Source organism: Nuphar pumila, chromosome 16 (genome assembly GCF_984573655.1).
Source record: "Nuphar pumila chromosome 16, dmNupPumi1.hap1.1, whole genome shotgun sequence".
NCBI lineage: Eukaryota > Viridiplantae > Streptophyta > Magnoliopsida > Nymphaeales > Nymphaeaceae > Nuphar > Nuphar pumila.
Window position 1 is genome coordinate 76283621 of NC_143264.1, and position 72089 is coordinate 76355709.

At 35.8% G+C, this 72089-nt stretch overlaps 1 protein-coding gene across 4 annotated transcripts; it reads left to right on the top strand.

The window, feature by feature from the left end:
* The first annotated feature begins 14655 nt into the window (after positions 1-14655).
* LOC149813677 (transcriptional corepressor LEUNIG_HOMOLOG-like) lies at positions 14656-41338 on the top strand. 4 transcript variants are annotated; one of them, XM_089990977.1, is made up of 21 exons: positions 14656-14859; positions 15126-15546; positions 15626-15698; positions 15787-15884; positions 16388-16497; positions 16598-16890; positions 17037-17112; positions 17227-17338; positions 18836-18885; positions 19014-19334; positions 20058-20138; positions 20342-20393; positions 20533-20570; positions 21216-21354; positions 21424-21533; positions 21642-21791; positions 37266-37421; positions 37557-37673; positions 38579-38779; positions 39227-39370; positions 40366-40667. In XM_089990977.1, the coding sequence occupies exons 3-20, from the start codon at positions 15667-15669 to the stop codon at positions 39368-39370; spliced, it is 2280 nt and encodes a 759-aa protein (XP_089847103.1). In that variant the 5' UTR covers positions 14656-14859; positions 15126-15546; positions 15626-15666; the 3' UTR covers positions 40366-40667. The 4 variants fall into 4 exon arrangements, with proteins under 4 accessions (XP_089847103.1, XP_089847101.1, XP_089847102.1 ...); XM_089990975.1 differs by lacking the exon at positions 40366-40667 and adding an exon at positions 41026-41338 and having other exon boundaries at positions 14684-14957; XM_089990976.1 differs by lacking the exon at positions 40366-40667 and adding an exon at positions 41026-41338 and having other exon boundaries at positions 14685-14859; positions 15101-15546.
* The last annotated feature ends 30751 nt before the right edge of the window (positions 41339-72089 follow it).

The following is a 72089-nucleotide window of genomic DNA, read 5'->3' on the forward strand; positions in this document are numbered from 1 at the left end:
AGTGTGAAATAAGTTTTGGATCTTGTGGTTCTGACATGCATGTAGGTGTTTTAACTTTTAAGATCTTCAAAAAGGTCTTCAAAAATCCATGTCCACATGGTACCAACTACCAAAATACCCCAACTTGAAAAAACATGTTTTTATGATAAAAATACGTGATCCGAAACACAAACTATTTTGAATACGTCTACTAAGTTTGATTGAGAACATGCAGCCCACACCTTCCAAGGTGTGTAGGTGCTCTCAAAGCACCCTACATTACTCTCTCTCTCTCTCTCTCTCTCTCAACTTAAACCATGCATTAATATACACGGTTATAATTTTATAAAATTATCTTGTAAATGCCTTTAATTGTATTTATCCAATACTATTTATTTAAAAACTGTATAAGTTCTTAGTCAAGTCCAGCCTTCTTAACCAGGCGTAAGCTCAATCTAGATTAGCAACCTTTCTAGTTCGTACATGAAATAAACTGACACTGAACTATTTATAGATCGAAGCTAATTATAACTTAAGCAGTCATAAAGACGGCATGGTTTACAACTAAAGCCATTAAACCCAAACTGTTAAAGGTTATGACACTTTTATGATTTTTAGTTGTTCCGACCAAATCCAGATCTGACTTTCCTATGTATTTAGCTGATTCGGCTCCAATCCGTTAGTATCCCTAGGCTTGACCCTTTATATACTCAAACTCAATAATTCACGTGGATTTTGAAATAAATGTTATGGATAAAACCAAATCCAAGTCTAAGGATGGCAGTTGACCGGGGGGGGGGGGGGGGGGGTTGGGGGCAGGAGACAAGGTCTTCACCCCCACCCTGTTTTAAAATTTCGCCCTCCATCTCCGCACTAGTTTTGATTTTAACCTCCATCCCCGTTTCATGACCATCTCCGGTCCAAACGGTGCGAGGTAGGGCGGGGCTCTGTTTTCCCTCCGTCCACTGCCATCCTTAAAGAGTATTTCAGCATTTTACTAACGACGATCAGGGACAGAGCAGAGCTGGGCAAGACGGGGCTAGGAAAAGTGTAAGTTCATCCCCGCATAGGTTTTGATTTTAACCTCCATTCTTGCCTTCATCCCTGTTTCATGTCCTCCATCCCCGGTCCAAATGGGACCAAACGGGGTGGGACCCCATTTTCCTCGATCCACTGCCATCTTTATCCAAGTCTGATTTATATTTGTTTGGTTTCAGTCCTATTTGTAAAACCAATCAGGCAAAAATGAGTAATTTTCCCATGAAACAGACGTGGCCTTAAAATTCAATGCTATACTGTGGAAAGAGCTCTCAAACCTTTGTAGGTGGCTTATTACTACTGGCTTGTTCAAAGGAACGTTTGGTCTATTGGTATGGGTGGCGTGATTCCATCCAGTCCATGTCACAAAGATACGGGCGTGACCCAACACATAACGCGGGTTTGAAGCACAAATTTAAACAATTTTGTGAAAAATATGGCACACAGGCATAGACGTTTTAAATTCTTTATCAATAAAAAATATATTAACACTTTAATATTTAAAATACAATTTTCATTGAATGGCATTCAAACTATTAAAAAATATCAAAACAACATACGTATAGTGTTTCGTGTCAGCTTATTAGGCCATCTCCTGCCGTGTCACCAATGACATGCAGTAAAAATGAGGTGTCCCTATGAGATTGCATCTAGGGCTTGCCATTGTCAAATGATGTGCCCGACATACTGTTTGCGATGATCAAAGGTAAAAGTTGGGAGAGTCATGTGAACTGCCTCAGAAAACTTTTCCTATTCATGGTCTTTTGTGTCCCTGTCTACAACTAATACCATTTATTTTCTACAAGGAAAGCAGATCCAAAGAGATTGGGTAAAACCGAAGATAAAGTAGGCATCCAAATAGGTTGGGTTAGAATCTGTTTCACTGATCATGTTTATTTGGTAGGAGTTGAGATCAAAGGAGGGGCTAAGTGCACTAGCCAATCACATGACAGTATTGCATGGAGCCCACAACTACATAGTGTAGCCCGTGCATGAAATGCAGTCATGTGATTGCCTGTGTCAAATAGCCATGACACTTAGCCGCTCTCTGGATCCCTACTCCCATGGTAGGCTTTACGTGGAGCCCTATTCCACCCTTCAAGATCTTAAAAAAAGAGTTTTCAGGGCTCTTCTTGTCTGATAGGAGTAGCTGGTGCACGTCACCTTATGCTGAGATGTTGCTAGTTTAAAACCCAATGGTATAGTTGTATAATTGGTATTTTTTCATATTGAAATTTACTATCTATCTTAAATTATTGTCCATTTAGGAATGCCATATCGTAAGGAGAAGAGTCGGTTATGGTTGATATTCTATACCATTTTCTTATAGTGAACTTTTTTCCTTCTATTATAATTTATTTTAAGCAATTGTTGTAACCATTTGATATTTTTTTCTTTATTTATCTTCATCAAATCTGGAGGTATTCTTGTGAATGAGGTTTACCCAAGATTATTGGTAGTCTGTAATTGTTGATGTCTTTTTTTAAATCGTTGTAATTTTGAAAAGATTTTTATATGAAAAACATGTGAAAACCAGACATCAAATAATAAAAACCGGTTCTCACTAGTGGATGAGATCGGGTCGAACTCAGAGAACGGGAATATATCGTATTCAAGTACACAAATCTAAACTAATCTTTATTGCCGAATTATTGAAATGTAAAATGTTCAAGAAAAGTAAAACAACTAACTATTACAACAAATGAATACCCTTCGCAGAGGGCGTAAAATGCAATATTTACAAACTCAATTAAATTCCTAATTCTAAAAATAAAAGCAAAAAGAAGCTTTATTCTTCGGGCTTCGTGTCACGTAATCATTTCCGCTCCACTCCTGTGCTATCCTGCACAATTCAAATGAACACGAGCAGTACCAGAGATAGAAGGAAAACTATACTAAACTGACTAAATGCTAAAAATACAAAAGAAATTAGGCAAGAATTCTAAATGACAATTTCATATGAAAATGAATTCTAATTAAATCTAATTAACTAGTTACTAATTAACTAAAATTAACTGTAATGTAAAACAAAGAACTCAGCATGTAAAACTAGGAAAAACAAATATTGAACAAACAAAAATTTAAAGAATGAACAACAAGAATTCATATAGTGAAGAAACACGAAAATCAAGGAATGAAAAAAAAATAAAGAAAGATGCAAATGCTAACCAGGGAATTAAAAAAATTTAACAAAAATAGGAAAATCAACTTTAAACACAAATTGAATGTATTAAAAGAAAACAAGAAATAATGACATGTAAAAACAAGAAATGAATTATAGACCAAAATATAAAAGAATAAAAAAAAAACTGGTAATTGAGATGCAAGAACAAACAAGAATTTAGAGAAAATAAAAACCAGACTCAACATGTAAGAAAATTATATGAATAGTAAACAGGAAAATTAATAAACTCACATTTAATGAAAAACGGACTCAGCATAAAAAAAAACAGAAACAAGACTGTAAAACAAAACAGGAATGATTAACTGAACTATGTAGAAGCATAAAAAAAAAATTACATGGATTAAGCAAACAGGAATTTCAGAATGAACAAGGAAAACAGAAAATCAAAAGAATGGGGAAACTGGAATTTAATGCAATGAGTAAAAACAGAATGCAAAACAATGAATGAATGAAAATTATGAAAATAACATGCTAAACAAAACAGGAAAATAGATGCATAACAGGAAAATAACAGGAGAACGAGTAAAATCAAATGATGAACATAAATTGCAAAAATAGTAAAACAGGAAAATAGATGCATAACATGAAAATCAATGCATAAACGAAACAGGAAATCAATGAAGAACAGAAAATCAAATGCATAATTTTTTTTCGTTGTTTCTTTTCTTTTACACAGAATCAATTAAAAAAACGAGGATGATAAATCTGCAGAAAAAGAAGAAGAAGAAGAAGAAGAAGTAGATGAAGAATTAGAAAGAAGAAGATGCTGAAGATCAGAGGAAGAAGAAGAAGAACATGAAGAAGATCTAAAGAAGAAGAAGAAGAAGAAGAAGATGAAATCTAACTTACCGTGAAATGGAGCTGGAAGAAATCGGGGAAGAGATTGTGGCGACCTCCACCGTGCTGTCACCGGACAGAAGAATCCACCACCGCCGGCTGCTGGAATTTCATTAGAGGAAAAGGGAGAAGGGGAAGGTAGGGAAGGGGAGTAGCCACCGGCGATGGTGGAGGAAGGAGAGAAGAGAGGGAATAGAGGGAAAGAGGGAGGCTTCAGCCGTGTGGGGGAGGCGCCCTTTTTTTCTTGTTTTTTCGGTTTTTAAAAACATTCAAAACTGGTTCACCGGTTTGTAACAACTTTTATTTTGAAATGCAAACCGGTTAAACTGGTTTGTGATGTGTTTTTTTCAGTTTTTTCAAGAAATCAAACCGTGTAAAAGGTTTGTTATTTTATATTTTTTTTCAGTTTTTAAAATTCAAAAACTATGTAAACCAGTTTATTATAAGGTTTTCAAAAACTAAAATCAAAACTTATTTATAAAGAAACTCAAAAACTATTCTAACTATTTTTTTTTATTTGATGTTTTTTTCTAAAAAACAAACATTTAAAATGATTTTATTAACAATATAAAACTATTGTCTCTAATTTTTTTATTTTATTTTTATTTTTATTTTTAATTGAAAACTAAAACTAAACTACTACTATGACTATACAAAAACTAAAATATGCATAAAAATGTAAAATAAAACTATTTTTCGTGTATTTTCTATTTTTAAATCATTTTAGCACATTTACTCGAAAACTAACATAAAATTGGGTTTTTGAAACATTATTTTATAAAATCATGCATATTTTAATGTTAATTAACTCTGAATTATATGCATGATCAATTGTGTATATATATACACTATCATTGAATTAGAAAAAAAAGCTTGTTACTCTCAACTTGTTTCTTCTTGGCTTCGGTTTTCACATGGTATCAGAGCTTGAGAGACCTCTCCTTGCTGCAATTTGTCAGTTTGTTTCTGCTGTATGCATTAGTCTTACTACTGTTGCATCTTGACCTCGTTTGGTGTGCATATTGCTGCTTGTAACATATTGATTTTATTTTGGTGTTTTATGGGATCCTACTCAACCACTATGTATTGAGTATTGAACGTCTGCTTGTTGGACCAGCCTTTCTTCTCATTTACTCCATCTAAAGTTGTTGGTTTGTCTGACATTTAACCTCTTGAAGATCTAATGGCAGACGATGCAACTACACAAGGGAGTTCAGGTTCCATGACAACCACTGCAGAATTATCAAGCCCTTTCCATCTGCATCACTTGGACAACCCAAAATCGGTTCTTGAAACGCAGCCATTGGATGGAGAAAATTATCTCATCTGGAGCAGAGCAATGGTTATGGCCCTTAGCGCCAAAAATAAGTTGGGTTTCATAGATGGTATAGTTATTAAACTCAATTCTACTTCAAAAGATTATGCATTATGGAATAGATGTAATCATATGGTGCTTTCATGGATGTTAAACTTGCTAGTAGTGTCATATATGCTACTACAACAAAAAAGGTGTGGGACGATCTTAAGGATCATTTTTCTGAAAGCATAGAGCCAAGAATCTATCAAATTCATTATGTCATCTCTAAGCTCCAACAGGATTTTGAATCTGTGACGGTTTATTTTACTAAACTGAAAGCATTGTGGGATAAGTTAATGTCTTATTGCCCTGCACACTCGTGCACTTGTGGTGCGATGAAGGATCAGATTTCATAATAGTAGTGACAAAGAGTCATTCAGTTTCTGATGAAACTAAATAACTCTTATAATACGATCCATGGATAAATCCTTCTTATGGAGCCACTTCCCAATGCTGCCAAGGAATATGCTATTGTGCTACAAGAAGAGAAACAAAGAAAAACATGTTTGCAATCCTCATTTAATACTGAAAGTGTAGCGTTGGTGGTGTACCAGCTGCAAGAGAACTCTTTAATGCATGGTAACAAGTTTTGAAACTCTAAGATCATGTGTTCTTATTGTCATAAGATAGGTCACATAAAGGATAAATGTTATCAACTTCATGGCTTTCCTACTTCAAACAAATGAGGATCGAGAAATCCCATTGCAAATGTTGCTACTCAGTCACCTCTTGTGATTCAATCTTGTAAGACATTATATGAGAATCAAGTGACGTCTCCATCAAGTGGTGTTCCTTCTTTTACTATGGAGGAATATAACCTGATTTTGGCACTTGTCAATCAGTCTTCGCCAGTCATCAATTTCGCAGGTTTATCATCTACTCTTAACTCACCTTCTTTTATTTATTGGATCATTGATTCAGGAGCCAACAATCATATGATTAAAGCCTCTAGTTCTTTATCCAATATTAATTGTGATTCTTACTCTCTTTCTGTTAAACTGCCTACAGAAAATTATGCTCATGTGTCGCACATAGGTTCACTTGAGATTGGTCATAATCTTACTCTTGATAAAGTTTTATATGTTCCGTCTTTTCAGTTTAATCTTATTTCAGTTAGTCAACTAACTAAAATATTGAATTGTTCAGTCACTTTCTTTTCTCAATCTTGTGTCATACTGGATCTTTCCATGACGACGATGATTAGAGTGGGTGAAAAACGAAATGGCCTATATAACTTGAAGATCTCAAATAGTATCCCTATAAGCCTTAGTTCTCATACCTCTACTTTTGACTTATGACATTGTCGTCTTGGACATCCATCCCTAAAAAGAATAAAAAAAATTTATAATTGTGATTTGGGTATTTTTATAAACAAACTTTGTTTTTATGACTTTTTCTATGTGCTATATAAACACATGTTCTTTTTCCTTTAAGTGAGATATCAACTTCTATACCCTTTGATTTGATTCATGGAGATATTTGGGGTCCTTATGCTCAAGCCTCAATCACAGGGGCGCACTATTTTTTAACTTTAGTGGATGACTTATGTCGATATACCTAGGTGTTTTTTATGAGGCATAAATTTGAAACTCAAAAATTGATTAAAAGTTTTTTTAGTTGGTTGACACTCAACATCAATAAAAAAAAATTATTCAAATCGATAATGGTTCAAAAAAATTTCAATTGAAATGAATTTTTTTTTTGCTAAATATGGAGTCATACATTAACATAGTTGTGTTGCAACTCTTCAACAAAATGAAGTTGTTGAACGAAAACATAGGCATCTCCTTGAACTTGCTAGAGCCTTGCGTTTTCAGGTATATGTTTCTCTTAAATTTTGGGGTGAATGTGTTTTGACCGCGACTTACCTTATAAATAGAACTCCTCTATCAAAGCTTGAAGGAAAAACACCTTTTGAATGCCTTTTTAACAAACATCCTTCTTATGCTTATTTGGGTATCTTTGGTTGTTTATGTTTTGCTACAAATTACAATCAAAGCAAAACTAAATTTGATTCTTGAGCCAAAAAATACATTTTCTTGGGTTACGCTTATGGTCAAAAGGCATATAAATTATATGATTTGGAGAATCATGAATTTGTCATTAGTCGGGATGTTGTTTTTCATGAAAATATTTTTCTATTTCATAACACACCAGAAAAACATCATGAATTTATCCTATCAATTGTTGAACATGAACTTCATGAACCGTCATATTCAGTTGAGACCAATGAATATCAAAATCCTCAAACTGAACCTACTCCAGAACCAAATCTTGAACCAACCCAAAATATCACTAATTCATCAGTTCAAACCGTAGAACTAGTTCAAAGATCTACACGTCAAAGACAACCATCTGTTTTACTTAAAAACTTTTATTGTTTTAGCTATTAATTCTTCATCCGAACCAACATTGAAGTTAAGGCAAGGTACTAGATTTGTTTTATCAAAGTATGTTTCATTTGATCAATTCTCTTCTTCACATAATGCCTTTCTTGTTTCTATTTCAAGTGAGTTTGAACCAACTTTTTCTCAAGCTGTCCAAAATCCTCTTTAGCAAAAAGTCATGTAATCTGAACTTCAAGCATTAGAAGCGAATAACACTTGGACTATCATGAAAATATCAAATGACGTCAAACCCATTGGAAATAAGTGGGTGTACAAAATTGAATATAAATGTAATGGATCAATAGAAAGGTACAAAGCCAGGTTGGTGCAAAAGACTATGCTCAACAGAAAGTGTTGGATTACCATGAGTCATTTGCCCTTGTAGCAAAACTTATTACTGCTTTTTGCTTATTGTCCATTGCTGCAGTTAGAAATTGGACGCTTCATCAAATGGATGTCCATAATGCATTTTTACATGGAGAATTGCAAGAAGATGTATATATGACTTTGCCTTAGGATATCACAAATAGGGGGAGCATTTTGTATACAAATTAAATAAGTCACTCTATGGGCTTAAGCAAGCTTTGAGAAATTGGTTTGAAAAATTCTCAACGACCCTACTGAAATTTGATTTTGTTCAGTCAAGGTCAGACTACTCACTATTTACATATCAAAAGAAAGAACACTTTGTTGCTCTCTTGGTGTATGTTGATGATTTAATATTGGTCAGCGTTGATGATCAAGAAATTGATCATATAAAGTCCTATCTTCACCAACAGTTCCATATGAAGAACTTGGGAAAACTAAAGTTCTTTCTTGGAATTGAAGTTGCTAGATCTAAAGAAGGAATATGTTTGTCTCAAAGGAAGTATACACTCAAAATTATTGATTAAACAAAAATGTTTGCAGCCAAGCCTAGTGATTTCCCCATGGAACAACAACTTTAGTTAAGTGCTCATGGTGACAAACCTCTTGATGATTCGTCCAAATATCGGTGTCTAGTTAGAAGGTTAATCTACCTAATTATAATAAGACCCGATATTATTTTCTATGTTCATGTTTTTAGCAGATTTATGCATGTGCCTCATCATACTCATATGGATGCAGCCCTAAGAGTGTAAGGTACTTAAAGAAAAATCTGAGGCAAGGAATTTTTTTGTCAACCTCATCCCCTTTGTGTCTACAGGCTTATTATGATGCCGACTGGGCAACCTGCCCAGACACAAGATGATTTGTATTAGGTTATTGTGTTTTCCTAGGAACCAATCTTGTTTCTTGGAAAACCAAAAAGTAATCCACAATGTCATGTTCATAAGCTAAGGCAGAGTATAGAGCCATGGCCAATGTAGCCTATGAACTTACATGGCTCAGATTTTTGTTGACAGATTTACAAGTTTCTCATTCTATGCTGGTAGACTTGTTTTGTGACAACCAAGTTGTGTTGCACATTGCGACTAACCCAGTTTATCATGAGCGTACAAAACACATTGATCTAGATTGTCATGTTGTTAGAGAACAGATAAAGCAAGAAAAGATTCAGACAACTCATGTGTGAACAAATTCTCAATTAGGTGATTTGTTTACCAAGTCTTTGTGTAAAGATCGATTTTTAAGTTTATTATGCAACTTGGGCATTCATGATCTATATGCACTAAGTTGAGGATGAGTATTGAGATTTACTATCTATCCTAAAGTATCGTTCATTTAGGAAGGCCATATCTCAAGGAGAGGAGTCGGTTATTGTTGATATTTTATACCATTTTCTTATCGTGAATTTTTTTCCCTTCTAGTGTTATTTATTTTAAGCAACTATCATAACCATTTGATATTTTTTCCTTTATTTATCTCCATCAGATCTAGAGGTATTCTTGTGAATGAGCTATACTCAAGATTATCGTTAGTCTGTAATTGCGCATATACATATATACACACTATCATGAATTAGAAAAAGCAAGCCTGATACTCTCAACCTGTTTCTTCTTAGCTTCAGTTTTCACATTTCGTCCAACATTTTTTGGATTGATATTTTTTCCTGATGATGTGTAATGACCCGAACTCATAGCCGTTGAAAAGTGGTAATTTTTTTTTAAACAGTTGCAGAAACATTCCCAGAGACCCAGGGCCTTTACAATTATAACACATCTACAACCATAAGAGATCTTATACCCATCTTTCAAACCAAACCAACTTTATTAATTGAATTTATATAATCCATAGACATGAGCAGAAGAACATAAATAAAGTAAAAGCATAGAGTCATGCTGTCACAAGAAAAGTCTGCCAAGTAGTCGCATAACCCTCATAGTTTCTCGCAAAGCAAGCCCCTCACTTAGCCTCAGAGATAATAAAAACACAAAAGTAGGGGTGTCAAAATCAAAAGATCGTACGTACAGGACCCTCTAATGAAACAAATAAATAAAAAAAAACATAAATAAGAATCATGCAACATTTTAGATGAATGCAAGTATGACAAATTTATAATTCCAATAATCATTCAAGTAATAGAGAATAAGTGCTAAACAAAAGGGAACCATTTTTATCAATAGAGGACATTAATTGAGCAATAAAGATATTTATCATACAATAGAAAGCAATATCATGCAATCATCAATACATCATAAGAAAAAAGTAATGCATAACAAGATTATGCATGATTTTAGAGAAAATGCAAGAATAAATTATTATCTTTTATCAGAGTTTTCTTTTATATGCATGTCCTTATTAAATGCACACAAGCTTTAATTCCACTTTTATTTACTGTTGCCCATGGATACTCAAAACAGGTAAATTTTTTTGAGGTCAAGTGGGTCCTCAGTTGTATCTTAACATACAATTTGTATTTTATTACTAGGTTCTACACTCAGCTCTCGACTGATATCAAGAATCAACACCACCCATCAGAATATTAAAAATTAACATCTAATGTCGGGACATTATGAAAATCAACATCCACTAATGCCACTTTTCTTGGTATACCAAAACAATAGTTGTGTCTACACACCACCCCTAGACAAAGTAGCATAATCTCCCTAAAACCATGGTCGAGAAAGGAACCTCCATATCGGGTTCAAGGGCACAACAACACATAAGAAATTTTAGTATCCTCATGGTTTCCCAAAACCATAATTTTTAGGATTCTCATACTATATAAGAGACATCAAGGAAGCGTATATTACACTGTTCTTTTAATTTTTTTTATCTTGTTATTAATTCATCTTATTTAATTTGTAATTCAACATGCAGAATTAATAACACAGGTTCACAAATCAACATGTGAAGCTCTTTACGGGAGCACAGCCCGTGGCAACATAGAACAATGCAATTAGAATAATAATATCAAATTTTGATTTTTGTAATGCATAACATCTTAAACAAAGAGCAACACATACCCATAGCTCGTATGACCTACGTTGATTCATTTTGATCATTGATGCATTCATATGCAAAAATCATAAAGAGCATGCCACTATGCATTCATTTCACATGCTTTTCAATGCACATTCATATATGCCAATTTAGAGATAAGCATGAAACAACAATATTTATATGCATGTGCATGAGTTCACACATTCATGCCAAATGCGTGCTTTCATTCATGAAACATTTAAATTAAAACATGTGAACATTCATGCAATTATGTACATACAAAACACATATATTCCATATATGCACATGCACATGCACATGAAATCAATTATGCAATAATACTTTAATTAAACATGATATATTAAGTGCAAACATGTGAAAATTTTCATTCTCTTGCATGCATAAAACCAAATTTAATTCAAAACACAAATTTGAAAATTTATATGCATAATTGAATTTGGTTCTAGATTTCCATAATCATGAGCATAACTGAGAGTTTAAGTAATTTAAGTTGGCCCTTACTTATGCATAAACTGAGCATATAACCTCTTATGAAATCTGAATACTTTTTTTGCACATGTAACTTGAACGTTCAATTTAAGAGAGAATGTAAATTCAATCGACAAAAATGAGCATGTACATTTTTTTTTTCTGAACCGAGCATACAACCACTCGACTGGGTCTAGCAGGCTCGGCAGCCCTGTCTAGGCCTAGCTAAACAGTGCCAAGTCTGGCCGGGCTTGACTAGCCGATCTGGTTCGGTTGGTCTGCCAACTAGACCACACACACACCCCTATTCATTTTTTTTTAAACAAAAACACAAGTTTTTTTTCTTTGAAAAGCAATCAGTCTGGTCTGGCAGAGAGCCTACACCAGCCCAGCCGAGTGGCTGGACTCGGTCTGACAGGGCCCATGCCTGCTTAGCCGAGCCACTCAGCAGGGATGTCAGTTCAACCCATGAAAACTCCTTTTTTTTTTCAGATATGCATGCATATGCACATTCATGTTCAGGCTACATGTATATATAAAATTTCATGTTTCACGTATGCATGAATATGAACATTTACATTCAATTATACATGATTAGTACACAAGTAAATATGCTTTTGCAGACTTACCTAACAATATGCATGTGTACAAAGAATTTCGCACAAGACTGCATGCTTTTTACCTTAGGTTATCCATCAAAAGTAAATTTACCATGCATCAAACACTTAATATACAACTTTTATTATGAATAAAAATTCTGTTTTATCACAAGAGAAAACGTACACGAGTTTTAACTAGATGAAGAATATATACACATTCTTTTGCAAGATTTTAATCGCACTAAATCTGGGTCAGATTTGCGCGTGTTTCAAGCATGGCAAATCTATCTCGATTTAGGGATTCACGACATGTAATAAAGTATATATACGAATATACATATTTTCTCCAAAATAAACCCCCAAAAAGAGAAACATGACACCCATATTAGAGTAAATATCAATATTTACTTTTTCTTCAGAGATTTTTGCCAAAATATTGCATGAAAAACAAACCCATACTCTTTTTCTCATTCGATTCAAGATTAATACCCGTACCTTAATCGTACATCAAAAAAGAAATAGAAATCATCGGTGGAAACATCAGATGATTGGAGAAGAACAATCACTTTCTCCTTTTCTTTCCTCTTTTTCTCTCTTTCTCACTTTCTTTCTTCCTTTTTTCTTCTTTTTCTCTCTCTCTTTTTGAAGTATATATAGAAAAAAGGGGGGGGGGGGTGACTTCCCCCTCTCTCTCTAATGCTCTCTCCATTGGAATCTCTCACACTCTTTCCAAAAATTTTAAAATTCTTAAGTATACTTTTCAAAACTTGTTTCCTAATTCAATTAAAATTTCTCAAATATTCGTAAGCTTTCTAAAGACCATTAATGACTCTAACAAGGAGTCCTAATTAGTTTATAAAAAATTAAAATTTAGAATTAATTAAAATTAATTAATTATTAATTATTAAATACTTAAAAACTTTCGGAGGGTACCTTATCCCTCTGAGGGTCTTCTTAACACTAGTTAACTCTAATTTAAATATAAAAACTGATTTTAAAGCTATATTTTCGTTGGATATGAGTTTTAGATCTGAATCTAGATCCAAGGTCTAATTTCATATCCAAACCTTAATTGAATATTGGGCTGGATCAATTACAGATTAATATGGGTCTTGGACAGAGTTTAGATTCATATTATTTTAGATCAAATACATTGAATTCAGTCTGATTCAAATCTGAACCCGACTCGTTGAATATGTTTTTTTTTGAAAAAATATGATTTTATGTCCAATCGTAGCCCGAATTTAAAAAAGTAAAATATCGTTATGCTTAGAATTTCAAGACGCATCCAACGATATATAACTCAAATTTTGCCTCTGAAAATAACTAAAATTTTGCTTGAATTTAAAGATTGAAAATAAAACTTTTTATCGCCTTTTGATTGACTTATCTCGACCTTATCGATGAGACCTGGGCCAAACTTAGACTCAAAAGACGTCAACCCATATCAAGGTTTTACCACTTTTTTTCTATACCTAACCAAATTTTTGAAAGATCTCGTAACGAGTAAGTGTAAAATTGAACTTGTGACATCAGGTAACTTGTTGACATTCACAAATCACCCCTTACGATGAACAGATTTTTTGTGTTCAGTTTAGGGCATTTAAAACATGGATTTTGACGTAAAAACATATACAATAATCACATCACAGAATTTTGGTGTGCAGTTTAGAGCATTTGGACATAAAAACATATACAATAATCACATCAGTTAGGTTAAGTCGAATATCAGCAACAAACCCAACTTACATGTAACCTTGAGTTTCGATTGGCTCAAACATTATTCAGGTTATCAATTTTATTCTCAAACCTGATGTTCAGATTGGGGTTGGGTGGGTACTCAATACAAACCTGACGCATTGACAATACAGTCGGTCCCGGGCATGATCTGATTCCAGTTGAGATTGGTTAAACAGATGGGTTCAGATTTGAGTAGAAATTGCCTAAACGGACCCGCTTTGCTTTCCTCGTGAAGATGAATAGATGAATAGGCAAAGACACTGCTGTAAGGTCCAAGTTGGTTACGAATCTGCAATCAGACCCGCTATCCAAAATCAGATACAGTGTGGGTTAACATGTTCCGACCCGTTACCATCCCCGTTTGACCGAAGCAAGACATGGGGCAACCACTGCAGCCCATCCAAATAATTTATATTACCCTAATAAACGAGATTACACAAGGTCATTTTTATGTTCAGTAAGGGTACTTGCGTCAAAATCTAAAACGGAGGGCGATTCCCCCCGTTAAGCTCCGTGCGGACAGAGGACGCGACGAAAACTTCGAGCAAGTTCGGAGGAATCTCCACCGTACGCGTCATCTAAAATATTGAAATCAACGGATCCGGGCCCTCGATCGCTTTCTTCTTCCCGGGAACCCGACTGCTCCTTTTTAACGCGCGGAGCTCGGCCGTCTCTGTTAAAAAGCCAGCGGCAGATCAAAGTCCCTCGGGGAGTCCCACCCCGAGTCGCCCCTCGGATGTACCGGTCTCCATCCCGATTCGACTGGTTCAGACGCTGTCTCCAACGAACAAGCACCCGTCAGGAATCGGTTTCTCTCGAGCGCGTGCGAAACGGGGGATCGACCTCCCTTGAGCCTCGAGCGTCTCGTCTTGATCCTCTCCTGTACGTCCTTCCGTCTCGCCTTCTTCGGATGCTTTTCCTCTCTCTCTCTCTCTGGGGAATTCTTGCTCCAATATCGCGAACTAACTATCGTTTTAAAGGTTTATCTTTTTGCAATTTTGAGGGTGTTTGGGGTCTTGTTTCGTGTGAGATTGCTAGGGTTTTGGTGTTCAGTCTGTTTTATAGGGTTTGTTTGAAGGATCGGGGGCGTTTATGGTTGATTTTTTGTTTTTGCTTGATGCAGTGACGTGATTGAGTTTTTTCGTCAGGGATTGCGAGGAATTGAAGCGGCATTAGGTTTTTTTGGAGGCTGCGATCGGGAAGATTGTGGTTCGGAACTGCAGGGATTGGGGTTGTGGTGTAATGGTGGAGGAATTAGGGTTTCTGGGGTTGTTGGAGACGGCGAATGCCGGTTTCCTTTCATCGAAGCGGTGAAGTGGAAGCTGTTCTTCGTCTGTTTTCTGTAATGAGAGCTCTGTAGAGGGCCGAGATCATATTTCCTATCTCGTTGTTTCTGTTTGGATGTTGACATAGTTGAGTAGAGAGCAGAGTTTGTAAAATTTATCGAGTGTGAAGCAGGATTATTTTTTTTTTTTACAAAATCTCATCAGTGTGAGGGGTTTGGAGTTGATACTGCGTGAAGCTATGCGGCTGAATTCCTGTTGATTTTCGGTGTTTATTGAGTTAAAGGTACGATGTGATACAAATCAGTTCTTCTTTGATGGATTTTCCCTTCATCCTTTGGTTTATGGATTTTTTTTAATCTTAGTTTTGTATCTTCCATCATTCCGGTGAATTAGATTGCACAGTATGGCGCAGAGCAATTGGGAAGCGGATAAAATGTAGGTGCCCTTATGAAAATTTGATGCTTCAACTAGTCTATGATTTTTTATTCCGAATCTTAATATTTCTTTTTTTTTTATATTGTAGGCTCGATGTATATATTTATGACTATCTTTTGAAAAGAAATCTGCATGATTCTGCTAAAGCTTTCATGGCGGAAGGGAAGGTTGCTGCCGATCCCGTAGGTAATTTGTGCTCCAATTCTGCTTTGCATTGGGCGTTCTCTTTCTCTGGAACTGCATTGCTTGTTTTAATAATCTTAGTTGGAGCATATTATGTTTTAGTTTCCCTAGTGATGATTTATGGAATTTTAGTTGTGCCACTGCTGTACTGCTGTTAATTTTTAAATGGCATTCTCTCTCTTGAGAAAAGCATTGTGTGAGCGTATATGTTTACTTTGGAGAAAGTGAATTCTTTCGCTAGCTGAATCTGATGATAATGCAATTCAATATAATTTGGAAACTTCAATTTGCATGGTGCTTATTCTGTTGTTTATCTTTTACTATAATCGTCCCCACTGAAGCATTCAGTCTCAGACATTACATTTGAATGGTTACGATGTGTAGGTTATTAATCATTACTTTGGGAATGGCCTTTCTTTTCTCTGTGTGGGGGAAGGGTGTTTGTTGCTAGTGCTGTAGGGAGCGACCTGCAGTTGTAACTCTATGTCTTTTGGTTTAAAATACAGCTATCGATGCCCCTGGGGGTTTTTTATTTGAATGGTGGTCCGTTTTCTGGGACATCTTTATCGCAAGGACAAATGAGAAGCATTCAGAGGTTGCTGCTGCTTACATAGAGGTAGATATTTTGCTGGTTGGCTTCACTTCTGATACTGAGCTGTCAACTCTTTTGTATCAATCACCCTTCTATTTTCCCATTTGGTGATCTGAATATGCAGGCACAGCAAATGAAAGCCAGGGAACATCAACAACAAATGCAGATGCAGCAGTTACAAATTATGCAGCAACGGCATGCTCAAATGCAGCGGAGGGATGCCAGTCATCCTTCACTTTCTGGTTCAATAAATGGTATAGGTTCTGAGAGCATGTTGGGCCAGTCTACGGCCAGTGTCTTGGCTGCCAAGTTGTATGAAGAACGCATGAAACATCCAAATTCAATGGATCCAGAGTCATCTCCACAGCTGCTTGATGCAAATAGGATGGCACTTTTGAAATCCTCAACTAATCAGAGGTACACAGGCTAAAATGTTATGCTAAATCTCTCGACTCTTTTGAGTTATAGTTAGGCTTAGACAAGAGTAACCGTAAGGATGCCATCTGCATATCACTGGATTTGTTTAATTTATTCTATTTGTTTGTTTTTTTTCCATGGCACAGCCAGTTGGTCCAAGGAACACCTGGCAATGTATCTGCTACTTTGCAACAGATTCAAGCACGTACACAACAGACTGCTGTAACTATGTTCATCCATTGCCTTGAAGTTTTCTACTAAATTCAGTATTTTAACATTTTTTAAAGGTTTAATGTTTAAAAATTGATTAGTTTCTTTTTATTGCTTCTGTTGAAGGATATCAAGGGCGATGCTAGTTTGGCTGCAAGTCAAAGACCTTTGCCAATGGACCCATCATCCGTTTATGCATCTGGAATTCTGCAGACAAAATCTGGTCTTGGTAGCCCAGGTGAAATGATTAACTTATCTTTTAGAATTTCATGCAAAAGGCTCATGAAACACTTTGGCAGCAACCTTGATCTGCCTTTTCCTCAAAGGCTCATGCATCTCATGCGGGTCTTCTGTAGTTTTTCTTTTCCCTTGGCACCCACGCCCCCACCTCCCCTATTATGAACTGGTGTTGGATCATCATCTGCTGCATCGTGTGTCTACCATCTTTCAACGTGGTGTTGGATCATCATCTGCTGCATCATGCGTCTACCATCTTTCGAATGGTTGCTTGAAAAAGTAAATACTTAGTAGACATTGTTCTGCATAGAGTTTCTTTTATATATATGATGGAATTGTAGGTTCTGGATTCTTATGTAGTGAAGGGTTTAATTGGGCTTCATCTGGTCAACCAAGGTGATCTTGGCACCCAGTTGTTAGGGCAAGGACAAGCAACCTCAGTGACCTAAACGGGCAACTAGGTGACTGGGGAATACTTTTTAGATATTTTTTTTCTTCCACTGCATTATGGTTGCAGGTGATACCTAGTCTCGCTTATGAAGGGGAAGCGATCATGCAAGGCCCAACTCTAGGCTTGCCTAGTGCTTTTGACCAATGTCAGTGATCTTGTTTTTGGGTTTCTGCTCTGCAAGGGAAAAATCTTGCCAGATTCTTTTTTTGAAGTTTGTTGGAAAAATATCAGGATGATCTTGGAATAGATGATATTTCAAAATCATAAGAAAAATGAGAGAAAATGTGAAAAGTATTAATGTTGAAAATAGGAGATATTTTGACCGCCTCATTGTCTTACCAGTTTTTGCAGCCTCTGAATTTTTGGCAATAATATTGCAAGAAATTCAAAAGCTTACCCATGTTTTTTAGATGGCTTTTGACAGGATAGTCCATCTTTTTGCTTGAGAGTGATGTATCATTATATATATCTTGTGGACCTTTAGCCATTAAGGTTTCATTTTTTGTCCAATTGATGTAATGGCCAAAAACATAACTGCTTGTATTAGAGGAAAAATAAAAAAAGGTGACGTTCAATAATCTTTGCTTGAATATTGTTGTCTTGAAAAGGGAAACACATTAATCTACCACGTTTTGTCATGTTTGTTTTTTTCTTGATACACTTCTAATTGGTTGATGATTCACTATGGCATTGTTTTGAATCATATTTTGGGTATCTTGTGATTAAGGAAAGAAAAAAAACAGTCCTTCAACTTAAGTGTCAATTATTTTTCATGTTTGCTTCTGTGCTTCATAATACTATGAAACAGAATTGAACTGAAACAAATGTTAACTGAATGCATGCTATGATCTGAAAGGAAGGGCAAATTGTGTATCATATCTTGCTAGTAGCCAGTGTGGGACTGGTTAAGCTGAGAATTTTCACGAGAATCTTCCAGTAGAATAATAACACCAAGAATTTTGAAGAAAATTTTATTTGAAATTGAGTTTTATATTCTGTCTTCCTTTTATGGTTGGATCATGTTGAATTTCTTTGTTTCCTCTTCAGGACTAAATCAGGGTGGTAGTGGTCTCCCACTAAAGGGTTGGCCTTTAACTGTAAGTGGTGAATGCTTAGAAACTTCATTGTGAACCACATTTAAAGTTTTTGTAGTTATTAATATCTGTCTATTTTTTATCCATTTATCTCTTGCGTTGGAATATTGGATTTTCAAACTTGTATGTAGGGGATTGATCAACTCCGGCCAGGCCTTGGTCAGCAAGTACAAAAGTCCTTCATGCAAACTCCAAACCAATTTCAACTTTTGACAGCCCAGCAACAACATCAGCTGTTAGCACAGGCTCAGGTCCAAGGAAACATAGGATCAACAGGTTCACCAAACTACGGCGACGTGGATCCTCGAAGATTTAGAGTGTTGCAGCGAGTTGGGTTCAATGGAAAAGATGGGCAACCCACTGGAAATGATGGATCTATAGGCTCTCCTATCCAGTCTGGTTCACCAAAGGTCAGAGGTCCTTCACAGGATCAAGCAGAACTTCTCATGAAGGTTAGGTTTTCCAAGTATTTATTTAATTCACTTTTCTTAGCTATGTGGTTCTGATGTCTTGCATGTTTTTGACATGAATTAAATTGGAGAAAATAATATTTCCATGGAGTACAGGCATTGGGCTAGGTTTGCTGAACAGGTGAAAGAATAAGAAAAAAAGTGAGAATTTTTGGGTCTTCTGTAATATGCTAGGAGACTTGTGGTAGTCTTTTATGTTGGAAAATCTCTCTTTTGGTTTACTCCCAAGTCTGCATGATGGTTAGAGTAGTTAGACAGTTTAATGGATGTGAATGCATTCTTGTACACCATCATTAGCTATAACAACGAAAAGAATAAACTTAATGGACTCTTGTAGAATAAGTTATTTTTTTCATAGGCAAGAATTGAGAGAAACTGATGGCCATTCCCTATGATAAGACGGTAGTTTCATTTTTGTTTTTGCTATGATGCAGCTGACATAATAACACTGTAAAGTAATTATTTCAATTGCTAACCTAGAGAACCAAAAGCACCTGAACAAAGATGTTTCATTAATAAGGCAGACCTAAAGAATGTACAATTGGGGGAATTTACTTGATACTGTACCATTTTAGGAGGATACTGAAATACTGTCTTTGAGCTAATAAAATCCAGAATTCAGTATGCTGTGAATATGATGCAATATTTTCTATCACTAGTATTGGAACTTATGTAGGTAATACTACTAATTAGTTTTAAATTTAGATGAAGATGGCCCAGATACAGCAATCTTCAGCACACCAGCAACAACCTGACCAGTTGCAGCAGCAGCAGCAATTGCAGCAGGTTGGCCCTTTTCTGTGTTGATTTTCGACTTGGTTTTCCTTCAAGCGTGAATCTCTATTTACAAGCTGCAGTATGGTTGTGTATGTCATTGATTTTCATGTTCTTTTCTATTGGCTGCATAAGTTTGTTTCATCTTCTTTGGAGTTTGTTTTTTATCATGTTAATAATGCAGTTATTTTCTTGTCTTTCTGTTCTGAAAACAGAACAATAGAAAAAGGAAGCAGCCTTCATCTTCTGGCGCTGCAAACAGTACTGGTACTGGAAATACTTCTGGCCCTTCCCCCAAATTCTGCACCATCAACTCCATCAACCCATACACCTGGTGATGGATTGTCTATGGCTGCAAATATGCGTGTCAATAGTATGTCTAAAAGTTTGATGATGTATGGTGCAGATGGACCAGGTGGACTTGCATCATCTTCAAATCAGCTGGTATGCCTTTCATTTTGTAATTTATAACTATGAGTGCTATGTAACATGGACTCGCATGAACAGAAGCTACACTCGTGTTGACGCCACACACCCAGTACCGCAGGACATGGGTCCTGCCTCACTCTGAGACCAATTCTGCCCAGCAAATGGACTCAGACGGCATTGACCAAGTCCATTTTCATCCTTTTTTTTAAGTTAAAAAAAACAAAACAATCCTTTTCCTTTTAAGTTTAAAAAATAAAATAATAAAAGAAGGTGTGTTGGGGTTAGCTCCCCTCCACACCTGTGCCTCTTCTCTTCTGCGGCTCTCCCTCCACCTATGGCGCTTGCCTCGCCCTCCAGTTCTAGGTTCTCTCTCTCTCCCCATACCCTTTGTCGAATTGTATGTCCTGTCCATGGCACAGGGCCAGGTGTTGCGCAAGACCTGGGTCATGACCCAGGTCTGGTTCAACTCTTTGGTCCTGGGTCCAGCTAATCAGACCCAGAATGCATTCAGCATATATATATATATATATATATATATATATATACCCATGTTTTTTGAATTTTGAAATTGCCGTGTCACACCCACCCACACCTATGTGACATATGGAGGGAGTTTGTTTTTATTGTGGTCTGTGCACCTTTTATATATTCACATGGCAGGAAGGCATGGACCATTTTGGAGATGGTTCCTTAGAGGATAATGTAGAATCATTTTTATCTCAACATGATGATGGAGATCCAAGCTTATTTGGTACACTAAAGAGGAGTCCTACAGAACACAACACAGACTCTTCCAAAGGTAACATATGCAGTATCATGTTCTTTTAGTGAGTTCAGCCCAAACTTACCTCGGCAGCTTTTGTTTCAGGTTTTACATTCCTTGAGGTTGGTTGTCTTCGTTCGAGTAATAACAAAGTTGTCTGCTGCCATTTTTCTTCTGATGGAAAGCTGCTGGCTAGTGCTGGGCATGAGAAGAAGGTGAATAGTTGCTTATCAAATTTACCCTTGTGAACCTTTTGGAAAGGTTTAGTGTACTGTGTACCTGTATAGACGGGACACATGCTGAATTTTGTTTGTTGCTTGCAGGCTATCCTTTGGAACATGGACACCCTGAAAACAGAGAGTACTCCTGAAGAACACTCTCACTTGATTACAGATGTTCGGTTTAGACCCAATTCAATCCAACTGGCAACATCTTCCTTTGACAGAACTGTGCGATTATGGAATGCTGCTGATGTAATATTTCTTAAGATGTCTTTTTCTTTTCTGTGCCGTCTTTATCTTTCATTATCTTATTCTCATTATTTCTCTATTCTTTGATGCTGTTAACTTAATCAACTCTATCTTAAACCTTCATGTTCTATTAGTCTTAAGTGGCATTATTTTGTTAGACAATTAGTCCACATACTTTTTTCTTCTTCTGTTTAAGATAACGAAATTTGTTCCTCAATTGTATTTTTTGTTATTTTCCTCTAAAAAAATGTATTTTCCATTATAAAATTTACTTGTAGATTGAGCAGTATAATCTGCTTCTGGATCATAAGTAAATAGACAGCATCAGAATTGAATATCTAAGTCATGTGAAAGATTAGAGTTTTGGATATATGCATCTTGCACATTGACGACATTATATATATCATACTCTCGTAACCCATAACTGCACCTGTAAATATTGACATAGCATTTGAGAATGATAGCTTGCAATGAGAGAAGTGGCCTATGCTCAAACACCATGAAGATGATCTTCCAAATTTGGGAAATATTAATGTTATTAGGACTTGACATTATCTTAGTAGGGCGTGAATTGTTTGAATGTGAAAATGGCAGGAAAAAAAATCATGGATTCCAATAAGGGAAGAGATTGGGGCTGATTTGGTTGGGCGTGCAGTCACTGTGACCAACCCTGTCTTGTGCGTTGTCAGCCTGTATGACCCACAAAGTACAGATCCAGTATCTATCGTTGGAACTCTGTCCTAACCTGATACATCTGAATATAAACCGGAAAAATAGACTCCTCTATATTTGGGTTCAAACTGGTCTATCGGTAGGATCCTAACAGATCTGGATTATTGTGGGCAGTATATCTGAATAAGGTCCAGGTCATATCTAGTCTTTTTTATATTTATGTATTTCATTCCTGAATTACAAGGTTTGTTATCTCGATGTGCTGATCCAATTGGAACTGAAATCTTTTCTCAGACGTGGACCTGGACTGTACATGTTCTAGAGCAAAATTGGCCATTGTCACCTTTGTTCCAGCATGACCATGTTTATTATTCTGTTGACTGTTGTTCCTGCTTTGTATGATATCTCACTTTGCTTATATATGATGCCAACATTTAGATCGTGCTTCCTATGCACACATCAGAAACATCAATTACCTTAATTTTAGTATTGTATGGAGGCCTTTGTCCTCCACACCATTTCCATGTGAGATAGTGTCAACATTGATTTGTGGCGTCAACCATGCTAGATCTATTTCAGCATCCCTGATTGATTGATTGCACATGCTTAAAGTTAGGCGTCAAACCCATACATCCGAGTGTTGTAATTCAAGTGGTTTGGAAGCTATGTCACATAGGTGTGGATGCGGATGCGGCGATTCTGCACTTTAAAAAAACTTGGGTGCGGGGGTGCGGGGAGAATATATATATATTTATATATATATACATATATATATATATATAGTTTTCAACAGTTTTAAGTTAATATTATGTGTATTTGTGTGCATTTATGTATTTATATATATAATATTGATAAAAATGAACTTGATTAGGGTTAACTGAATCTACTTTTGCATAAAATTGGACCTCGGTGTGGTTGACTTCACCTAACACAAAGGTAGTTGTGACACCTGCCTGGGTGCGGGTGCGACGCGGTTGCGACGCGGTTGCGGTGCCCTTTTAGAAGAGTCCGTGTGACAGTTTGGAAGCAAAAAAGCATAGTTGGCAAACTCGGCCCGGGTCGATCCGGATCGGACCACAACTGGGTCACGATTCGGCATTGCCGATCCACATGCAAAAACAATGTTTTTTTCATGCATTTTGTGATTTTAATGCATAATTCCCGTAAAAGAATACTTGTTATAAATAATTATATGTTTTTAAATCATAAATATTAACAATTATGTATAGTTGAATACTTATATAGCTTAGACATTGATGTCATATGCTAAATTTAGTGATTATACAATATGAATTTTGATTTTTTTTCATATCTTAACACTAGAAAATGTATAGTCCTAACCTGTCGGAGTTACTGAGCGAGTCTAGGGTTGGGAAAAGTTATGAGTTTGCCAACTATGCAAAAAATGTCATCTCTTTAAAAAGAATAACTTTCATTTTTTTGAGAATTCAATCAGTACAATAATGGCTTTCATTACACATTTACAAATATTTCTCAAATTGAAGTACATTGGATAGTTTAAATGTGCTAGGATGTCTTAGCCTTTGATGCCACAAAATACATCAATTTTTAGTACATTATAATAAAAAGTATCTTTGGGAATAATCAATCGATCCATGTAATAGAGATCCCCTTCTTTATGGCCTTCCTCGATATGCTTCCCGGATTGGAGATCTTTTACCAAACATCGGTTCGATGAGAAGGATATACTACAACCATAGTCTGCTATTTGATAAACATAAACGAGATTTAAATTGAGTTGTGGAACAATTCTAACTTTTGGAATATAAAAATTTGAAAATTCTTTAAAAATTTCAATTCCTTTTATATCAAGAAAAGATATTGGATCTATTTGCATTAGTCCTATAATTGAAAAACAAAGAATCATTGGAAGTCATGTTTAAAGACTCATCGGAATCTAAAAGCCAAGTAATCTTACCGGGAGATGAGGAAAAAGAAACCACGACACTAGTGATGGAAGAAGATGAGCCTTTGAGAAGCGGTTGTAGAGTCTCCACCGATTGAGATAAAATGTTCTTAATAGATGTGGAATCTCCATTGGTTCCACTCTTGTCTTCTTGAGAAGAGTCTACCATTGTACCCTTTTCTCATCTTTTTTTTTTTGAATTTTAGGCAATAGGGTTTCATCTCTCCCAGTTTTCCACAATTATGGCAAATATTGAGATGCGTATGCTTAGATGGATGTGTGGAAATACAATAAAAGATAAGATTCGAAACGAGGAGATACGTAAGAAGGTAGGCGTTGCATCCATTGAAAATAAGATGAGAGAGAATCGTTTACGGTGGTTTGAACATATTCGGTGAAGGCCTAATGATGCTCCAGTTAGAAGGATGGAGAAATGGGAAAATATATTAGTTAAAAGAGGTCGGGGTAGGCTTAAGAAGACTTGGATGGAGATGATAGGAAAGTATATGAATGCTTTGAACCTCACCGAGGACATGACATTGGATAGAAATGATTGGAGGAGAAGGATTCATGTGGAAGACCGAGGATGATTTTCTTTTTTGGTTCATATCGCCGACCCCAATTGTTTTGGGATGAAGGCGTAGTTGTTGTAATCTTCTTTCTCCCATAATCATTTTGTGGCCTCCCAAAGTTAAGTTTGGTGAAGTATGGAGGCTTATAGGCATTTGTGTTGGCATTGGAATGAAATATGTAGAAAACAAAGCCCAATAAAGAACAAAACAAAAGCACTAAGGCACTACACAAAAGCACTAAGGCACTACACAAGCACAAGGTGCATATACAAGTCTTTAAAGAGTCAAAACAATAACACAAACATAAAAAATATCATCTTTATAGAGTAGACTGCATAGGAAAAGCATTAGTAACAAATAAAGTTTTTTACCTCTATTTATATACGAGGTAGTGTCAATAGAGCTGTAGAGTTGTTGGACTGTTCCAACCTATGGTACCCGGACACTCCATTTTGCCTTCCGTACCCGTGTCGACATGCGTATTCCCGTGTCATCATGTGTCAACACCCGGACATACCATTTTCCTCTCCGTACATACAAGTTTGTATTCAATTTATAATTATATTTTCAGTTTATAACTTCATATTTTCAGTATATAATATATATTTTAGATATAGCATATATATTTAGATTATATTCAGTTTATTTTGTATTTATGTGATATTTAATATATATATATATATATATATATATATATATATATATATATCCATGCCCTCGAACCCACATTTCTTGGAATTTCCATGTCGTACCCTCCATACCTCTACCCGTACCCTGGTGACATAGGTTTCAAGTGCTCTATTGACTAGTCAACTCTATAATGACTAGTCCAAAATGAATGGCATACTCAAGTATGTATACATATAGATACATGTAATATATTTTAACAATTACATGTATAAAATGACTAAAATACCCCTACATGGGCAAAACCTACTACAATAATAAAACAATTAAAAATATATAATATATACAAATACACTCATATATATATGTGTGAATCATTACATTTTAACACTCCCCCTCAAACTTTCGGTGTGATTACCGAAAGTTTGAAAAAAAAAACAAAAACAAAGGGAAAGATCTAAGTTTTATTGATAATCTTCACCAAATGCCTTCATCCGCTATCTCCATCTTCATGATTTATCAATTTTTTTTTCTTTCTCATATCATCTTTAAAAACAAAATTTCTTTCTCATATCATCGAGAACAACACAAAGGTTCCAACTACACAAAGGGAGATATCCTAACCAAATAGTTATTAAAAGGAAATGTTTTAACCCAATAGTTAAAAAATGGTTATAGAATATATGTATATAGTTTCAAAACAAATATATATTTTGAACAAGAATTACACATATTAATTCATATATATATATATATATATATATATATATATATATATATATATAAAGAGAGGATGGTGAAGTTCTCCAACAAAACATAGAGGTACCACCTTAAGCAATATTTTTTAATATTAGCAATAATTCAAGCAAGGTACATAAGCCATTAAGATAAACACAATGAATATACTTCGAAATCAATTTTTAAGAATTTCACAATTAGACAACCATAATCATAAGAGGAACATATTTGTCATGAAAACATAAATTTTGAGCATATATTAGACATAAAATATCAATAAGATATAAACAATTTAGCAATAAAGTCCTAAAGGCTTGAGTATTTCAAATAAGATACAACTCATACGACAACAAATATATTAAATATAAAAACTCAAAGGACAACATAGAAAAATTAATGAAATTCATCCAAAAAATACACGATAACCAACATAGAACAAATCTAAATATCTATATATATATATCCAACATGCAATTAAAGCATATTCAATGCATGAAAAATTTTCAATGAATAAACATGTCATACAGAAAAAATGAGCAGCGAACAAGATTAGAAAGTTCATGGAGAGATTTTAAAAATCCCACATTCAACAAATTATAACAAAAAGAATGATATTTGCAAATCTCAACCCCAGTTTGCTCACCAGAAGCAATCACCTCTTATGACCTTCAACTCGACATCTTTAAAATCCAAGTGTATCAGCTCATAGGACAAGAGATCAAACATAAATGTCTGCAAATAACTATACCAATGACCATGCATCAGCAATACTGACAATAAATACCAGTTACAACCACAAGAGGTGCACATCCCTCACCTCAAAAATGATTGTAAAACTGCAAACAATAACATCAACTACAACATGTGCGCATAACTCATGACAACCATGGTTGTAAAACTGATAAACAAGAATCTCTTATCCAATAAAAAAATCACTCACATAAGAGGGAAGAGAGGACAAAGCAAGATAGGCAAAAATTATTGTAATGAAGACAAACTGATGTCAAAAAACAAGATTCAAAAACAATATTCAAATCAAAATAATAAATTTTGCAACAATATGAGATTTAATCCACAAGGACTAACATGATCACAAGCAAATAACAATTAAGCCATTACTAACAAAGATCAATACAAGCATATCCAATAAACAACAAAGGCCAAAAAAACAATTGAGTGATACAACTCACTCATAAAACCGGAGGTCAATCATCAATCATCGACAAGTGCCAATACAACATTCATAAACTTGACAATCTATAATGACAAGAAGACAGAGGTGCACAAATAACTCACCCCAACAACTAACTCTGGTTCCATAACATCGAGTTATAAAAAAAAACAATTGAGTGATACAACATACTCATAGAATCAGAGGTCAATCAACTGTTAGTCGGAGCCAACATTGGCAATCTATACCGACAAGAAGACATAGGTGCACACATAACTCACTTCAACAACTGACTCTGGTTGCACAACACAAATGTGCATACAATTCACCTTGATAAGGCCAAACAAATAATAATGAATGTATCAAAAGGAGAGTGATGAACTAACAAAGCCATATAAAGAGGCATATAGAAAAATCCTTGAAAGACACATTCCAAGGAACAAGAATCGATTGGACAAAAAATATCAAGTCAAGTGAAATCCTTAAATAAGTTTAGCAAAAGCATGTGATAAATGCAATCATATGACAAGATAAAATGTCCACTAATGAGTTTTTGACAAGAATGCCCATCAAGAGATACAAAGTGAACAAGGACAAAAGTGAACCACAAAGAATATACTTTCAAATCCCACAAAGGGCAAAAAACGGGGAAGGTTCTCACAAATTTTATTAATACCAAGAAAAGAACCAAAAGACCTTCAATCATGAACTACGATGTCCACCAATATCAAGTGAACAAACACGAAAGTGTTCTCTAAGGAACACACTCACAAGAACCCACAAAGGGGTACACACAAGAAGGCTCACAATATAAAAATTAATAATTTATCGAGTATCACAAGCATGCAAGAAGCATAATACTTAAAAGTTAAAACTCATGTGAGGTAACATGATGTAAAGAACATGTAAGATAATGTTCATTAATGAGCCATGAGTCTAAGAAATATCACAACCACAAGACACAAACCATTCAATTGGAATAAAACTACCTCTCAAATGGGCACAATCATAAGGGCCATTAATAGGGCCAACAAGAGAACAAACAATAACATAAATATTTATAATAATTTTTAAAAGAACACTTAAAAAAACATTCATAAACCTCATAGAGGAGTTCAACATAAATTCCACAAGGATGAGTGCATAATTCCCATAAAAGAAAAAGTTTTTGTATGAAGAAATCATGCTCAATTCCTTATGCACAAATAGACAAACCCATTTATATGTGTATGCAAGACAATCACAAGTGCACAAGGATCATATATCAATATGAAAAATCATTTATTCAAATTTTTAAATAACAAGATATCCATGATCACTAAGACTTTAACCACATAAAATCTTTAATACTACATAAAATATTCTATGTTTCATATACGAATATATCAAGGAGAAAAGAAAGAAATTCAAACACAAGTCAAGCAAAATCTCATAAAATCATACTCGTGAATGACACACAAAGTCACTTTAAAATAAATATTTCAAATCATTTAAAAATATTTAACAATATTAGAAAAACAAAACAAAGTCCAATATAACAAAAAAAACACAACAAATTTGAAGTCATACATAAGAACATGATTTGACATTTATAACCATGAAGTGCTCAAATACAACATATAAGCTATGTCACATGGGTACGGGTACATGTACGTAGGCTACGGCACGACAATTTAAAAAATTGCGGGCGCAAGGACACGACTATATTATATATATATATATCATTTATTTGGATATTGGATTGGGTTAGACCCAATCCATTATATATATTATATATTTTGAGAAGATTGGCTCCCTCTCTCTCTTTCTCTCTAGGCTACGACAACAAGAGGAAGGAGAAGATGTGGCCCAGGTATGCCTCCCCCTCCTCTCTCTCTCCACCACTTTCTTCCTCCGTTTCTTCTTCTTCTTATTCTATCTCTTTCTCTCTCCCCTTCGTTTCTTCTTCTTCCCTCTCTTCCCTCCTCTCTCTCTCTCTTTCTGTATATCTCTCTTTTCTTCTTCTCCTTCCTCTCTTTTTCGGGTAAAAAAGTTGGATTTTGGGTTGGGTCTTAGTTGGACCCGACCTGAATCGACCCACAACGTACCCGTGCCTCCCCTGGTACTCGTACTCCTACTTAGGCGTCGCCATGGGTGCGGTGGGGCGTTTGCCATGTCTATGTTACATAACATATAAGTGCCAAAAAAACATATGCTAAAGAATACTAGATTATATATGTACATTTAAATAAAGAGAGTTAAAAACCTAAGAATAAAGATTTAAGATACATTTTGGGTCAAGATCTCCTTTGAATCCAAGCCATACATCAATCACAATTCCTTCATGAAGCACAAGCCCGAACCAAAGAATCCCAAGATCCAAAAGGGCAAAAACTACCAAGAAAAATTTCTTTGCTTTGATACCATGTAATAAAATATGCGGAAAAACAAATACAAAGTGCACACACATTATTACAAACCCAAGAAAGAACAAAACAAAAGCACTAAGGCACTGCACAAGCACAAAGTGCATATACAAGACTTCAAAGAGTAAAAAAAATAACACAAAAACATAAAAAGTATTATCTTTATTGAGTAGAATGCTTAGAAAAAGCATTTGTAACAAATGTGAGTTTTTACTCCTATTTACACACGAGGTAGTCTCAAATTCTCAATAGAGCTGTTGGAACAATCTAACAACTAGAGCTGTTGTATTGTTTCAGCACCTCCGTTGACTAGTCCAAAAATAACCACATACTCAATACATATTATATGCATATACATTTTAACAGTTACATGTGTAAAATGACCAAAATGCCCTACATGAAAAAACCTATTACAATAATAAAACAGTTAAAAAATATAATATACATTTAACACCAGGTCTAGAAACAGTCAACACATTATCCTTGGCCTCTTTTGGTTCATACATGGTCTTCAATCTAGTTTCTTCTATACATACTTTGGCTAATACCTCATGCAAAGGTGGAACCTTCTTCCGGTGGATGATGGTGACCCAAACTTGTTTATACTCGGGTTTAAGACCTTTCATAAATTAAAAAAATTGTTCTTCAAGGATTTAGTTCTTTATTTGATAAACATCGTTGGGTGTATCTCATATTGGTTCCATTTTTGCCATTTGATTGCACAATCTTTTGAGAGTGCCATAATACTCTCTAGCAGTTTTATTATGAATTCGGTCCCACAAATTCCATTTGTGTGTGGCATCTTTTTGGGTGTAGGTTTATTTGATGAAGACCCATGCTTCATCGACTCTTTTGAATTCAAGTATATTTGCACACGGTTCTTCACACATACTTCTCATAAAAAGGGAAAGAACTTTTGCATGGCCAACTTTACACTCTTTGTAGCCCTTGTATTCTAAGAGGGCCTTCTCTCTCTCTCACTTCCCTTTAGAGATTCTTCTTCGGTCGACCCATCTTCTCCCAAAATGGATTTAGTGAGAATAGGTTGAGGTTTTGGTGTGAAACCATCAACATATTTCTACAATTCCTTTCCAACCAAAATTCTTTTCATCGCTGTAGTCCACATTATTGTAGTTGGCCCCATCGAACTTGATGGGAACAAGTTACAACCATTATAATTTCTTTATCGGCCATGGTGAAGAAAAGGAGAGAGAAGAAGAAGAAAAGAGAAGAACAAGAATGTTGGTGGCGAGCTTTTCGAAGCAAGCAAATCCTCAATCACTCGAACCACCTCCAGACTGAAAAGATGTCACGACTGGGCCTGGATCTCAGGATCCAGACCCAATCTGTTTTAGTTTTATTTTAACGCATGCTTATTAATGGCATGTTGTAATTTCCACACTTTATATAATACCCTAATTACACTGTACGTGTATATAGTGAATGAAAAGAAACCGTAGACCCTAATTTTGGGTTTTTTGCAGCCACCGACGCCTCTCTCTATCTCTATTCCTCTCCCTCTTGTGATTCATGGTGGAGATCAGAGCGTCAGATCCTTCCTTGAAGATCGTTTCAGCCCCTTCATCCTCTTCTAAGGTAATTTTTCTCTTCCTTGAAGATCGTTTCTTTCTTTCCGTCCAACCCATAATATTGATTTCTTCTTCTCCGTTTTATTTCTCTTCTTGCTGTTCCTTCCTTCTTTCACACTGCTGCATCTGTTTTCTTCTTCTCCTGTTTATTTACCCACATAATATCAAAACTCATGTTTGCGTGATTTTAAAGATTGAAATCACGTCAAATTTGTTCCTTTCTTTCTTCCATATTGACGTCAGAACTGAATCTGACCTGAACACAATTTGTATTCTGCCTTGATTGGTTAACATCACTTTATCTTCCTCTCTACCTTGAATTTTCTCCCATTTAGAAAGAAACCACATTGAAGAAAACACGTCGTTTTCATATTAACGTGTTTTCTTGCCGATTGAATACTTATTTTCCTTTAGAGCAGTTCTTCTTTATTGTATATTCTTTTTTTTTTGTCTCGGGTCTGCAGGCTATTTAAAAAAAAGGCAGCCGAGTTTTTTGAAATTCAATTATCTGTTCTAAAATTATCTGTTCTAAATTCTTAATTCTATTTTTGTTTGCTCTAAAATGACTTCTTTTTCCGGTCTCTTAATTCTCTTCATTTTCAAAGTGACGTCTCTTTCCGGTCTGTTAATTCTCTTCGTTTTCGCTTCCCATTCATTATGGATTCATTCTCTTCTTCACAATCTGGCCTTTCTTCCAACTTTCTCAGTCAGCTTGTGTCTGAGAAACTGAACAATTCCAATCTTTTAACTTGGAAGAGACAAATCATCCCATTCATAAGGAGTCAGGATCTTTCTGGACATCTGGATGACTCTGTTCCTGTTCCTTCAGAGTTCATATCACAAGAAGGCAAGAGTGGGGAGGGTGAAACTTTATTTAGTTTTGTTAGAAATCTAGAGTATGTATCCTGGATGAAGCGAAACCAGGCTTTGGTTGCCCACATCACTTCCACTTTGTCACAGGAGGTGCTTGTGGCAATCCCAGATGACTGCTCAGCTATGCAGTTATGGCTTCGCCTTGTTCAGACATATTCAAAAGTTTCTCATGCTAAAATATTATTTTTAAATAAAGAGTTTTAAATGTTGAGGAAGTACTCCATGACTGTCATGGAGTACTTAAACAAAATGAAGACTATCACAGATCAGTTGGCCATTGTGGGTTGCGCGGTCAGTGACAAAGATATGGTGCAACAGACTTTGAGTGGGCTGGGACCTGATTATCACATAATGGTTACTTCTTTGCTGTGTTTACCAGACTTACCTACATTTGAAGACCTTCGTGCTAAGCTCTTACAGTATGGGATGACCTTAAAGGGATTCTCCGAAGGTATTCATAATCCCATTGGAGCACACAATGTTCTTGCCATAGGAGTTACTTATGGTCGAGGACGTGGCATGTATGAATCTCGGGAAAGGGGAGGTCAAGAGAAGAATGGACAAGGAGCCCGTGGAATATTACCTACTCTCAGTATGCCTCCTAATTTGCAAAGGCAAAGGACAATACCTACTTGTTTTCTCTGTAACAAAAGGGGACACATCAAAGCAAATTGCTGGCATAACCCGCAAAATAGAGGAAAACAATTGGAGACAAGAAAAGGCACAGATACATTGAAGAACACTGGAGAAGTCAAAGAGTTGTTATTATCTGTCTTGGCTGAATTGAACATCAAACATAATCATCAAGGTACTTGATATATTGATTCTGGTGCAACCACTCATGCCACTGGCAATGCTGGTAAGCTCCTAAACCTTGTTCCTTAAGTTGGTAGAAATAGTATTGTCACTAGAGATGGGTCTCATCACCATATTTCGCATATTGGAAATTCTGTAATTTCTATGTCCAATTCTTCCCTTGCTCTTTCAAATGTCATTCATGCTCCTAATATTAAGAAAAATATTGTTTCAGTCTTTAAGTTTGTTGATGACATTAATGCTATAGTTGAGTTTACTCCTTTTTCTGTTCATGTTAAGGACCTTCTCACGAGGGAAAAGTTCGCTGAAGGAAAACGACAAGGGAATATGTACGTGTTCCAAGAAGATCCTTCATCTCGTGTTCAACCTGTTGATTCCATCTTGAAGCTCACATCATCATCTTCAGTTCCTTCTGAGAGTGTCCTTAATATTTTTGAATTTATTGAGCTGAATCTTTGGCATGATCGTTTGGGTCATTGTAGTTGCCATTTTATTGATAAGTTTGTACCAAGCAGTCTTATTCTCAAGTCAAGTCTGAATTTAAGTGTCGATAATAAAAAATGTTCTAGTTGTCTTCAGTGTAAGAGTCATGTTCTTCCATTTCATTCCATTAATAAAAGAGTTTCAAGACCATTTGAAATTATATGCTCTGATGTTTGGGGTCCGGCTCCAGTTCCTTCCATGTCTGACACTAGATATTATCTCATTTTTGTTGATATCTATTCTCGATATACATGAATCTTCTTTATGAAAAGTAAATCGGAAACCTTCAAATTGTTTCAGAATTTTCATTCCTTTGTTCAAAATAAATTCTCTGAAAATATTACTTGTTTTCAATGTGATTGAGGGGGGTGAGTTCTCTTCAAATGACTTTATTAATTTCTTCCAGACAAATGGAATAAGTAGGCAAGTGTCTTGTCCCCATACACCTCAACAAAATGGAGTTGCTGAATGAAAGCATCGTCATATTATCGAAAGTGCAATGAGCATGATGCATGATAGTAATCTTTCAGTTACCTTCTGGGCAGAGGCCTTTCATACAACAATCTATGTCATAAATCGATTGCCCATGAATATCTTGGAAAACAAATCACCCCATTTCTCTTTGTATGATGTGCATCCAAATTATCATGATTTATGCGTATCTGGGTGTGTATGTTATGTTCATGTTGACAGTTCAATGCGACTCAAGTTTCAGGATAAGGCCTTAATATGCTGATGATTACAAATGATACAGATGCTATGATCCCGTGAGCAGGCGCATCAAGATATCCAGAAATGTTGTGTTTGATGAATCAAATTTTGGTCATAAAGTTGACACTCCTCCTGAAATTAAAGTTTATCATCTTTAATTGAACTCAAATCTCTTTTCTAGTATTGACGATGTTTGTTCTTCAAACTGTAATCAAAGAGAAGAGGAAAACGTGACTACTGCTACGAACTTAGGAAAGTGTGATCTCTGAACCATCATTGGCCCTCGAAGGTATAAAGGCATTGTTTACTCTCGACGTGAGAAGGAGATATTCCCCAGCTCTAATCAGGAGCCGAATTCTACTTCTGTTTTCATTCAATCATTTGTTCACAGAAGGTCTACCCGGCCTCGACATCCTATTGATAGGTGGGTTAGTTATGAGAACTTCATAATGGATTTTCAACTTTTCTTAACCTCTTTGGGCATGGAAGATCAACCCACCACGTTTTATCAAGCAATAAATTCTAAAAGATGGATTGAAGCTATGAATGAAGAAATGAAGGCTCTTCATGAGTGTGGCACTTGGGATATCGTTCCCAGACCATACAATCGAAATGTGGTTGGTTCAAAGTGGGTGTATAAGATAAAGTATAAGTCGAATGGTACTATCGAGCGATACAAGGCTAGACTGGTTGCCAAAGGCTTCACACAAGAGCAAGGACAAGACTATAATGAGACCTTCAGTCCAGTCGTGAAAATGGGCACTATCCGCATCATATTATCATTGGCTGTAGAGCACCAATGGACTCTTAGTCAACTGAATGTAAAAAATGCATTTCTTCATGGAACTCTGTAGGAGGAAGTATACATGGAGCAAGCCACTGGGTATGCCGAAGGGAATTCCAAAAAATACGTGTGCAGGTTAAAGAGAGCTATATATGGTCTGAAGCAGAGATCTCAATCTTGGTTTGACAGTTTCTCCCTTAAAGTAGAAAAATATGGCTTTAATCGGTTTTTTCTTGATTATTCTCTTTTCATATTCCAATGTAAAGATATAGTTACCCTGTTATTGATATATGTTGATGACATTATCATTGCTGATAACTCTAATGAACATATTGAACAGGTCAAAGAACTTTTGAATCATAGATTTAAGATGAAGGATCTTGGTAAACTGCGATACTTTCTTGGAGTAGAAGTTGATGGGACTCCTGAAGGCATGACACTCACTCAACATAAGTATACTGATGATGTTCTTAGCAAGGAGGTATGACAGATTGCAAGCCTTTAAGCACACCCAGTGTACTTCATCAGAAACTCAGTTTCCAAGATGGAGATTTGTATGAAGACCCTACAGGATATCGCAGGGTAGTAAGAATGCTTCAGTATCTTACCTTCACTCGGCCTGACATTGTCTATTCGGTCAATCAGGTGTCTCAGTTCATGCATGAACCACATATTGGACATATGGAAGCTGTGAAACACATTCTTCGATATTTGAAGGGAACTATTGGAGATGGACTTCTATACAGAAAGAGTATGCATGACCATCACATGCATGAACTTCTTACTTACACAGATGTAGATTGGGCAGGAGATCCAAATGAGCGTAGATCAGTCTCAGGATACTGTGTTTTCATTGGTCTAAATCTCGTCTCCTGGAATAGTAAGAAACAAAAGGCCATAGCCAGGTCGAACACAGAAGCTGAACATGGATCAGACACCTCTTGACAGAAGTTGGAGAACCAATTTCTAAAAGCATTCTCGTGTGATAATCAAAGTGCTATTAACATGTCATTCAATCCTATTTACCACAGTCGTGCCAAAAATATTAAAATTGATCAACAATTTGTAAGACAGAAGGTCGAAGAGAAGGAAATTGAACCAGAATACGTTCGGATTGTTGTTCAAGTTGTTGAGTTGTTTACAAAAGGACTTATCAAGGATAAATTTTGGATGCTAAAAGGCAAGTTGTTCATGGTTCAAAACCATGTACAACTTGAGGAAGGGTGAAAAGATGTCACGACTGGGCTTGGATCTCAGGATCTAGACCCAATCTGTTTTAGTTTTATTTTAACACATGCTCATTAATGGCATGTTGTAATTTTCACACTTTATGTAATACCCCAATTACACTGTACGTGTATATAGTGAATGAAAAGAAACCGCATGCCCCAATTTTGGGTTTTCTGCAGCCACTGACGCCTCTCTCCCTCTCTATTCCTCTCCCTCTTGTGATTCACGGTGGAGTACCAGTTTCTAACACAGACAATCTTATTTCACGTGATTATCCACTTCAACAGCCTCAAGGCTATGATACTATGTAATGAAATAAAGAAGTGCACAAATAGTTGCCACTTATGGGTTTACAAGATTACAAGCAAGTGCACACAAACACAAAGCCTCTTATGGGCAATACAATCAACACGTCTCTTATGGGCAAAGCACACACATAAAAATAACAAATATTATTGATAAAATGCTTAGGGAAAGCATAACTAAAATATTGGAAAGACTCCCACATATATATATATATATATATATATAGAGAGAGAGAGAGAGAGAGAGAGAGAGAGAGAGAGAGAGAGAGAGGGCTAGCCAACTAGCTGTTGGACTAACCCAAGGTAAATAAAAGGACAAAAGCACAGCCTATTACAAAACTGAAATGACAAAAATACCCCTAATGGGTATAACCTATTACAATATATATATATATATATATATATATATATATATATATATATATATATATATTTATATGTATATATATACATACATACACATTATATAAGTATATATCTATGTACACATGCATCTGACATGTAACCAATGCTTGAATTTGCTGCCATGGATAAAGTTTTATCTTATTCTGTACTCTGGTGTATTCTATTGCAGCCAAGCTATTGTATGAATGTATATACTGGGCATGGATCTGCTGTGATGTCACTAGATTTTCATCCAAAGAAAACAGATATTTTGTGCTCTTGTGATGGCAATGGTGAAATTCGCTTGTGGAGCACTAATCAGTTTTCATGCACACGTGTTTCCAAGGCTAGTGTTTTCTTTGTTTTTCCCCCCACGCCTAATATTTGTGATCTCATTTGATCATTTGTTTGGTCTTTCTTTTTCCTTTTTCTTTTTTTCCAATGAAGCTGTTTGGTTTTTCTTGCTTATGCAACTTAGCAGGGTGGAACTGCGCAAGTGAGATTTCAACCTAGAGTTGGGCAGTTTCTAGCTGCTGCTGCAGAGAATGTGGTATCCATCTTTGATTTCGAGTCTGATAGGCGGATACATGCACTACAGGTATGCAAGCCGAGTAGTAGAATATCAATATTCTACCAGTGTAGAAGAATGCCCATAAAACACCTCATTAATTTTCTAATGCGGAGGAGCTTCTATTATGCTATTTGGCCTAAAAATTTTCTGGTTTACATGAAGGATTGTTCCATAGAGTTAGCAGAGCTGTTGTATGCTCCAATATGTCAATCTTATTTTTCTCAGCATGGTGATAAAACGGTTGGAACCACAAACTGTTGTGGCAATCTTTCAGTAGATTTAAAGTTATTTGTCTAATAGGGGAATGCAAAAATTAAGGTTGAGAACAAAGACACTTTCAGATATGGAGAAATATGATCATTTTTTCTAGGTCAATGCAAGTAACATCTGTATTGTTGTGGCATTTTTAAAAATTTTCATCTAGCCTGTTACATGAAAGCAAGTTCTATTGCTTAATATTTACTTTCAATAGGAGAATAGAAGTAGAAAGGAAGACCAGTTCTCTGTGCTTTTGGTTGGTGAACATTCTTGTGAAAAATGATAGGTATTTTCAGCATGTGGGACTGCTTCTTCTAGCAACTCCTATGGATGGATGTGATTGTTTGCCATTGTCGTTCAATGAAGAATTCTTACTATGTTAATGTCTTGTTTTCATCATTGGATTATGAAGTGTTTGCATGTCTAACATTATCCATCTGCCTAGCCAAAAAAAAGCTGAAAAACTGTCCAACATTGATAACTTCTGGAGGATTGGACCTTTGTCTAGGAAATATTTTTGGTATAATGTCATATTTCAAATAGTGAAGGTGTTTGCACAGTCAGGTGGTTCCTTTACCATTTTGTGATGCACTGTTAGGGTGCCTAATTTATCATCTATGTAGTGCTTCTGTTGATGCTTATTTTCTCTTGTTATTGGTGGGGACGGATTGCAGGGTCATACTAAAGAGGTGCATTCTATTTGTTGGGATGCAAATGGGGACTATCTTGCTTCTGTAAGCGAGGATTCTGTGAGGGTGTGGTCATTGGCCTCTGGTGGTGAATGCATACATGAACTCAGCTCCAATGGAAACAAATTCCATTCATGTATTTTCCATCCTGCATATCCAACACTCCTAGTAATTGGTGGATACCAGGTAATGTTTGTGACCTATGAAAACGTCTTTTCTTTTTTCCTTGCTCAATTCAATATTTCACTGAGGCCCCAGTGTCTCTGCCTTGTTTGTCCGAGTTATTTGCACTTCTCCCCTGTCGCTAAGCTGCCTTCTATGAGTTTCTAGAGTTTGTCAACTAAACCTCACAAAATCATACCACATTTGATTTTGCTTATTAAAAACTCAGCACTCAGGTTGTAATGAGGCTTTTAGTGATCTATACCTGTTCGAACACTTCCTGGTTATGGTTCAAGATCTTAGAAAAATGGTTGCATTTCATTATTCTGTTGCAATATATCTTGAAGATCTGAATATTCCCAGTTGCTCTCTTGAAGTCGCCTGTTTGTGTTGCTCTGCATTCCATGTTTTCGGGTTTTCATTGCTATTTTATCTGTTAATCACAATCATCACCATGACCTTGGTTTGCAGTCGTTGGAGCTCTGGAACATGGTGGATAACAAGACCATGACAGTGTCAGCCCATGAGGGTCTGATAGCGGCATTGGCGCAATCACCTGCTACCTGCATGGTTGCATCTGCCAGCCATGATAAGTGTGTGAAAATCTGGAAATAGGTGCGTGCAACTCTGGATTGGTTTGTCATTCTTGCATAGGGGGATTATTTGAAAATGGCCTTCTCCCCATCCGTGTTGGCTTTAAATGCAATAAATGCGTTCCTTGTTTCCCCTCTGCGCTTTGAACTCAAATAATGAAGAATACGTGGTGTGTGTAGAGAGAGAGAGAGAGAGAGAGAGAGAGAGAGAGAGAGAGAGAGAGAGAGAGAGAGAGAGAGAGAGAGAGAGAGAGAGAGATTGAAATGGACTGATTCATGTTCCCCTAGAAACCGAAAAAAAAATAACCAGAAAATCTTGAACTGCTAACCTAACTTAAACCTCATATGAGGTTCTCCAATCAGGTGGGCTGCCAATGTGTTTTTATGTATGCTGAAGGCCGTAATAGTAGCTACCCTTGTCAATCGTCTGGCTGCATTTTTCTATTACTCTAAGCTCATCGTTGGTTTTGTGGCTCTGATAAAGTGCTGTATTAGATGAGATGTGGTCTGGGTCTTCAGATTTTCTTTGTCGTGTTTTTTTTTTTGAAAGGCAAGCTGGTCTTAGGCAGACCCCTACCAGTTATACAACTATACCATTGGGTTTTGAACCTGCAACGTCCCAACACAAGGTGACGTGCACTAGCTGCTTCTACCAGACAAACAGAGCCCCGATTGGTAGTTCTTGTCGTGTATTTGATGAGGTGGTGGCCAGGCTTTTAAGAGTGCTACTTTTCTAGACCATGAGCAACTCCCGGCATAGGTGGTTGTTTATAGAAGGATCGCTAAGAGTCCAACACAGCTAGCTTTTATTAACGTCTGTACCATACAGCACAATGGAATGACTAATGTTGGTGTTGATTGTTTTGGAGTGTAGTTTAGCCAAACAAATCATAACTTCTAGAATGGTGTTTTTTATTTTGTTTTTTTATGTTTTAAATGAAACCTTCGAGAATGTTGCTATGAGAGAGTTCACGGGAATTGGGGTAATGAATATCTGAACTTATATTGATCCACCAGCCACTGAAGTTGGTGGAACTCCAGTTCGGATTGAAGGTCAGCAGGACTTGGGTGCGCAAGGATTCTCACTGGCGAGAGCTCTCATGGACACATCAAACACATTCCAAGCCAAGGTCACTGAGAACTCTCTCTGTGCTTTATTACCTGATTTAGATTGGGCTGTATTTTTTTTTTGCAATGACAACTTTATTTCAGAAGTTTGTGATAAGCATTAGATTGAGCTGTATTTGGAAGCATGAATTATTTAGCACTAGGGCTCCAGCAGGTTTGGAGTGCTAGATTTTGACCTAGTTAAATTTTAAAGTTGTGTTTGTGCACACACCACACCTCAACTTGTGTGTTTGGGCGTATGGGACTCGAGGATCAACCTGTCTGTTTGCTAGCCTTCCTGTTTAACCGTGCTCTGGGTGTGTGGTTATGTGTGCATGCATGCTTGTGAAGCTCAATTGTTCACATTTGGCTGACTGACTAACCCTTTGCGATCAGCTCATGTCTAAGCTCGTAGAGTCTGAGCCTGAATCGGCGTTAGGTGTACAGAGCTGGTGCTAGCTTACCATAAGCTCGTCTCATTTTGCAACTCTGGTTGACACATTGAGCAGCTGCACCTAGGTTGGATGAAACAACACTCCTTGATTCTCTTTTGTTTCGTTTTTTTTTCAGGCATCCTGTCCCATGGTGTTCTGTGGTGAGGGGCGTTACACTGTCTGTGGGATGCCCTCCTGTGCTGGCGGTGCATCCTGCTTTTGCGTGGCAAGCATGGTGCAGGTGGGCATCATGTGGCGGGCCCTGTCGGGTAGTTTCGAGTCTCCTTTTCTAAGTGTTGTTTTTGTTTTTTTTTTTCACATTTAACACCATAGATGGAGTTTTAGGTTTCGTTTGGTGGGAACCAGCTTTTGGATCATGGAATCCGAGATGTGTACAGGTTTTTCTGGTGATTCAAAATTAAAGTGCCAGTTTTTTTTGGCTCATAAAATCATGTTTTTTCATTGAAAAAACATGATCCAAGAGTGAAACTAAACACATCTAACGGTTCAGATCTATCATAAAACACTTCAAAACTATGGGACAGAATGAAAAATAGGGCTTACTATGTTCAGTTCTCTCTCTCTATATGTAGAGTAGCATGTATCTTCAAACAAGGAAAGTGTTTGAAGATTGTTTAGACGAAGCATGATCAAACGGTGATGCTGTCATCTATTTTTTTTTGTGCTCCAGACTTTTAGTGGCAGTCTTGACCGCCGCTAAATGTCGACAAAAAAACATACATTTAGCAGTGGTTCAAAATCTGCCATTAATTTGTTTTTTTTTTTTTGAAAAAAAAGATGCTCCACCGCTCGGAGTTTGAAGGAAAAACCATCTAAAGATACAGGTTTTCCTATATATATATATATATATATATATATATATATATATATATATATATATATATATATATATATATATATATATATATATATATATATATATATGAAAAGAAAGTGAACTTTATTTCAGAGTTTTGTGATAATGTATAGATTGGGCTGTATTTGGAAGCATGAATCATTCACGCTCCATCAGCATGGAGTTCAAGATTTTGACCTTAGTTGAATTCAAAAGTTGTTTGGGCATATGGGACTCGAGGACCAACCCGTCTGTTTGCTAGCCTTCCACTTCAACCGTGCTCGGTGTGTGTGTGTGTGTTTTGTGCACGCTTGTGAATCTCCATTGTTCATGTTTGGCTGAGTAACCCTTCATGAACATCTCATGGCTTAGCTCGTAGGGTCCGAGCATGAATCAGCGTTAGGTGTTCAGAGCTGGGGCTAGCCTACTGGTGCACAACGAGCTGAGTAGCTAGGGCTGGGCTACGGCAAGCTTGGTTAATGTTTGGATTGTGCTCATTTGTTTAGTAAACAAACCAAGCTTGAGCCTTTGTTTACAGCTGGCTTAGTTGAATGAGCCGGGTTAGAGCTTGAACTTAGGCTCAAAGCTTGATAATAATGCTCATTTGTGCTTGCATAAAATTTTCTTCTAAACCAAGAATTTTTTTTTCTTCTAAACTTGCACATTCATATGTTTAGGTAATATATTCTTTTTATTGCACAAAAGATAGAAAAAGTTGAGTCCTACTGTAACTGTAGTAGGACGTTCTCCACCTTTTCTGGAGGGGGAGGGTTTGAATCCTTAAAATTGGATTCTGAGGTCCAACTTGCTGAGATATCCAAACTCCCAACCTTGTGCCACAAAAGTAAGAGTGTGTAGCAGAGGTGCCATTTCTACATCTTCGATACCGCACAAGCGTTGGCCAGATCTGTCACAGGGACAAACATTTTGGGTCCGTGACACAACAGTATACCGGAGCATGCCATGTGACACAAAATACATTTACTAATATTGTTATATTATTTTAATAAGTTTTATTATTTATTAATATTTTTTACAATAATACATTTTTTTATATATTAAAAAATTTAAAATATTTTTTAAAATCAATTAAATAATTAAAACATCCACACCCTTGTGTCCTGTTTAAAAAAAATGCAAATTTGGATACCTGTTTGTGTCCTTGTCATGTGAAGGAGGCATGATTAGGTGATTGAAAGTACTAAGATGCAGAAATACAAAATTGATGGGGCTGAAGCATGTGTTGTTATGCTCGAAATCGCCAGGAAGGTCTTCACTATTCAACACTCCTTCCTTGCAGTGATTCTCTTTCACTGTTGAGAATTGCACACTTGATTCACTTGTGTTCTTCCATACAACACACTTCCCTTATAAGAGGTTCAAGCTTAGGACATATCCTTGAGAGAAATCTCTTCAGTCCCAAAAGACACATCTCTTAGTGTTTTATACTCTTACCTATATTTTAAGCATGATTTTTTATCTAATTATTTATAAGTAATATGTTTATTTTTTAACTGTCATATGTATGAATGGTTGTGACCGTTGGGATGGCCTCCCAACAGTCATTTTATGACCACATGTACATCTCTCACTTGGCCATAAGGGATATCTTGTGTTTATATGTTTGTTCTCAACCAGAACCTTGCATACATACTTTCTGAGTGATATTTATTAACTCATCACTTAGACATATCTGAGTCCCATTTGACTCACATGTTTAGTGAAAACATCTTCAGCAATTGCCTTTGTTAGTAGATCTACTATCATGTCACTTAAATGAATATAATTCACAATTATTTTATTTTTCATAAGCATATCATGAATATATTAATATTTAACTTTAATATGCTTACTTTTAGAGCTATCAACTCATGTTTATATCAGTCTTGCAGTTTTATTGTTACAATAAAGTTGAACTGGATCTTTTTGAATTATCCAATTTCAACTCATTTAAGAAACGATTTATCCACACACCAAAAGTGGCTGCTATGTTACATGCAATATACTCAACTTTCTAGGTATATTGTGCCAGACACTTTTGTTTCTTACATGACCATACCATTGCCCCACCTCCTAACATAAATACATAACCAGAGGTGAACTTTGCTTTATCTCCATCTTCAACAAAGTCAGCATCTGAATAACCCATAAGCTTTAGACTATCTGACTGATAGCATAGTTTGAGTTTCTTAGTTCTCTTTAAATATCAAAAAATCATTTTCACTACTTCCCAATGAGAGAGCCCAAGATTACTTTGATATCTACTCACTAGACTTACAACAAAACTTAAATCAAGTCTAGTACAAAGCATTGCATACATTAGGCTTTTAATTGCTTGAGCATAGAGAACATTCAATTTTTCTTGTGTATCTTTTGGATAGTCATTCTTAGTTTTAAACCTTTTACTATAGGAATACCCTTTGCCTTGGTACTATCTATTCTAAAATTTTTTAGAATGTGGTCAAGATATTTTTCTTGACTTACACAAACAATCTTGATTTTCTATTTCTTTGTATTTTAATTCCAAAGATATATGAGGCTTCACCCATATCCTTCATTTTAAATCAAGAACTTAACCGTAATTTAGTCATATTTATCATGTTTATGTCATTTTCTGCAATTAATATATCATCAACATAGAGAGATAATACAATAAACTTATTCTCACTATTCTTGACATATACAGAGTGATCCAAACTATTTACCTCATAACTCAACTCGGTTATAGTATTATGAAAAATCAAATACCACTGTCTTGGTGACTACTTAAGTTCATACAAGGACTTATTCAACTTGTATACTTTATTCTCTTGACCTTCAATTTCAAAACCTTTTGGTAGCTGTATGAAAATAATTTCATTTAATTCACCATTTAAGAATGCCATTTTCACATCCATCCATTTGATATAGATCAAGATCAAAATAAGAAACCAATGCTAAAATAATATGAATATATGTCAGTTTGACTATAGGAGAATACGTTTCTTCATAATCAATCCTTTCTCGTTAAGAAGAACCTTTTTGTTATTAGTCTTGCCTTGAATTTATCAATAGATCTATTTGCTATGAGTTTTTTTTTTTGAGAACTCACTTACTATCAATTGCCTTATATCCATTAGGCAGTGTGGCTAGTTTCCAAACTTCATTATTTTTTATGGAGTCCAACTCATCTTTTATTGCTTCCTTCTATAGTTCAGACTCATTAGAAGCAACTACATCTTTAAAACTCAAGTTGTCAAGAGTTTCATCCAAATTCATAAAATAACATAATTTCTCACTTAATGTATAATAATCATTCAAATATGATAGAGGAGTTTTTGTTCTTTTCTATCTAATTACTAGTTGTGAGTTTTGCTCATTATTCACAACTGGATTGTTATGCTCTAACTTGTGAGTGTATCCCAGGATTATTTATGATATCCAAAAAAATATCATCATCTTAAGGATAAGAATTGCTTTCTTTGGTTTTCAGAAATTCTACCTCCCTACTTTCTATAAATCCTTTCTCAAGATTATATAGATAGATTATATAAACAATATCCTTTTGATCATTTTGGGTATCACATGAAGATGAATTTGATAGTCTTGCTATCTAACGTGTCTCTCATTTGATTAGGAATCAATACATAAGCAGGTGACCCTCACTTTTGCAAATGACTCAAACCAGACTTTCTATCAGTCCATAACTTATGAGGTGTAAGCTCTACAACCTTAGAAGGAGCCTTATTTAGGATATACATGACAATGCTGATTGCTTCTTCTCATAATTTCTTGGGAAGATCTGTATGTGCCAACATGGATCATGTCATATCAATTAGGGTTCTATTCCTTTTTTCTACTACACCATTTTGTTGAGGTGTATAAGGCATAACTTTATGAGGAGTTATGTTATTATTATTGAAATTTGTCTTAAACTCATCAGAGTTATATTCACCTCTTTTATCAGAACTAATAATTAAAATTTTTCTTCCTAGTAATCTTTCAACTTCATGTTTATATGCCTTAAACTTTTTTAGAGCTTCAAATTTCTTAGAGATTAGGTATATGTATCCATACATTGAGTAGTCATTTATAAATGTGATGAAATATGATTTCTTTTTATATGTTTTTACTGTTAAGAGTCCACATATATCTGTATGTACTAAAACTAATAAGTCACATGACCTAATACCATTAGAAAAGTATTTTCTTGTCATTTTTCCTGATATACATAGTTTATATATTTTAAATTCTACATTTTTAAGAGAATGTAATAATGTCATGCGAATTATTCTTTTCATTTTATTAACATTTATATGTTCTAACCTTAAGTGCTATAAATATTCATCAACATTAAATGCATAATAAATGTAACCAGAAATATTCATTACATTATTTATAGAAAGAGTTACATTTAAATGAAAAAGACCATGGTCAACATCATAGCAATCCCAAAGCTTCACTTTTCCATCTTTTCCAATAGTGCATCCTGAAAATGGATTTTAAAGCCCTTTTTAGTAAAGTCTCATATTGCTAACAAATTTCTTCTCATGAAAAGTACATAAAGTACATTTGTCAGTAGAAGACTAGTCCCTTTTATTTGGAGCTTGTAGGTCCCTATCCTGACCACATCACTATATGTGTTATTTTTCATATAAACCTTGTGATATCTAGGCTTCAACTCTTTCATCTCTACAAGTTCTTCATTTGACTTAGCCACATGTCGCGTCGCCCCTTAATCAATCCACCATCATGTGAGATCACCATCTGCGATCAATGATTTATACACAGTGCAAACTATTTTATGTTCTCCAGCTACTTGTTTTCCTGAATTTTCTTTCTTGGTTCTATTTGGGCAATTATTTTTGACATGCCCAACTTTTTTACAAGAAAAATATGCTCTTCTGGTTGCAGACTTGAAGTTTTTGGTTTGCACTAAACGCTTCTTATTGAATTTATTCTTCTTAAATTTCTTAAAAAATGTGCCTTTAGGCTTGAACTTGTGAGAGTTTGCAGAGAAGGATTCTTGGGTATTCATGATTTTTTCCTTCCTGTCTTTTGACATGTGATTTTGCTTAAGGGCTAATTGCAGAGGGATCTCAGTTAAAATAAAACTTTTCTGGTTTAATCTCATGGCAATTGACACCATCTTCCAAGTTGGAGGAATGTTGTTTAGTATGCTGGAGATTTGCATTCGCTCAAGAATATCATTTTCAATTATGACTAAGTCCTTAGCCAATACCAACATTCAATTCACATGATCAACTACATTGTCTGACTCTTTCATCTAGCATGAGTTGTATTGTTTCATAAGAAGTTGAATATGGGTTTCTGAAGTCATATTATACTTCTTTTTTACTTCTTTCATTATTTTTTTTTTGCGATGTCAAAGTCTTTAAATACTCGGATGAGGTCATCTTGCATGAATATTAAAAAAGTTGCACGAGCAAGTTGACTATCATCGATAAACTTATTATAAGCTTTCTTCTCCTCTTCATTAGATTTATCAGTTAGTAAAGATTTCATATTATTCAATACATACAGGGTCTTGTCATGTGTTAATAAATACTCTATCTTTCTTCTCTACATTTGAAAATTCATTTCATTGAGTTTTTCAATTTTAGACAACTCAACCATGACTATTCGATTTGCCATTTTCTTAATTATAAACAAATATTAGAATTAATATTTGTGAATATAACTAGTTTCAATCATTCTAAACTAGTTTAGCATGCAATAGGGTCTTTAAGTATGCAAAAAATTCACAAAATGCTAAATTTTATGCACTATTTGACAAAAATAAGTAGTAAGTGGTTTTAAGAAACTTAGGACCACCTTTCTGCAATTTTAAAAACTAACAATAAGAGGTTTTGTGTAAATAAAATACAAAAACCTTTTTTTGCAACTTTTTGAGTTAAACAAAAAGTTTTGACCCTTTTTTTGTAATTTTAAAAAATATCAGTAGCCTTTCTATAATTATCTAACAAGCTATATGTTGTCTGAAATTTCCTTAGTTTAACAAAAAAGGAGAGAACCACTTTTATATAATTTCAGAAAAGTCAGTGTGCTGTTTTACAAATCCGAACCTTAAACAAAAACTCTGCATTTTCCTTTTTAAGTTAAATAGAAAATTTCAGATATTGTTTTGGAATTTCTAAAAAATAGAAAAACTGTTTTTAGAAAACCGAATTAACAATATGTTAATGAGACCCAATTTGGAATTTTTAGGAAATTTCATTACCAAACTGATTTTTTTTAAAAGTAAAAAGCTTATAAGTAAAAACGAAAAAGGAAAAACCCGATTAGGGTTTGCTCCTCATTTTTTTTTCTTTTTGAGAAAATGAGAGGGAGGAAGACTAGGCGCCGGTGCTGCATGAGTTTTTCGGTGAGCCACCACCTCATGGTTAAACCGAACCACCCTTTTGCTTGGAGGAGCATCGATAACAAGGGATTCCCTTTTAGTGAAGCACTGACCACCTTATGCGGTGGCTGATGGCGGAGACAGGGACGGGGAGGTTCACCTACCTCCTTCAGTGGCTGATAGCGGCCTGTTCGATGATGCTCGAGGATCGAGGTATCACCGACAAAGGTAAATACACCTTTTCCCCTTTTTCTTTTTATTATTCGATTTCAATCGCCACCCCTTCCAACTCCGTTCGACGAAGTTTGACGTTCCCCTATTCTCTGATCAACAACCACACCTCCTCTTAGGGGATTGGCTTTATCATCGATGGACGGTGGAGCTTAATGGTGCCACTACAAGAGCCATCTAAAGTTTTCTTTCTCCGATCAACAAACCCTCATTAATGGGGTTTCAAAAAAAGAGGGAAAAGAACCCTCTGTGGTTCGTCCAACCCTTTGAGAACAATTCGTCCAACCTTCTTAGAATATGATTAGTCCGACCCTTTGAGAATAGTTTGTTCGATCCTCTGAGAATGGTTCGTCCGATCCTCTGAGAATGGTTCTCTCGACCTTTTGAGAAGGGGTACCATTGGCAAAGGTAAAACTTCTTTTACCTTTTCTTTTTTTTTTTTGATTTTGGGTTTCAATGAAAATAGAGGAAAAACATTCGGCCGATGACTGCACAATGAAGAACCGAGGGACTTTGCACCCTCTGCTTTGCTTCCTCTGGGACTGACAGAGAGAGAGAGCAAGGTCTCTTATGCAGTCTGCTCTCTGTTTCTCTATTTCAGGTGAGAGACACTCTCAGGGTGCCATTTACCGAAATAGAGAACAAAAAAGTTAGATTTTGTTCATAAACAATGATTTTGATCATTGTTTATTTCTTATATATATATATATATTACTAACCTCTCTTCACTAAATTTTCCTTTTATATTTTTTTATGTTGACCGATTTCCACGACTATGAATACACTTTGATTCTGATGGGCGCACATGATCACCACCATAAGAAGAGATCTTCTCGCTCTAATACCAATATCGAAAATGGAAGATACAAAAACACAAAATTGATGGGATGAAGCTTGCATTGTCACACTCAAAATCACCAGGAAGGTCCTCACTATTCAACACTCTTTCCTTGTAGCGATTCTCTTTCACTGTTGAGAATTGCACACTTGATTCACTTATGTTCTTCCATACAATACATTGCACTTATAAGAGGTTTAATCTTGGGACATATCACTAAGAGAAATCCCTTCAACCTCAAGAGACACATCTCTTGATGTTTCATACTTGTAACTGTATTTTAAGCATGATTTATTATCTAATTATTTATATGTAATACATTTTTTTTCTTAAAATACAATTACATGTATGAAACACTAAGAGATATGTCTCTTGGGGCTGAAGGGATTTCTCCCAGAGACGTGTCTCAAACTTGAACCTCTTACATAATTGTAAGTGCAATGTATTGCAGATGTACGAGGATTTATACAAAAAACAAAATTTACAATTCTTTGAATCTAAAGAGAATTACTGCAGTTTAAGAGGGTTGAAAAACAAAGACCTTGGCAATTTTGAGTGTAACAGCGCATGCTTCAGCCAACAAAAATTGTGCTTCCATATTTGTAATTTCCTATATTGGTATCAGAGCAAGGTTCGACGGAACCCTGTCGATGAACATGTGCGTGCCACTCGGTCTCTCACTATTGGTGCTTGTAAACGCAATCAACGTTCATACATTGGCTCAAGAACAAAAACAAACATTCCCAAAAAACAGAAATTCAAAGGATTTTTTTTGCGAAAAAGGTTAGTAGATTATATGTTTTCTTTCGATAAACAATGATATTGCAAAATAATGTTTGTAAGCCAAAAAGGGTCGTTCTAGAGGGACTTACTTAATTTTACGCTAAACAACACCGTAGTGACAGTCACTAGAGTGCTCACGGTTGGAGGGCTACCAGAGATAGCAGTCCACTCTTTACTGCAAAGACACAAAAGAGTGTGATTAGAATAAAAAAAATTTAGTTTTTTCAGGCATCGCTGAAAATCACGTGTTGCCGGAAAATCAGTTGTCCTTGGAGTCATAGACGATTGGCGATGAAGATAAAACCTTTGAAGTATTTTTCTTAGTCACGGGAAACCACCGCTTGAACTGTGGTGGTCGGTCACTCGAAAAGAGGGAAAACCTTCATTTGTGTCGTAAAGTGGAAATTGAAGAAAGCATTGAATCCCAAGAGACTCTCATCGGAAATCGTTGAGTAGTCATCGGTGTGCAGAAACCTCGTATGGTGTAAAACACTAGGTAACCCCCCCAAAAACAGAAAACCAAAAAGAAAAAGAGAAAACCCTCTTTTGAAGAAAGGAAAAGGGAAAAAACCCTCGTTTAAGGATGGTAAAGAAAAACAAGAAGAAAAAAATAGAAGAAAAAAAAGGGAGCTTTTTATGTCCTATGTTCTTGCTCACCTCACCCATCGAAACTAGCGCTAGTGGTGGCCTCCTTTTCTTCCTCCTTCTCCACCTCTACAGTACAACATTGCCACCAGACCACTCTCTCTCGGTAGGGCTCTTTGCTAGAAAACGCAATGACAACTACGAGTCTTGTGAAGGAATTAGGGTTTATGAAAACCCTTTTCATTTTCAAAAGAGAAAGAGCCGACAGTCTCGACCTCCCTCAAATCGCTGACCACCGACAATGAAACTCCGTCGACGAAGAGGGTGACAGGGTCAAATCACAAAGAAAGAAAAAGGGAGATTTCAATTTCTTGAGGAAGAAGGGTGAATTAATCATTTTGTCATAATCTGTAATTTTTATTTAAGTCCAATTTATTTTTAGAAATTCTATTTTAGGACCCTCCTGTTATTTCTATAAAGCAGTTCTGTTTCTGGAATTTCTAGAAACAAACTTGTATGCTGAAAAGTTCTGTGACAGGGTCTCTTCCTGTTGATTTTCCAGGAACGTACTTACTATCTTTTCTGAAATTATAGAAAGGCATTTTAACTTTTTTATTTAACTCAAAGAATTTTAGATTTGTAGTTTAAGGTCCCGATTTGCAAAACAACACTCTGGCTTTTCTGAAATTATAAAAAAGTGGTTCTCCTTTTCTGATAAGCTAATTTTTTTTCAGAAAGTGTTTTGCTTTGCTAATTTTTTAAAGAACAAGGCCTCTGATCTTTTCTAAAATTGCAGAAAGAGAGTTAAAACTTTTTGTTTAACTTAGAAAGTTGCAGAAAGAGGTTTATGCATTTTTTATTACATAAAACCTCTTCTTTTATTTTCTGAAATTGCAGAAAGGTGGTGTTGAGTTTCTGAAAATCACCTAGTACTTATTTTTTGTAATAGTGCTTAAAAATTTAACATTTTTGTGTATTTCTTGAACATTTAAAGATCTTGTTGTATGCTAAACTAGTTTAGAAGAATTAAAACTAGTTACATTCACAAATATTAGTTGAAATAGTTTTATTAATCCTAATATTTGTTTATAATTAGGCTAATGACAAATCAAATAGTCATGGTTGAGTTGTCCAAAATTGAAAAACTTTATGGGATAAATTTTGGAGTGTGGAGGAGAGATAAAGTATTTATTGACACATGACAAGAATTTGCATGTATTAAATAATATGAAACCTTCACAAACTAATAAATCTAGTAAATACGAGAAGAAAACTTATAATAAGTTTATCGAGGACGATCAACTTGCTCGATCAATTCTTCTAACATTCATGCAAGATGACCTCATGCAAGTATTTGAATACTTTGACACCACAAGGAAAATGATGAAAGCTGTAAAAAAAGGTATGATATGACTTTAAAAACCCACATCCAACTTCTTGTGAAACAATACAATTCACACAGGATGAAAGAGTCAGATAATGTAGTCAATCATGTGAATCATATTTTGGTAATGGCTAAGGACTTAACCATCAAGGTTGTTAAGTGCGATGAGGTGAAGCGAGGCGTTGAGCCTATTATGAAGCGAGGCGTTGAAGCGTAGGCTTCATGATCAAAATAATACAATATATAATATTAATAAAATAATGAAAATTTTAAATAAGAACTACTAATAAATGACAGTATAAAATAAACACTACTTTCCTATAATTAACTCGTATCATTCATTAATTTCAAATGGTTGATGAAGAGTATTTTTTTATGAGATTGTTGCACATTATATTCCTAAGTTGTTGCAAATTGGTGCAATTATCAAAATTGCATGAATGTCGTTTCTACTGCAGCAACAATTTCTATCAGGATTACAAAAATTAAAAAAAGAAAAGAAAAAAGAAAAACAACAAAATTTGTACATTAAACACCTGATTGCCCTCTATCAAGCCTTAAGCCTCACAACTGACAGGCTTGTCCATAAGATGGAGGGTGATCAGGTAACATAGTTCCTAAGAGTCGCCTCTTAACTCTAAAAAGAGGAATTGGGGAATGAAACTACGCAACTAAAGAAAGAAGCAACTAGTTGAAACTAGAACAAGATCTTTATCAGTGCCTCACTAACTATTTTAACGAGATGCAAGAACGAAAAGAAGTAAAAACTACCGAACATTGAAACATGGATTGAACCCGCCGTATTTCAAATTAACAAAATATGCATCAAAAGAAACAGTAGCTACAGATTATGAACTGAGATCAATCATGGATTGTTTGTTACAAACCATAAAGGGGAATTTTTAAAATGAATATTTGTTTTCAAGCAATAAAATTGAGCTTAAATTCTATTATAAGAATCATCCTCCGACCAACATACAATAAATCTGGATAGCTGCAAGACAAATTACTACGATCCCACTAGTTTCAATTCAAAAGAAAGCCCCACAGTAAAGCCTAGCATACAACTGAAAATCCGAAAAACAAAAATCCCAACCTAAAACCCAGTATTCCTAAACTAAAAACATGCAAAATGTTTGAAACAAAATCACAATTCGCAGAAAGCAAACAAATCAAAGCAAAAGATAAGAACGGGAGTCCCGATCTGACCTGAACTCGATATTTCTCGGCGAGACTGGCGATGGTGTCGCTGCGCTGGAGGCGGTGCGAGACGGCGAAGCGGTGTAGCCGATTGTCCTGCCAGAAGGCGTTGGAGGATGGGCTCTCGATGATCTCCTTCAGCTTCCAGGGGGATCAGAACGATCGGGTTAGGATCTCGCGATAGAAGGAAATATAGCGCCAGAGTTGGCAGACGCAGGCAGCCCGCGCGAGGTCGGCAAGGGGAAGGCGCTCAAGGATGCTCCGAAGGACGTTCGACGTGGTTAGGGCGGCGAAATTGGAGTTCATATGAGAGATGACAGCGGAGGACTCACCGGAATTCGTAACTCCGGCGAGACAAGGATCAAAAACATACATCACAACTCCAAAATATAAGAAAAGACGACACGAAAATGTACAATGTCTGTAAACCTGATGCGTACGCCTTAGAAGCAAAGCGTGCTTCGATGCAAGGCGTATGCTTCAAGACTCAAATGCCTCACTGCAGCGCCTCAATAGTTTTTGCTGACGCTTCGCCTCTGAGGCGTACGCTTCAGGTACTGAGGCGTACGCCTCTCACAACACTGTTGGCCATAGCTGAAAATGATATTCTTGAGCAAATGCAAATCTCCACTGTATTAAACAGTCTTCCTCCAACTTGAAAGATGGTGTCAATTGCCATGAGATTGAATAAGAAAAGTCTCCATCTACAATCGACTCTTGAGTAAGAGCACATGTCAAAAGACAGGAAATGAGAAATCATGAATACCCAAGAATCCTTTCGAACAATCTCTTATAGGTTCAAACCCAATGGCACATTCTTCAAGAAATTTAAGAAGAATAAATTCAATAAGAAGCATCCAATGCAAACTAAAAACTCTAAAACTACAAGGGAGTAAGCTTTTCTTGTGAAAAAGTTGGGCATTTCAAGAAAAATTGCCCAAACAGAACCAAGAAAGAGAATCTAGGAAAACAAGTAGCTGGAGAGCGTGAAATAGTCTGCACCGTGTCTGAGTCATTGATCACAGATGACAACCTCCCAAGATGGTGGATTGATTTAAGGACGACACAACATGTGGTTAAATCAAAGAAAGGACTTGTGGAGATAAAGGAGCTAAAGCCTGGAGATCACAAGGTGTATATGGAAAATAACACCTATAGTGATGTGGTCGGGATAGGGACCTATAGGCTCCAAATAGAAGGGACTAGTCTTCTACTAACAAATGTACTTTATGTACGTTTCATGAGAAAGAATTTGTTAATAGTAGGAGACTTTGCTAAAAAAAACTTTAAAATCTATTTTCGAGGTGACAAGGTTAATATTAAGAAAGATGATAAAGTGAAGCTCAAGGGTCGTTATGATGCTGACCATGGTCTCTTTTGTTTAAATGTAATTCCTTATATAAATAATGCAATGAATGTTTCTGGTTATATTTATTATGCATTTAATGTTGATGCATATTTATGGCACTTAAAGTTAGGGCATGTAAATGTAAATAAAATGAAAATAATAATTTGCATGAGATTATTACTTTCTCTTAAAAATATAGAATTTGAAAGATATGAACCATACATATCAGGTAAAATGATTAGACAACCATTTTTTAAGGGTAGTAAGGCATGTGACTTACTAGTTTTAGCACACAGATATATTTGGACTCTTAACAGTAGAAATACATGAACAATAGATGACTATTCAAGGTATGAATATATTTACCTAATCTCTAAGAAATGTGAAGCTCTAGAAAAGTTTAAGGCATATAAACATAAAGTTGAAGGATTATTAGGCATATAAACATGAAGTTGAAAGATTATTAGGAAGGAAAATCCAAGTTATTAGATCTGATAGAGGAGGTGAATATAACTCAAATAAGTTTAAGACCCTTTGTAATGATAATAACATAACTCCTCATACAACTATGCCTTATGCACCTCAACATAATGGTGTCATAGAAAGAAGAAATAAAACCCTAATGGACATGACAAGATCCATGTTGGCACATACAAATCTTCTCAAGAAATTCTGTAGAGAAGCAATTTGCATTGCCACATATATTTTAAATATGGTTACTTCTAAGGCTGTAGAGCTTACAACTCATGAGTTATGAACTGACAGGAAGCCAAACTTGAGTTATTTGCTAAAAATAAGAGTAACTTACTCATGTGTGGACTCCTAGTGAAATGAGGGACAAGTTAGATAACAAGCCTATCAAATGCATCTTCATGAGATACCCAAAATGATAAAAGAGATATTTTCTATATAATCTTGAGAAAGGATTTATAGAGAGCAGTGAGGTAGAATTCTTAGAAACCAAAGAAAGTAGTTTTGATCTTGAAGATGATGGTGTCCTTCTGGATATCATAAATGATTCTGGGGTACCTACTCAAGAGTTAGAGCAAAATGATCTAGTTGTTAATAATGAACAAACTTCACAACCAGTAATTGGATAGAAAAGAACAAGAACTCCTTCATCTTATTTAAATGATTATTACACATTCTTGAGCGAAAAATTATGCTATTTCGTAGATTTGAATGAAACTAATAATAACTTGAGTTTTGAGGATGCAGTTGCTTCTAATGAATCTGAACTATAGAAGGAAGCAATGAAAGACGCGTTGGACTCTACAGAAAAGAATGAAGTTTGTAAACTAACTACATTGCTTAATGGATATAGGGTAATTGGTAGTAAGTGGGTTTTCAAGAAAAAAACCCAAGAAAAATTGAACTATTGATAAATTCAAGGTAAGATTAGTAGTAAAAGGTTATTCTCGATGAGAAGGGATTGATTATAAAGAAACTTATTCTTCTTTGGCCAAACTAATATCTTTTCACATTATTTTGACATTGATAACTTATTTTGATCTTAACCTGTATCAAATGGATGCGAAAACAACCTTTTTAAATGGTGAACTAAATAAAATTATTTTCATGCAGCAACTAGAAAGTTTTGAAATTGAAGGTCAAGAGGATAAATTATAAAGTTGAATAAATCCTTGTATGGACTTAAGCAGTCACCAAGACAGTGATATTTGACTTTTCATAATAGTATAACCAAGTTGGGTTATGAGGCAAATAGTTTAGACCACGGTGTATATGCTAAGAATAGTGAGAGTAAGTTTAGTGTGTTATCTCTATATGTTGATGGCATATTAATTGAAGGCAATAACATAGACATGATAAATATGACCAAGTCATGGTTAAGTTTTTTATTTGAAATGAAGGATATAGATGAATCTTTATATATTTTTGGAATTAAAATATAAAGAAATAAAAAATCGAGATTGTTATGTCTAAGTCAAGAAAGATATTTTGACCACATTCTAAAGAAATTTAGAATGAAAAGTACCATGGCAAAAGGTACTCCTATAGTAAAAGGCCTAAAACTAAGTAAGAATGATTGTCCAAAAGATGAACAAGAAAAGTTGAATGTTTCCTATACTCAAGCAATTGAAAGCCTGATGTATGCAATGCTTTGCACTATACCTGATTTAAACTTTGTTGTAAGTCTAGTGAGTAGATATCAAAGTAATCCTGGGCTCTCTGTAAACACCTTAAATTTTCCAGGTCCATTCCGAACACCCTCTTTCATAGATGCCAACCCTGTAGTACAATGTAGGATTCTAACCCCTAGGTCTGTCCCAGTTTAGGTGTCATTTCACCCTTTTTCATCAGTAAAATTACTATTTTACCCTTAGGTCACCTTAGACCCAACCAAGCTCATTTTAAGTTCAGAAGAGTTAGAATATCATTCATTTCTAACTCATCTGAGCTCACGATGAGTAGATCCTATTCATTTCAGCAAAAAATCATTCATTTCTCGTGAAATGGTTCATTTCTAGCTTGAATTCCAGTCAATTATTTCAGAGTCAATAAATTTTAGTCAATCCTATTTTTCTGAGTCTAACTTGAGCTCATCAGGAGTTCAACTGATACAATTCTAGTTTAAATTCATTTTTCACATTGTTGGAGTCTCTTTTTACTCATTTTAGCTCAATTCAGCTTATTTCGGCTAAAATTGAGCTAACCTTAGTCAACTTAGCTAGTGTTTAAGCTCCAGATTTAGTTCACTTCAGTATAATTGACCTTTATTTCAGCTCAAACTCAGTACATTCTTGTCATTTATTTCACTTCATAGTGAATTCTCACCATTTCTCTGAGAATTGTGTCATTTTTCGATCACCTGGTCCAGGGAGCTAGTCGAGTCAATGTCTTTTTAGTTCATTTGAGTTTAGAAACCCTAGAACCCAGTTCAAATCCAGTTTAAACCAGTGTCACTCTTCACCCCGCAGGGTGAAAATCATTTCTCGATCATTTTTATTCAAAATATCAATTCTATCAATTTTCAAGCTGAGACAAATCCCAATCTGGGCTCAGATCAATTCCTTTATCTGATATTTTATTTATATTCGAGATCTAATTCATATTTCAATTAAGACATTGGATAAAATACCAGATCTGATATTCATTCTCTATTCCAAACCTGGATCTTTTATTCAATTCATTCTATTACTTATATCCAGGATCCAATTTGCTTTCTGAACCTGGATTATCTCATCAGATATCTAGGATCCAATTATTTGTCATTCCAGATCCATATCCAGGATCCATTTCCATCTTGATCTAGATCCACATTCTAAGTGTTTTATCTTTGATCCAGGATCCAGTTTATTCTTTATCTGAGATCCATTTTAAGTGTTCTATCTCTTTTCCAAGACCTTTCATCATTTTCAAACATGGATCTAGATTCATTGTTTGAGATCTAGATCCATTTGTCATCTTAAAACTCTGGATCCAGATTCAAATTCAAATCTTTTGCTAATTTCAAACCTGGGATTCAAAATTGATCTTTTTAAATCTAAAACCCAGTGTTTTACATTTGATGTTTTAGAATGCTTTTTAGAAAAATATCTTTTTCAATGTGTCAGATCTGGATCCGGATCGAATTTTGATTTGGATTTTATCAAACTCGAGTTTCAAAATGGATCTTAGATCCAATTTATTTCAGAAGGGACCCACCTAGGTGGCGTCACCTATGAATTTCCATTTTCATTTTGATTATTTCAGAATTCTAGTTGATTTAAGACTCTATCCTTGTTTTTAACTTTTAACTTTATTTTTATTTATTTTTAACCCTTTTAAAAACTTTTATTTATTGATTTAAAAACCAAATGTGGGGCCCACCTAGGTGGCGCCACATTTGGAGGTTTTCAAATCCATTTAGGTCTAGTTAGAGTTTTGATTAGCTTGAAATTAGAAAAGTCAAAATGGATTTAATTAGGTCTCCTTTGGAAAAATCACCCCCTCTAATTATCCCTAATTAAATGTTAATTAGGTTAATTAGAAACCCTATCTTCTTCTCCTAAAAATTACTATAAATAGGAGCATAGGAGGGGACGTCCAGCCCATCTACAACCTCACATCCTCCCTCCTCCAGCCCAAGGTAAATCTCTCATCTTCTCTTTTTATTTTTTTTTACTTTCTTTTCTTTTTCTATGGTGCTGCCCTCCCTCTTTTCTTTTTTTCTTTCTTTTTAATTTGTTTTTCATATGATAGCCTCCATGATCAATCCAACTGCAGGTAAACCCTTGTTTTAATGGTCTCTTTTCATATTTTTGATGCTTAGGTATCGATTTTATTTCAGCCACACGAAGGAAGGTGATTCGATCTTTCATAGATCGAATCCCTCTTTTGATCGGCCACATCAAAGCAAATCCTATGTTATTTTCATTTTCTGTATTTTTATTTATTTTATATGCATATTAGATTTAGTTTTACATTATTTCATCCATGAGAAATAAAAAAAATATTAAATCTATGCTCTCTTTTACGTTTTATGCATGTTAGATCAAGTTCTTGAATTTCCTTTAACAATCCTACATGAATCTTGATTCTTGCCACACATTAACAACAATATTTTATGTACGTTTTTTCATCATTTGGATCTGAATTTTTTATGAGGGTTATGTACATATATTGGCATGAATCTGTCAAAATTTTATGATTTTTGAGAATATGATGACTCATCTATAAATTCAAGAATCAGAACCTATTTTCTGCACTATCAAAACGATGTGCAGAATCAGAATCAACTTGCCGGAGTCATATCTCCCTAACCAAAGATTGTATTTCAGATCCATAAAAAGTGACTTCTTCGTCTGCATATCTAGTTTATTTTATGTGATTTTTGACAGTCGTTTACTATTTTATTTTCATCTGACATCATAGTCTGTTTTTCTTGAATCGTCAGGCACATTTCAAATCTTGGATCATCTTGTCAGAGCAATATCTCCCTAACCGGAGATCGTATTTCAGATCCATAAAAAATGACCAATCCGTATGTATGTCTAGTTTTTGTGGTGTGATTTTTATGATTTTTTACCATCATTTACTATTTTCTTGAAACCCAAAACTGGAATCTACTTTTCTTGCACCACCAGGCATTGCTCAGATCCAGGACCATCTTACTAGAGTGATTTCTCCATAACTGGAGATGATCTCTCTGATTCGTAAAAGGTGATCTCTCGGTTTACATGTCTAGTTTCTTCTACATAATTTTGGTAATTTTTGTAGGTCATTTGTTATTTTATTTTAACCCAAAAACAGGGTCTGTCTTTCTTGAATCATCAGGCATTGGCCAGAATCAAGTGCATCTTGAGGATTATCTCTGTCATCATGTCTAGTTTATCTCTGTCAAATTTTATAAATTTTTATTTCTGCTTGATATTATATTCTGATATGACACAGTGACAGGTACAAAACAGTATGTTTAATAGCCTCTTTTCTTTTTTTATTTAATATTTATTTCTTGAATAATCATAATAATTTATTTTTCAATTTTATGCTATTTTTAGGGTTGTTAGTAGTATCCATGTTGATTTTCATGAATTTTTAGAAGTCATTTGATATTTGGTTTAGTTGTTTCTCAAAAACCGGATTCCTGCAGAGTCTTATTATGTTGAAATATGGGCAAATTTAATCTTTTTTTATTTATTTCATTATTTTCATGAATTGTTTTCGTGATTTCAAACTTTGATCATGTTCTTGATCATTTCAGGGTGTTCTCCACCCGTTTTAGCATCGTTTCAAATCAGTTTGATCTTCAAATTAAGCGTATTTCGAAGATCTTTTCTGAAAAACCCTAATTTTTAAACCTGTTTTGCAAATAATATCAATTTTCAAGGGTATTTTAGTTATTCTGCCCTCAATTCTGAATTTTTAATTTTATAATTAGTTTAGTTTCATATTTTATTAAATCATGCATCCATCATTTAGTTTATTTAGAATTTTTATTTTATAATGCATAAAAAAATGCTTATTACGGATAAATATCCCTCAATTTCTAGATATTGTTGGATAAATCCTGAAAAGCTGACATATTTCTATTAACATGTTTGCTGATTTTGCAGGATAGGTCAAGACTTTATTTTTTTTATTTCTTTAATTTATTATTCAATTATTCAATATAAATTATAATCAAAAGCCAAAAATAATGGAAATTTACTTTTCTGTATAGATTAAGGTTGCATTTGCATATATTTTATTTTCTTAATATTAACTGTTATGGTTGATGATTCATATGCATTTTCAAATTCTACAATGGTCAACACGAATAACACATGCACCTTCTTCTAAGAAGTTAATAAACTTAGTGGAGTTTGTATTTGTGACCATAGTTAGAATACAAATGAAATTCAGATTTATCATCTTCTTTTAAGTTACAAACAACCTACACTCTTAGGCCATCTTAAAAAATCATTCCATATTTCCAACACTTTTATTTTAAAACCCTCCTTTTAGGATTTAATAGGATATATTCAAAGCATATTCATAGCCATAGTCAGGAATATATAGTGAATTTATTTCATTCAAATTCTATAAGGCACAAAAATCCCTTTTATGCAAATAAATTTATGAAATAAAGGAAGATTTCTCAATAATTTTTCTTAAATCTTAAAAAAAAAGTTTTGATAAAATAACATTCATGCATCACTTAGCTTAGGTTGCATCATTACGGAGGCTCACAAGGCCACACACCCAGTCAGTTGCTCTTTCCAGAAAATCAATTCTCAAAATATATCATTTTCAAAAGTATTTTTCAACAATTCCAAGCATACATCATGTTTTCAATCAATATTTTTCAAAAATCATAGCACATGTATGATTCTTTGTGCATTCTAGGACTTAGAATAATTTTTAGATAGTTAAGCAAGCAAGACACAATATTTGATCATTAGTTCGATTACCCTTGCTTATAGCACCAAGAATAGTTGAACCTCGTATCGACATGCGAGTCTCATTCTCTGTCAATTTTTTCATATTTTCAAAATGGAGGCGAGTTTCTCTTAAATTTTTTCAAAAGGTCAGTTGACTTGTGAAAGTAAAATTTTGCATAATAACACTTTCTCATTGAGAAGCAGTGAAAAAGATATTTCGATATCTAAAGGAAACTAAGAAACTCAAGCTATGCTATCAGTCAGATAGTCTAAAGCTTGTGGGTTATTCAGATGTTGACTTTACTGGTGATAGAGATGAAGCAAAGTTCACCTTTAGTTATATATTTATGTTAGGAGATGAGGCAATTGCATGGTTATGAAATAAACAAGGGTCTGACACAACATACCAAGGAAGCTGAGTATATTGCCTGTAACATGGCGACCACTTTTGGTGTGTGGATAAATCACTTCCTAAATGAGTTGAAATTGAATATTAAAAAAAATCTACAACAACAACAACAACAACAACTACGCCTTCATCCCAAAACAATTGGGGTCGGCGATATGAACTAACAAAGAAAATCATTATGGGTCTTCCACATGAATCCTTCTCCTCCATTCATTTCTATCCAATGCCATGTCCTCGGTGAGGTTCAAAGCATTCATATCCTTTCTTATCACCTCCATCCATGTCTTCTTAGGCCTACCCCGACCTCTTTTAACTAATATATTTTCCCATTTCTCCATCCTTCTAACTGGAGCATCATTAGGCCTTCGTCGAATATGTCCAAACCATCGTAAACGATTCTCTCTCATCTTATTTTCAATGGGTGCAACGCCTACCTTCTTACGTATCTCCTTGTTCCGAATCTTATCTTTTATTGTATTTCCACACATCCATCTCAGCATACGCATCTCAGCTACACTCATTTTTTGAATATGATGTCTCTTGGTAGCCCAACATTCCGTACTATATAGTAAAGCGGGCCTAATAGTCGTCCTATAAAACTTTCTCTTCAACCGCAATGGCATTCTACGATCGCACAACACTCCAGTTGCACTCTTCCATTTTATCCACCAAACCTTTATCCTATGATTTACATCTCCATCAATTTCTCCATACTTTTGAATGATAGATCCCAAATATTTGAAAGAATCATCCACCGGTATTTCGTGCTCACCAAGCTTCACTACACTCCCATCACTACTTCGTTCCTTACTAAATCGACATTCCATGTATTCTGTCTTACTCTTACTCAACTTAAAACCTCTTGCTTCCAATGTCTGTCTCCATAATTCTAACTTAGCATTAACCCCAACTCTAGACTCATCAATCAAAACAATATCATCAGCAAACAACATACACCATGGCACATTTTCTTGAATTGATCTCGTAAGCTCATCCATCACTATAGCAAATAGGAAAGGGCTTAAAGCAGATCCTTGATGTAACCCAACCGTTATAGGAAAATTGGTTGTCACCCCTCCACAAGTGCGGACATTGGTTACTACTTCTTCATACATATCTTTAATTATACTAATGTACTTGAGAGAAACACCTTTCTTCATCATTGTCCACCAGAGAACGTCCCTAGGTACTCTATCGTAAGCCTTCTCCAAATCAATAAAAACCATATGCAAATCTTTGTTCCTCTCTCTATTTCTCTCAATAAGTTGTCTAAGTAGATGTATAGCTTCCATAGTTGATCTTCCGGCATAAAACCAAATTGATTCTCCGATATCATGACAATCTTCCTCAACCTAGACTCAATCACCCTCTCCCAAAGTTTCATGGTATGACTCATGAGTTTTATACCATGATAGTTTGTGCAATCTTGTATATCACCCTTATTCTTATATAGAGGCACCAAAGTACTCTTCCTTCACTCATTAGGCATCTTTTTTGTCCGCCAAATCTTGTTAAAAAGATTTGTCAACCATTCTAAACCTTTCTCTCCCAAGCATTTCCAAGCCTCGATAGGTATACCATCTGGGCCAACTGCCCTTCTTGATTTCATTTTCTTCAAAGCCTCTGCAATTTCTTTCTTTTGAATCTTGTGCATGAAGTCACGATTCATCTCATGAAAAGGAATTGAAAAGTCTCCAAGATCTTGAGCATGACTTTCATTAAATAGCTTATCAAAATAATCTTTCCATCTCTCCTTAATCTCCTCATCTTTGACTAAAACCCTTTGTGTTTCATCTTTGATACATCTAACCATACCCAGATCCCTCAATTTCCTATCTCTCATCTTTGCAAGCCTATAAATATCCTTCTCACCCTCTTTGGTATCCAACTTGTCATAAACCTCCTTATATACCTTATCCTTCGTGTTCCGAACTACTTTTTTAGCTTCCTTCTTTGCTATCATATACTTCTCCAAATTCTCATTATCACGATTTTTACTTAGATTTCTATAACACTCTCTTTTAACCTTAATAGCTAATTTGACATCATCGTTCCACCATGATGTATCCTTACCTAGCGGTGCACCGCCTTTAGACTCACCCAATACCTCCTTAGCCACCTTTCTCATGCCACCCGCTATCTTATTCCACATAGATTCCAAATCCTCCTCGAGACACCAATCAACTTCCTTAACTACCCGCTCTACAAACATTCATTGTTTAGCTTCTTTCAGTGCCCACCACTTAATTCTAGGATCTATCATATATCTATCATATATCTACCCCTTTTGCGGCATTGTCTAATTCTAAGATCTAAAATTAAGACTATGTTGTGTAGCTACACTTTCTCCCAGTATAACCTTACAATCGATGCAACAACCCCTATCTCTCTTTCTAAGTAGGAAAAAATCTATCTGACTCGTATTAACCCCACTTTTAAATGTTACTAGGTGAGACTCCCTCTTCCTAAACCAAGTGTTTGCTAAGATCATATCATAGGACAAACCAAAATCTAAAATCCTTTCTCTACTTTCGTTTCTTTCTCCTATACCATAGCCTCCATGGATACTCTCAAATCCATCCCTACTAATGTCTACATGCCCATTAAGGTCACCGCCGATGAAAAGCCTTTCTCCATAAGATATCCCTTGTACTACTCCATCTAAATCTTTCCAAAATTGACGCTTAATGAAATCATCTAAACCTACTTGAGGTGCATAAACACTAATAATATTAATAATATTCGTACCTAATACTAATTTAATAAGTAAAATCCTATCACCCTTCCTACGGACCTCAACTACATTATCTATAAACTCATGACTCATAACAATCCCTACTCCATTCCTATTCCTATTTATTCCTGTATACCAAATCTTATATCCCCAAGGTTCTATCACTTTTGCTTTCTCACCTACCCATTTGGTCTCTTGTAGACATAAAATATCAATATTTCTCCTACACATAACATCTACTAACTCTACCAACTTACCAGTTAAAGATCCTATGTTCCAAGTAGCTAACCTAATTTTATGGTCTTGGACTAACTTCTTTACCCCTACCCGTCCAACAAAGTGAGGGAGCCCTTGCCTATTTGACACCACACCCGGGCGCCGGTGTGACGCGTCGCTTCCGGGCGACGACCTAGCAACCCTTGCCCATTTATCACTGCCTTCGGGCCTATAGAGTACAACACGTCGCTCAGTAGGGAACGCCCCAACGAAATTCTCATATTGGTTCATATTCATAGGGTATGACTAAGTTTTTGTACTGGCTGTCGCAGGCCTACCGCAACCCTCCTCCTTTATCCGGGCTTGGGACCGACAGTGTATAACTAAATAGTTATACAAAGGCGGAGTTCAACTTTATTGTGACAATAAAACTGATACAAACAAGAGTTGATGGCTATAAAAGTAAGCATATTGAAGTTAAATATCAATATATTCATGATATGCTTATGAAAAATGAAATAGTAGTGAACTATATTTCTTTAAGTGACTTGATAGCAAATCCGTTAACCAAGACAATCACTGAGAATGTTTTCACTAGACATGTGAGTTAGATGAGACTCAAGTATGTCTAAGTGGTGAGTGGATAAGTTCATATTGATTGAGTAAATAAAATATTATTCAGGAAGTGTGTATGCAAGGTTTCGATTGAGAACAAGCATAGAAACACATGATATCCTTTATGGTTAAGTGGGAGATGTAAGGTCGTGTGACCATAAGATGATTGTTGGGAGGCCATTCCAACAATCACTTTCTCTCAAAAGGTATAACTTTTTGTACATGTAACAATTAAATTATAAACAAATTAAACATAAATTAATCAAATAATAAAACATGCTTAAAATACATTACATGTATGAAACACCAAGAGATATGTCTCATGGGGCTGAAGGGATTTCTCCTAGGGATGTATCCCAAACTTGAACCCCTTACATAATTATAAGTGCAGTGTGTTGTAGATGTATGAAGATTTATAAAAAAAATAAAATTTACAATTCTACGAATCTAAAGAGAATTACTATAGTTTAAGAGGGTTGAAAATCAAGGACCTTCTTGCCAATTTCGAGCATAACAACACACATTTCATTTCGCAAAAACTATGCTTTCACATTTGTAATTTCCTACACAAACAACCCTTACCACATTCAAAACTACTGGTGGCCAAGTCTCATAAACTCCCATATTCATTATTGAAAATAATTACCTTGCTTTTTTTCTCATTCATTTGTAGACATTTCATTTTCGAGAAACATCTCAGGATAAGCCAAAAAGAGTGAAAGTTCCCTTCTGAAGCATTTCCAAAGATAATGATGTCATCTGCAAAAAGTGAGCGAGAAAATTTTGGGATACCAAGGAGCTTAATCCCCTTAAAAAAGCCTTGCTCCCTCGCTACATCTAATTGCATAGCCAAAATAAAGAGGAGAGGCGAGAGAGGATCACCTTGCTTAAGACCTGGTGGGCTGAAAAAATTATCCTCTTTTGACATTTATATTTACTGATATTGAAGCTGAAGAGAGAATGGACCTAACCCAAGACCTCCACCTTGTTCAAACCTGATCTTTCAAGACACTTGAAGAGATGCCAATGCAAAGTATCAAAAGCCTTTCTCAAATCAGTTTTTAACAGGAAAGCTTTTTTCTTCATAACATGAATTTGATGTAGGGCTTCATGTGCAATTAGGTCACAGTCATGTAGTCTCCTTCCTGGCAAGAAATCACATTGAAAGGCCGAAACTAACGATGGAAGTACCTTCTTGAACCTGTTACATAGAGCCTTGGTCATTACCTACCTGTTACATAGAGCCTTGGTCATTACCTTGAAGGTGATATTTAACAACGAGATGTGTCTAAACTTCCACGTCAAAACCACCACCAGAGTTGCTATATGCCATTGAGTTGCCAATTGATCTCAGCTTTGTTTCAACATCAGAATCCAAAAGATATATCAGTCACAAGGTTATTCTTGGATAAACTTTCAAAGATTTAATCATCAAGAACATTCTTAATTGAGAATACAATCACAACTTTCTCACATTTTACTGAACTTTCTCCAGTGTAGTGGTTTTGATTTGGAACAACTGAAAGCTAAGAAAATCCAAGAATCACATGGCATTGTGTCAGTGCCGTGAATCTGATTATATGCTTAAGCTTATTCCTTGTTTGTCATAGTCGAAACAATATTTCTATACTTGATGAGATTATATAAGAAAAGCTATGTAATTAATCCAAGGATTATTCTTTCACAATATGTTGTCTTTGTCAAACACATTTGTGACGTCCCCCATCAAGTTTTTAAGCTATAGGTTTCATTCGGAGTTGTGATTTCCCACGAGCCCTACATATAATATAATTTCTTGGGGACACCTTGAGCTTTGTACCTATTTAAGGCACAACTCCCAATCCTATGTTCAGAATCGTTAAGGTAATATGACGTGCCTCATAACTCCTCTTCATTCTCTTGAAAGAGGCCGTCTTTCTTTCAAAAGAGTGCCTTTTTCTTAATAGAGTGATATAACATCTCTATGAAAAATATGTGGTAAGACTTACATACTGATCAAAATGAGTTCACACCGCCTCACATTTCCATCTTAACAAGGCAGTGGCATCCCTTGATGGGTGGTGTAACAAAACACCCCCTAAAGGGGCATTTATTTCATGCTCTTATGAAATAGGCTCTCTTTCATAGAAAATATAGACCTTTGAAACAAACATATCTATAAAATATATATGGTGGAACCCATATAATAAATGCAAAATAGCAGCTTCCCTGTAAAATTGTGCTTATACCTCTCTCATGAGAAAGCACTTTTCCTCCAAAATGGCTCTTTCAAATGAAAGAGGCTTCTCTTGAATGGGAGTGTAACGCAGCCCCCCCTAAGAGCGCTTTCCCTCCAATACCAAGTGAAAAAAATGTGAGATTCACTTCCTCATATACTTTAGAAAGTGAATCTCTCGTTTTTTTTTTTTTTTGCAAAAGCAACCAAATGTAAAAAGTATTTTCATGAGAAAGTGAATCTCATTTGCCTTTGCAAATGAGAGTAGTTTTAGAAAGTGAATCTCATTTGCACAATTCCCCACAAACAACCAAACGTATCTTTAGATTCTACATATAGAACTAATATATATATATATATATATATATATATATATATATATATATATATATATATATATATATATATATATATATATATATATATATAATCTTGATTTTACGTCACATTTGTAGGTTTTTTTGATGAAATCTTGATAAATAGGCAATGATGATTCTTTTCTTAATCCAAGACAAAGCTAACAATCACTCTCTCTTCACACACAATCCCTATGACATCCATATGCACGCTTTCACATCCAATGTTCTAAGTGGGAATCAAAAGCTATCCTAGTACATTTGTACTATGTCAGTGCAGGGTATTCCACACTCTATCAACCCCCTCTTTTTATGTTCCACGATATGAATGCTGATAGAAAGGTGAGCCCACCTGGGCCATGAGGAAATGAAATGACAGTCTCTTGATAAATGGAAATACTCAATGGATTTTCTCTTTCACGTACTAAATCATGTATCTCACTTTCCCAAATTTGTCAGAGTTGGACTGAGTCTGCTTTTTTGTCATTCCCTTGGGAACTATGAGAATGGTTCTACCTAGTTTTGAAAGCACAGGGTAATCAGTCATCTTCATCATTGTGGGCACACCTGCCCTAAAAACTGTCACCACCTTCAAAAGCCAAGCATATTCCTGGTGTACTTAACCATTAGAAAGGACTCGCATCGCCCATTATCTTGCTCAGCAGCCAGTAGGGCAGCTCACTTAGCATGGTACCTAGAATGCTTCCGGGAGGAAAAAAAAGGAGAAGAAAAGGAGATTTTGGATTATTAAAAGATTGATTCGGTGGTTACCGTTATTACCGGATAAACCGATATTATTAGATAACTCTATTTGAGTTATCGTTTTTCTGGTAGTCTAAACCACCGAACTCTTCATCAGACCCATTACCAAATATAGGACTCCGTAGACTTTTGTTATTTTCGGTATTTCTTTGCTATATATATATTGTATTGTTTAACAACTAATTCAAGAAAGTAAGAGATCAGATTATCGTTTCTTCAACATTATCGTTTTCTCCCTATTATCGTGTTTTTCTGCTTCTTGTTTTTACATGGCATCAGAGAAGAGACGTTGAGCTTGTGTTTCTTCTCACATTCCACCTGTTGCTTTCGGCCAGATCCTCGTGCCAATTTTTCTCTTTTGAACGTCATCTCTAATGGTGTCAAACAACACTAACAACGAGACTATCTCCTTCGAGAACACCCAAGAATCGATGCTCAATCCTTTTGTTCTTCACCACTTCGATAATCCAGGGATATCCTTGGTTTCACAACAACTCATTGGAGATAACTACTCAATGTGGAGTAGGGCTATGGTTATAGCACTAAGTGCCAAAAACAAAATTGATTTTGTCGATGGATCCATTGTATGAAACCCGATTCTTCTTCACCAAACGTCGCTATCTGGTAGCGATGCAACAATATGGTTCTATCTTGGCTACTTAACTACATCCATAAGAATCTCACAACCAGTATTATCTATGCTCAAACTGCTGCCAAGGTTTGGGCAGAGCTTCATGAAAGATTTTCTCAATCCAACACTCCCATGATATATCAAATCGAAGAGAAGATAATTAATCTCAAGCAAAATCAACTCCCCATAACCATTTACTACACTAAGTTAAAGGATTTATGGGATGAGATGTCCACTTATGTCGAGATTCCTCCTTGCTCTTGTGGTGCCATGCGGGCCATTCAAGATCTCCAGCAACGTGAACGACTCACCTAATTTTTGATGAGCCTCAACAATAGTTTCAGTGCCATCCGTAGTCAATTACTTTTTATGGCACCTCTACCGAGTATATCCAAAGCATACTCGTTAATCATCCAAGAGGAGCAACAACATGATCTTCGCCTTACTCCATCACATGAACCAACCACTGCAATAGTTGATCGAAATAACACCCTTTTCAAGGTCGATACACCAAGAATGGGGACAGTCGCGCCCATAGTCAAAATGCGATCATTGGAGTCACCTTGAACACATCAAATCAAAGTGCTACTACCTTCATAGTTTTCCTAACCGACCAAGGGATCCTCCCAATGCTCGATTTAACAGCTAGGCCAAAACCTGTGTTTCCACTACAGAACCTGAAAGATCAGTTTCAAGTTTAACCCCTTTTAACCTCTCTTAAGAACAATATGATAAAATCATGGCCATTGTCAATCTAGGTAACCAACCAAATCCACCTATGGCCAACCTTGCAGGTAATATTCTCGTATCGTCTATGTGTCTGTTTGCATCTCAGAGTTGAATCATAGACTCTGGGGCCACAGATCACATCACCAACTCCATATCCACCCTCTCTTCCCCCGAACCTACCTCTTTTCCACCACCGGTCTCCTTGATGGGACGTCCACCCATGCCACCCACACAGGAAGTGTTTCCCTAACACCCACCATCACCTTACACAATGTTCTTTATGTCCCGAACTTCAAATTTAATCTTATTTTTATTAGCAAATTAATTCACGATTTGCAATGTGTTGTCATGTTTGATGTTGATCGTTATGGTTTTCAGGACCCGCGCTCGAAGAAGATGAATAGAGTAGGTAGGTTGCAAGGGAACCTTTATATCCTTGAGGGTGGTCATAATCATGCTTTAAGTACTGTGTCTCATTCTCTCTGGCATCTTCGTCTTGGACATTTATCTAATTCACGTCTTCAGGTCCTTATTAATTCTAATAAAGTTAATGACAAGCTTTCTCATGATCCTTGTTCTGTTTTTCACAAAGCTAAACAAACCCGGTTACCTTTTCCCCATGGGACAATATCTTCTTCTAAGCCTTTCAAATTAATTCATTGTGATATATGGGGTCCTTATCAAACTCCCTCTATGTTCGAGGTTTGTTTTTTCTTGATAATTGTAGATAATTTCAGTGAATGCATGTGGGCGTATCTCATGATGTATAACTTTGAGACATTCAATATTATCAAAAGCTTTCTTCCGTTAATATGCAATCAATTCTAAACCAACCTCTTAAGCATTCGATCCAATAATGGAACCAAGTTCTTTTCCAATGATATGCAAACCTTCCTTAATGATAATGGCATCCAACATTAGCATAGCTGTGTCGCCACCCCCACAACAAAATGGGGTTGTCAAACGTAAGCATCGTGACTTGTTGAATATCGCTCGGGCCCTCCGTTTTCAATCTAATTTACCTCTCAAGTTTTGGGGGGAATGTGTCCTCATCGCCACATATCTCATTAATCGTCTCTCTTCTAAACCATTGATGGTCAAAATCCCTTATGAGGTATTATACAACAAATCGTCTAACTATGCCCATCTCCGTACATTCGGTTGTTTTTGTTATGTTTTCAATATCCATCACAACCATAAATTTGACCCATGGGGCCACCAATGCATCTTCATTGGCTATCCATACGACCAAGTTGGTTATAAAGGCTATGACATCGAATCCCAAAAGATCTTTGTTACACTATAAGAAACCTGTGGATTAGCGATAACCTAAATCCGACGCTAATCCGTTGCTAAATTGTTTAGCGATGGATAACTTTCATCACGAATTTTTTGATGCTAAGTAGTGACAGAACTTATCCGCCGCTAATTTCGTCGCTAATTTGTGACGGATTAGCGACAGACATGATCCATCACGAGTCCTTCACTATTTTAAATTAGCGATGGATAATATCCGTTGCTAATCCGTCGTTAAATTTTAAAAAAAAAAAATTTAAAAATTTGCTTGTTGTCGGCGCATTCTCCGACAGGGAGCATTTTTTTTTGCACAGAACCGGCGCGTTTCGGCATTGGGATGCTCTTTCGTAGCGAGCCAATCATGACGGGAGAAGGGATCGTAGTGGAGACGAGATCCGACGAGGGAGATGCGGGACGGGCGGTAGAGACTGGCGAGGGGCACCGCTGGGAGGAGCGGTCAAGGTAGGCGGCGTAGCCAGGGTTGACAGGGGAGAACTTGCAGGAGGCATCAGGCTGGACGACGACGCAGAGGATGGAGGTGACATTGGTGCCCGAGCAGGAGGAGACAGGGACGGAGGGATCGCTGCAGAGCGGCACACAATCTGAGATGGAGCAGGGCCCACTAGAGTCAGTAAGGATGCTGGCATTAATGGCGATGATGTAGGCCATGGTGAGGAACGTGGCCGTCCCCGCCCTGATCTCGGTGGTGAAGCTGGACCTGTGCTCCTCGAGCTTGAAGTAGCAGCCCACCCTGCTCCTGCCCATGTCGTGGTTCAGTCGGCTCAACGCCTTCTTCCAACTGCCCTTTG

Coding starts and splice junctions, on each gene's coding strand:
- LOC149813677 (XM_089990977.1), top strand. CDS start 15,667: ATGGCGCAGAGCAATTGGGAAGCGGATAAAAT. Junction 17,339..18,835: donor ATCTGGTCTTGGTAGCCCAG/GTGAAATGATTA, acceptor TTTCCTCTTCAG/GACTAAATCAGGGTGGTAGT. Junction 20,571..21,215: donor CATCATCTTCAAATCAGCTG/GTATGCCTTTCA, acceptor TTCACATGGCAG/GAAGGCATGGACCATTTTGG.